The following is a 69,412-nucleotide window of genomic DNA, read 5'->3' on the forward strand; positions in this document are numbered from 1 at the left end:
ACTTTCACTTATAATGATCTTTTTTGAGGAGCTTCCTCTTCATGTTATAACTAGTGAGTAGCGACACATACATGTTCTGCTCGACAGTATAGTGTTACCAGATAATCTATGAGAGGTCAAGAGACAAGAAGGAAGGTGGTATTTTATTGCAAGACCAGCCTTCTCATTAAAGCATGGATGCATGTTATCACATGGAAATGTTCATTTGCAGGAAGGAAAAAACCCTCATGGAGGAGACAGAAGGTGGGTGACAAAAGACGTGTACCTATCACACAACAAGAGAACCACCTTGGCTCTCCACTTGGCAAGTTCTTGTCCAATCAGAATGACGTATCTTGAAAAGCCACCCCCCTGCATACAATTATCATCCAAAGAGCGTGTTTGGTAGTGTGGTAGTGGTTGCTTTTCAAATAGCTTTTCGTGCCGAAATACATGCCAATGATGTTTTTTCATTTTTTAAAAATCATTTTTGACATCAACACATCAAAACGATCCAAAAAATACAAACCGTACTCAATTTTAGCAAAACAAAAAAAAATTTAAAATTTGGTCAAATACAGGTTCAACCGCAGAGCCAAACAGGCTCTTTGGATGTTTATGGCCGACCTTCAGATGATGCAGCCACATGGAACTATATGGGATTTGTAAAGAAACTTTGGATGTGGGTCTACAAGGTCAATATTGTTGTGTACCAGACACCAGCTGCTAATGGCACTGTGTAATAAATCGATTCTTAAATCTTAAGTTCTTAATGCAAGCAGTCACCTCAAGGTAGGTACATGAAGGCAGAAAAAACATGAAAGCACTTGCACATGGTCCCATTTATGGAGACGAACCCGTAAGATGTGAGAAGGAAGTTTGTGGATGTAATTTTGGTTACAACTTCAGGTGATGGGGTCTAAAATAATGGTGTCAAAAATCAACTATTGCAGAATGCAATCGATTTTGGAGGCTTAAACAGGAAGCAAAATGAATTTACTCTTCTGAAATGCGGCAGAGTTTTCTTTCCCCTAGCCGTTGGTGCATGTTTACAGATAAAATAAAAATAGAACGACACTATGAACTATTCAAACGTAAGTTCCACCAGAAGTATTGAACCACTGGTATAAGAAGTATTGAGGTTAGGGAAAGGACTAAAATGGACATGCCTTCGAGAATTGAACCACTCTGTCCTTTAGCTTTCAAATTTCCTACATGTGCCGTGTACAAAGTTGAAACATGAAACCATAATCGTTTTAACTTTAACCCTAGGTACAAACAGTGTTAAGACCTCATCTATCATACTATAGCACCGCTATAGTAGTAAAACAGCGTATTCCAAAAGGCAAAATAAAATAGCTACTTAAATCCATTACTATCTCCCCAACACCCCTTCTGTACGCATATATGGACATAGATTTGTGATATTATTGTACAGGTAAAAGAGAGAAATAAAACGAGCATGTATCTGCTAACCTTTAAGGGGGGGGGGGGGGGGGCGGGTTAGCATGTGACCATCGAGCAACCATGCCAAGACGTTCATACCGGACCTACTCTCTCTTTGCCAGCATCTGCTGCCATAAGGCACAAATGAAATCATGACCTACATAGCCTAGTTCCTGGGTAAAAACCACACATGTTTCAAGAATTATCAACCGAGATCATTAGTCAGCTACAAGTAAAAGTAAAAGACAATCCTTTTTATTGCAGTTGACCATGAAATGAAAGTTAAATAGCAGGGTTCTACATGAATATTGGCAAAGGTGTCGGTAAAGACAACCTAGTGACAACATTTAATCACCACCATCACGAAAAGATTGGGAAAACAACTTATCAAGCAGAGACATAATCCATCTGCCCTTCTGTAAGCGGAACATATAGGAAAAAAATTTCAACAAGATTTACTTCAATATGAAATGGACATGGGTAATGCTAAGAAACTCAAGGAATGGTGCGCTGGTAAAGAGGCAGAGCTCCCAAAGCCTCACGTTCTGCTCTCTCCTTCTTCACCTGCAAAACATGATAAAAAAAACTCATTTTAACACAGCTTGTGAAGCAGGATTCAGTTAATTTAAGTTAGACATTCTTCAATAACGTCTCCAATTCAACAACTGTTTTGTTATTGTTTTTGCAATAACAAAATTTACATCTAATCATATTCCCCAAAATAAAGCAACGAATGGAAGCATTTCTACCCCAAGCTTATTTAATTCCTAAAATTTTTCTATATATTCTTAACAATGTTTCCCATGTACTTGCATGCACCTTATGCTTTCATAAATGAACGAACAAGCCCCCTCACCCCATTTCTCTGAGAAGGGCGAGGTAACTCTAGCAATCTGCCTAGGTGAACAGGACATCAGTAACCAGAAGCTAAATCATCTAGATGATGTACAAAATCCTCATGAAAGAAAGCAGGATAAAAATCCATAGTGCAACAAAATATTGTCAAAATGATTTCAAGCTTATTCGTTTTCATAAATTTGATCTAAAATTGGATGATTGATTTATATTATGATGAAAAATGATGCCAAAATCTGCAAAACTGACACAATCTCTTTGTCATAACCAATCCACATCTTAGCAGATGATGTAACATTAACATCATCCAAGATAATGCATCCAGCATGTATGCAAAATCACATTCCTAAATGAAATGAGTATCATACAGGTCAAAGCAGCAGCTTGGGCACCAAACTGCTTCACAGAACAACTCCCATATCATTCAAAAGTGGTCCAGCAACAAATTGAATGAAGCTATAGATCAATAGGTGAAAGACTAAAAAACTGTAGCTTGCTTCCAAATTTAGGCAAATCCATCTATGAACAAGAAATTCATGCAAGACATGATACAATTTTCTGAATATTCCTAATTTATGCAACTTAAGATAACCTCTATACGAAGCTGATCAAATTTTCTCATTTGCTACCTTCTATATAAAAAATCCATAGCATAGGAGCTGGATTAGATTCAATGCAGTACGAACACAATAGCAATTGATCAATTATAAAATTAAACCATCTAGACAAACAAGAAAAATCTGCTCGAGATGGAATACAGACACAATACCCTGAGCATACTCATAAGAAAGTAAACCAAAGCTGAGCACCTAAAATCAGTACGATACTTCTATGGACTGAAGGACGCAGTCCAAGAGTGAAGTCATGTCCAAAACTAGTATCCAACCCAATAATAATTAGCTTACAGTACACATTCACCACTTCTAAAATTTAACATGCACCACAATGTTCATATAACATAAATTCACATCACAAAGATGCGAGTATCAGAACTTCAATAGGAGAATAAACACAGCTGCATGTCATTTTGGTCCAAATATAGGATAAGCAGGTTAATGCATTAAAGGTAATAGTAAAGAACCTGTAGAGAGAAACCTACTCTCAATCAAAGAACTACCACTACCAGAAGAGTATTTTCTTTCGTTGCAGCAACATGGTCCACACACAAAATACACAGCACCATTCTTTCAAGTAATGAATCATCGAAAATCTTAACAGTTACATCCAATTACAAACTACACGAAAGTTGTCCATTTTTATGGTGATTTACCCGAGATGCACAGAGGAAGAGAACGAACTTCATATATCCCTTTTCTACTCAATCTAGAAAGAAGATTGGATGTTATTCTGGTTCGTCTCCATTTTTGTGAAACTATTCCTCAAGCAAGGCAGCTGATAAGTCATCGAAGGGTTTGTGTGAATAATAGAATGGTAAGCATTACTCATTTGAAAGTGTCCCACGGTGATATAATATCTTTTCAAGAAAATGACGCAAGAATCCGCGGTGAAGAAATAAGGAGATCTTTCTATATCGAAAAATTAGTTGATAAAATCATAGGGAAATTCCTGGATCACCCAGTCAGGAGAAGAACCAAAACAGAGTGGTTCCACCTACTCAAAACTAAGAGGGGATGCCGCCTACTACTAAAATCCCTGTTTTTGCAACGGTTGCGGTCTTGTACTAATTGCCAGTGAAATAGACACAGGAGAGCAACTAGTGCATTATAAATTAAGAGTCACGGGACAAATTTTTATGGAAAAGCAACATGAAAGTGACACAACGCTTTTGTTTTATCTAGCATGTAACAACTCCTGATGCAAAAGTGCTCCACAACAGGAAAGTAAAGTAAATATGAAAACAATCATCTACTCATCTAGCTTACGACTCGATACCCTATTTCAAACAAAGTAAAATTATACACGCAATAGACAAGGATGCTAATTCACTGCAATTTATGGACTGTACGCACAAATAATTCATATCAGGTATATGCATACACCCAAAACCATTTAAAAAAATACAAATACTTTGGGGTTCACCTGCAATCTACAGAGTTAAATTAAAAAGAAAAGAAAAGAAAAAGAAAAAGAAATTTATACAGAATAGATAGAGATATATTTAATTCAAACAACACTTACTAGGGTCAGCATTTCTTGCAGGTAGCTCCTGAATGGTGTTTGCATTGCCTACGAAAGTCCAACGTAAACACGCAAAAACCCATAAGACCTCAAATTACCATCAAATAAAATATAATGCATACCGAATCCAAATAAAAAACAGCAACAACAACATCAGGCATCCTTCGACCAAATACATTTACAATCCAACACATATGCGCACACCACCACACCTCATCATGTAATCACACGTTTGAATTCCACAAGATGCAGAATAAACTAAAATACCTTTCAAATTATTTTTTTTATAAAAAATGCAAAATGATATGAAAAAAATCCAAATATAAATACCATTGATCAAAGTACAATTCTAAGAAAACAAGAAAAGATAAATATCATTTAATAACAAAAATGTAATTGTAATTAGCAGTTAATAAATAAATAAGTAAATAACAAACCTGAAGGTCCTCAGGGAGATACTCGTGCTTCATGGAAAGGTCCATGGCACGCTTAAGTCGCTGATTACGCGCGTCGACGATCTCTCTCGGGAGCCGATTAAGCGCCTCCTTGATATCCAGTTCGTAATAGGGGTCGTACAAATCATCGTATCGGAGCCCTAAATAAATCCAATTAAAAAAATTAAAAAAATATAATAATTCTTTGAATTTGTAACTGACATTGAGTAGGAAAAAAATGATTAGGGTTTTGAATAAAAGCAAAAGGAACTGACCGTATCTGCGAAGGCGAGAGGAGAGAGTTTTCATGTGTTGTTTGGCAAGCCAGTTCTTTCTTGGATCTACGAGCGATTGCAAAAACGACGCCATTTTGGAAGGTTCCTGTATTTTCTCCCTCTCGCTTGCAGCTGCAAGTTTTTCAGAGCCCTTCTCTCTCTCTTTTTTATTTTTAATTATTTTTTTCTCATTTTTCTGGAAGAATCGGGTAGAGGTCGTTGGAGATTTTCTAGGCCCAATTTTTTATTTGTTAAAACGGGCTGAACGAGCCCAATAAAGAAAGGCCCATAGTGTAGACTATAATTCAGTTTATTCTCCATGTGTATTAAGGCCGGGTTTGTCACCAGTTTTTATGATTGTGGTGAAATAAAGGTATTTAGTAATAAATTACATCATGTTTTATATTGTAGGGCTTATTAAAAAATTAGATTTACAATGCAGTTTTTATGAAGTAGTTTTTACATGTTTTTAACTGAATTTCATAAAATCCTGTTTGTTTTTGCGTTTCAAAAGCGCTTTAGAAAAAATTTAAATTTTTTTTATTTTTTTCTTTGCTTCAAATTGATATATTTTTGTGTTTTCAGATCATTTTGATACGCTGATATCAAAAATAATTTTTCTTAAATAAAAAAATATTATTTTAATGCATTTCCAAATAAAAAACACTTTAAAAAGCAATCGCAACCCACTTCCACCAAACATTTTATACATGTTTTTTGCTGCACATAAACTTCAATCATAATTTTTACCGAGCACGTATTTAAATCCAATTAACCACAGCTAACCGTATTTTTTTAAAATTTATTTTTATTAAATCACAACTATAAAAGCTACCTGAAAAACAAACGCAACTAAAAAAACAAACACACTGACGCCTCCTTGCATTATTATTTATATTTGCACTCTCAACTTAACCCATTGGATATCGACTGATTTAAATAAATACAATTTTTTTTTGGATAGATTATAAATATTATTAAATTTCTTCAAATCTAATCTAATATATATATATATATATATATATATATATATATATATATATATATATATATTCTGGTTATAAATAATCTGAAAACTCAGTTGATAATTTTTTATTGCTATTACTATAGATCTATTTATTATATTTTGTTAAAAACTAATAATGAAGAACTAAATATATAGAGGAGCCACTGAAGAAGGTGAGAGCATTATTAACTAAAAGCAAATCATAATGAGAATCTCATGTGGCTGTGAGAGACGACAGCAGCAGAAACTTTTCGTCGGCAATGGCCCTATTTTCACAGTATCGAGGCCAAGATTATGATGGTCAACGACACCGTTTCCTTTCAAGAGAAAACAGAACGAATTGATGCCAGAATCTTTTTGCAGTGAACAGATAGAAAGATTCTTCTGATAAACAGCAGCACATGTGAGGATCCTTGCAACGCACAATCACCACAAAGTTCCAATGCAAAATGACACAAGCGTCGAGCTCCTTCATCCAAAGACAAATTACCACAACTTCATGCTTATATATATGCCTGTCGTCTTTTGATTTTCAGGACCCTTTCTTGAAACCTATATACCAAAACGGAATGTGAGCCCAGGCAGAGAGAAGAAAGGGTAGAATCCGGTTCGGTGGAGCATGTCCTACCCCGTGAACCTTGGTCAAATCCGGCCGGCACCGAGCCCCATTAAGGGCCAGGGTCTCTAATTTACGTGAACGGCATTGCATGTAACTAGGTATTTGGATGCATACTGGACAACGCACCTTGAAAATATTGGGACGGTTAAAATATTCGAAGAAATAATGGAATACCGGTTTGACATCAATAATTTTTTTTCTTTTTTTTTTTATGCCTTGATTCCCAAACCAAACCCTTTAGTTTTTCAAACCAAACTTTCAATTTGATTTTTCTTCGAATTTAGTTTATATTTTTTTATTATAATTTGTTTTATTTAAAATAAGTTATAAAATTATAATTTTTTTCAATTTTTTCATCTATTAAACTTGATTTCTTTTCTATTGTTATTTTTTATTTTTATTATTTTCTTGATTTATTTTATTTTTCAATTTTATCCCTCTCATTCTTTTCAAATAAAATTGTTGATACCCTTTAAAAGTATTTATAGGATTTTTTTTATAATATTGTCAAAATTTTATAAGTCATTAATTGTTGTTATTTTTTTGGGGGTTTTTTTATTTTCATTTTTTTTTATAATTATATTATTAAATTAATCAAACTTATTTAACCTATTCAAATCAATGACTCAGTTTCCAATGTTTTTTTTACTTTTTTTAAGACATTATCATTATCTAATCATCTTTCTTTTTTACTTTAAGAAAAATCCGATCTGACTTGCATGCATCACATGTCACCTATGTAGTCAACCACTGTTCATAGTTATTTTGCCAGTTTGGTATTTAGCTTTAACAGGCACAACTTTATGTTTTGAACATACTGCTGCATGCATGAATAACTTTTGCTTTATAATAACCCATATTCAAAGAAACGTAAGTATCCAATATCAGAGGATTGCGCGCTAGCTAGGGCAATCAGCCAAGCTCTTCTTCTTCTTCCTTCTTCCTCCTCCTCCTCCTCCTCCTCCTCCTCCTCCTCCTTCTTCTTCTCGTGGCTGTTACTGTGAGTCTGTGACTCATATATATATTGAGTTGACAATCCTACGACCAGTATCCACACATTAGTTCAAATTGTAATGTAATTATTACTTTCCCGTGACTGAGAAGAGGCCACTTTCATGTTTGGAGAGGGGAAATCATGTCGACGACATGTTTCTCTTGATTGGAGGCCTTGACAGTGGAAGAACATCACCTTTATCATTGATTTAATCTTGTCTACCAATATCACATTTGACTGAATGCAGACAGCTTTATAAAATCGATGGCCCATGAAAGATTTAAGGATCCGATTTGTTGGTTGCCTTTGAGAAAAGCATTGCTTCAAAGACAAATAATCACAGCAACTATTCGACATGGAAAATGTGGGAAGAGCTAGCTCGTACTTTGTAATAAAAAAGAAAAAACGAATTGAATTTGTCCCACGTTCAGAAGCAAGGTTCTCTCCAATGTGTTAACATAATTATGGGTCGATCTTCTCTTGTAGATTACAATTAATGTGAGATTTTAACTTTTTTTTGCTTTACATGGAATGAAATTGAATTAATGAAGTTATTTTCATATATAATATCGTATGTTTGGTATTGTGGTGTAATATACTTTTTTAAAAAAATTTAATTAAAAATATATTAAAGTTATACGTATTTTTTAATTTTTGACATCAATACATTAAAATCTTTTAAAAACATATGAGAAATATAATAAAAAAATATTTTAATAACCAGATTAATTATATCAAAAAAAAAAACACGCAATTAAAAGAATTTTATGGATTTAAAAGATTTTAAGAGTTAAAAGGGCATCCTTTAGACCAAAGGAAAAAAAACACAACAATATCGGCCAATCAAGTTTGAGCTGCTTTCATATAATTGAACATGCCATGTCATAGTTTGGACCCGCATGATAGATTTCGGATCAACACCTAATTGATCAGTGTTTGGAGAAAATAATAGTACTTCGAAGCTATTATTATTGTAAAGCAAGATAATGATATGAAAAATTATTGCAAAGCTTTCTATTGAGTGCAGTTCTTCAAAGCTTCTTTTGCTTCTTATTGATCCACGAAAAAAATGATTAGATTGGCGAAGCTTTAGTACTAGTTGAGAATTTGGACCGTCATTCCATTTTTCCCATGTTAACTTTAAAGTCCCATGATAATTATAATCTAACACCCTAGCAATTTAATTTAGCATTATATCCGTAGTTATGATATTCGTGATTTCTAAGAGTTTTGACTTGTATCAGACCTTGTTATCCTTCACTTTCATATTTGTCAGTTGATATCAGAGTGCAACGATTCTTGATGATTTTGATTAGAAATCATAGATGATATATATTAGAGCTCAATAATTCCTAGTTAAAAAGAGAAAATACTCGTGTATCTGGATGAGAAAGTTCCTCGTTAGGGAGAAAACATACTAGAATTAGTGTGTTGTTTTTGTTTGTTTTAGTTATTGTTATTGAAAATCCTGATGGTGAGATCCACGATGAGACGGACCACACAAAAATATTGTGTTAAGGATTCACGATAGGATAACTCACATAAATGTGTTGTGTTAGAGATCTATAATGAGATGGACCACACATAAAAAGATGTTTGTGGTGGATAATAGTTGTTGACTAAGGTTAGAACTCGAGGATGAGTTCCTTCCAACCCGAGAAGAGTACTGATGTAATAGCTTGTTTAAAAAAATAAGTATTTTTTAAGTTAATTTTATTTTTTATTTTTCTTTATTTTTTATTATTACGCTATTCTAGTTTTCTTTTTTCATATTTAAAGGAAGTATTTTTCTTATTTTATTTTTAATATTCAACATTATTAGAGTTTTCTAGTTTTTTTCAATATAAAAAATTATTATAGTTTTTTTTGACAAGGTAGACTAAGATGAATAAAAATTATGTATTTTCTCTATACTTATAATATTCTATTTTGATTTTAACTAGTAATAAACCTATTATCATATATTCTTATATATTCTTGTATGCGTCATGCATGAACTTTACTTGTTTAGGATGGTAAAATATAATAGCACATAAAATTTTATTTTTCTAATATAACTTAATTGAACTCTGATAAAAATTCCAAATGAATCCAAATAAAATTAGTAAAATCTTGCAAGCACAATGCAAAATCCCTGTATAATTTTTTTTTTCAATCATAGCTTTGGCATGTGATGAATAACAGAGATCATACTTAAACTTCCATTATTCACTGCCGTCTAAATATATCTATTTCGAGTTCATAAAAAATAACTATATATTCTATGAGTTTCCAGGAGTATCCAAGAAATATACGACCCTAAGTTTAGAATCTGAAAAGGATAAGTATGGAGGGACAAGCGTCATAAGTGCAGGTGAAACAGAAAGATTTCCAGTCACGACGGCCGCTGCCACCAATCCAAAAAACACTGAGAATACAGCACACAGCCACCCAAAGTTAGAAAGAGACCTGTAAACAATAACAACAACAATGGCAGTGTCCTAGCACAAATCCCTGTACCTACTACGTACGTCTTTCCAAGAAAGAAACAAAGAAAAGGGCGTTGTTGGGCTCTTGTTGTTTTCCTTTTCTTTTAAGTTTTCTTGATTCTAACGTTATTTGAATGACGAAGAAGAGGGTGTTGTTCTGTGGACAAGGGGGGCTGGAAAATGGAAGCCTTTACGGAAGTGAACAAGGGAATAATGGAATACGTGACAAAGAACATGATGAATTATCAGGAGACGATGCCAGCCATTTTAGCCTTACCGGTGAGATTCTCCCTTCTCTAGGTGCCACCGCTCGTAGCAACCGCCGTGTCATTCTCCGTCGCTACATTCTCTCTCCCTTCGCCCCTAACTACAGGTTATTGCATTAGTTTTTTTTTTTTGATTTATGATATGATAATGAAAAAGGTATCTGGTTATTTTGAATCAGAAAGAAAGATGCCTTGGAATTTCAAACTCCATAATGATAACAAAAATGAGTGGTTTCGGAATTCCAAGATGTGTTAAACCATGGTTTTGCAAAAACAATCCAAAACCATGATTGTCCTACACTTTTTAAATCTCATGAAAATATGAAGGCACACATCCTCATGCATAGGATATATAATGTGGACTAAAACTGTTGTTGCAATGATTCGAGTAATGTGATGGGTTTGGTCTGCATGAACAAGGTCGGATTATCATTTATCCTATCACTAATTTTGATATTATGTGGTTGGAAATTAGTTGCTCTTAATTGTGATATTTCTCAATGTTCTTTCCTATAGTTGAGCTAATGATCAATGCCTTGGATTTTTTCTTGAATTGCAGGTTTTGTGATACCCTTCTCCATGTTTTGTTATAGCTGAACAATGAATGTTTAATGTTTGATAATGCAGATTATGGGATACTTTCTTGGTGTTTCTAGTTTTCTACACGGCATGGGTGTCTCCGTTTGAGTTTGGTTACCTTAGCAAACCTAGTGGGGGTCTGGCCATAACAGATAATGTTGTCAATGGATTTTTTGCCATTGATATTGTTTTGACCTTCTTTGTTGCATACCTTGACAAAAGTTCATATCTACTAGTTGATAACCGAAAAAAGATTGCTTGGAGGTATACAAAATCGTGGTTGGTCCTTGATGTTATCTCCACAATCCCATCTGAGCTTATCAGGGAAATATTGCCTGATAAACTTCAGTCATACGGGTACTTTAGTATGCTTCGCCTCTGGCGTCTCCGGCGAGTTAGTAAATTCTTTTCAAGGTAATTAAATGCTATCTTCAGCCTTTAGCTTCATTTACAGCTGCAATTGAATATATTAAGCATTGTCCTCACTGTTCTCATTAATTACATCAGATTGGAAAAGGATAGGAACTACAATTACTTTGTGGTTCGATGCGTGAAGCTCATATGTGTGAGTATATACACTCATTAAAAATTCAATTTGGTAATTTTCATAAAATTTTTGACCTTCTTGAAAAAACTATCCATCTTATAGGATCATGATGTAATTGTAGGTTACTCTATTTGTAGTTCACATGGCCGGTTGCTTCTACTATCGCATTGCTGTAAATTACAAGGATCCAAGTAAAACATGGATCGGATCCGTTTGGGAAGATTTTCATGGAGAGAGCCTGTGGATTCGTTATGTCAAATCACTTTACTGGTCTACAACCACGCTCTCTACCACTGGATATGGTGATTTGCATGCTGTCAATCCGCAGGAGATGATATTCGTCATGTTCTACATGATGTTTAATCTTGGACTGACATCGTATTTGATTGGAAACATGACCAATTTGGTTGTCCATGCCACCTTCCGAACAAGGCAATTTGTGAGTAACTTGTCTTACGATCTGTGTTCTGATTGCCTAGCAAGCCTGTGGTAGATTCTGTAACTGATTAAATGAATTATCTCTACCTTAATCATTTGGTTTTCAAGTGTCTTAAAGCTTTTTTAGACTATTGACATTACTTGCATGGAATTTTCAGAGAGATACTATCCAAGCTGTCTCAAGTTTTGCACAAAGGAACCGCCTTCCGATTCGGTTACAAGAACAGATGCTTGCTCATTTGTGTTTGAAGTACAGAACCGACTCGGAGGGATTGCATCAACAAGAGACCATTGGTTCTCTTCCTAAAGCAATTCGATCGAGCATTTCTAACTATCTCTTTTATTCACTTGTGGATAAAGTGTACTTGTTTCGTGGGGTATCAAATGACCTGCTCTTTCAGTTGGTAATTCTTTTACTTCATCTTCTTGATGGATTATGGAAAAATTTTTGAAGCTTTTTCCTGTTTTAGAGGTGGAGGAAGCTGTTAACTGTGTTCATTTGATGCTCATAAAAAAAAAGAGAGAAGATTATGTCCTCTTGCCGGCCACTCATATTTGTATATCTGATTTTTCGTTCCATCTCTGTAACTTGAAATTGTTTAATATTGAAGGTCACAGAGATGAAAGCTGAGTACTTTCCACCCAGAGAAGATGTAATTTTGCAAAATGAAGCACCAACAGATCTGTATATTTTAGTCACTGGCGCGGTGGTAATTAACTAAAACTCCCTTCCCCGCCCTCTTCATGTTCCATGTGGTTTCAATTTATGATAGGTCAAGAACACGACTTCAATATGCCTCCCCGGTGTGAACATATCATGCTCGGAGTCCATTAATTGATTTTGAATGACATAGTCTTTCCCTTTGTGCGACTTTTTTTGGAATTCAGATCTCCATTTTCTAGGGGACATTTTTATGTACTTATTCTTACAATTCTACTTTGCAGGAACTTATCGTGCACAGGAATGGAATAGAGCAGGCAAGTTCAGTGATTTAAACGTTTCCAATTTCTTTCCACCAATTCCATCAGTTGTATTGAGCTAGAAATTAAATTGGAGTATGCTTACCATGATAAATAATTTGCAATTTTTCTAATTGAAGATTGCAGGTTGTTGGTGAGGCTGCAACTGGAGATGTTATTGGTGAGATTGGTCTGCTATGTTACAGACCACAGTTATTCACGGTTCGAACCAAACGGTTGAGTCAGCTCCTACGTTTGAATCGAACTGCGTTCTTAAATAATGTCCAATCAAATGTTGGAGATGGGACAGTAATCATGAACAACCTTCTTCAGGTCAGCAAAAGTTCTTAACAACAACATTTCTCAAATACTGTCACCATACATAAATACTATACTGTCATTTTCTAAAATACTAGCTATCTTTAGTCGTTGGGTATTTTTCTGTAATCAACCACCTGTTGTCATAATTAAGAATAGGAACTTGGTGCTAAGCATGCATTTTCTGTCATAATTATCTTATGTATCGACATCTTTCATTATTTGATAGAATGAATGAGATTTTGGTTTAGGCTTATTTTACAGCATGCTTTATGGTTTGGAACCTTATTTCCTTCAAATATATCAGAAAAATGCATCGAGAAAGCCATTTGGTAATGATTTGCTTCTTGTAAAAAATCTGTCATGTTTTTGTGATGTGTAACGTAATTCAACATGAACATGAGTGCTTCCATTATGTTATTTTGGGTTCTGTACTGAAATAGGCCATGATTACACTCCATTCCAAATGCTTCCAAGATATAACTCAGAAATTTGAAATTCAATACCACTTGTGTTTTTAACAGATGCTAATTACTTGATACTGCCTTTTTTGGTTGATGCAGCATTTGAAAGAGCTGAATGATCCAGAGATGGAAGGAATTTTGCACCACACAGAGCACATGCTGAATCAGGACAGAATGGATTTACCTCTTACTTTGTGCATCGCAGCAATGAGGGGTGATGATCTATTGTTGCATCAGTTGCTGAAGCAGGGTTCAGATCCAAATGAGTCGGACGAAAATGGACGAACTGCGCTGGTGTGGAAATATTCTTTCATACATATTGCATAAATCTTGTACTCATAACTTTATTGTCTTACCCGGATTCCTTTATTGTATGGACTCGGAATGCACAGCATATTGCAGCTTCAAATGGGAATGAGCACTGTGTAGTCCTACTTCTGGAGTATGGAGTGGATCCTAACATCAAAGGTATTCTCTCGGGAATAAGCAAACATAAAGACCCGTAACGATTGTTCCAACTCATCTGGCAAAAGAAATTTAACAATAATTTCATTTTATTCATGCAGATTCAGAGGGCAATGTTCCTCTATGGGAAGCGCTACAGGGGAATCATAAATCTGTATTTAAACTTCTTTCAGACAATGGGGCAACTATAACTTCTGGTGATGTGGGCCAATTTGCATATACAGCTGCTGAGCAAAATAACTTGGATTTGCTCAAGGAAATTGTCAAATATGGTGGAGATGTAACACTGCCTGCAAGGTGTGGAACTACTGCCATTCATACAGCAATCTCTGAAGGAAACACTGAAATGGTCAAGTTCATCTTAGACCAAGGAGCCGATGTTGATAAGCCAGATCTCCATGGATGGACACCAAGGGCCTTGGCTGATCATCAGGGCCAAGAGGAAATTCAAGCTTTGTTCGAAAATAGGATGCAGACGAATAAAAAAACGGTTTCCACAATCCCAAAGCATCCAGGGGTGCCATTTGGTAGGAAGCCCATGGCAAGGTATAATAGTGAACCAACAATACCTCCATTTTCTCCTTCTTTTCGTCATGATGTTATGCCACCAGTCCCTGAAGTCTCATGGCCTGATAGACCTCGAAGGAGAAGGGCAGATAATTTCCACAACTCTCTTGTTGGGATGATGTCAGTTGCTAGTACTGGTAAGAACGCTCCTATTTTTTCAATACCTTGAATTTTTTTTAATACCAAGACATAAGTTTGACTTCTGGATGTAAGAATTATAGTGGTCAATCATGTGTTTCACGTCAGGAAAATCAGGAGGAAAAAGAATGCATGGTTGCGAGGTATTGAATTACACAGGAAAATAGAGACCACCCTATCAATTGGGAAGTTTGTAATTAACTTAGTCCTCGAAAAGATAACTAGAAACCATCCAATTGCTATACACTCTTGAACAAATAAGTCTCTTTCTTTGCCAACTTTTACTCTAAATAAACTCAAATTTTCAAATTTTGCAGGTGAGAATGACATAATTTCATCTCCAGCCCGTTTTACTGGCTTCGCAAGTTTGAACTGTCGTGCTAGAGTGACTCTCAGTTGCCCGGATAAAGGTGAAGTTGCTGGAAAGATTGTTGCTTTACCAAATTCACTCCAAGAACTACTTGATATTGGTTCCAAAAAATTTGGGTGCAATGCCTCCAAGATTCTAACCAAGGAAGGTGCTGAAATTGAAGATATAGAGGTACTTAGAGATGGCGATCATCTTGTTCTTGTTAGTGATGCTGGCACTTAAAGTTAAAATATGTCAGTTGGTTTGAGTTCTGAGGTCAGATTACCTATCCAAGATTCACGGTGGGCCAATCTATTGAGATTGAAACATGGTGGTCCTTCCTGTAGTCTGGCTTTGTCTTTCTATCTTTCAACATTTTCTTCCGGATCATGTTGTATAAATAGAGAAACTGTGATAGCAAATAGGAGATTATGCATTATACAATCTGAAAAGTTAGCATAACATTTGTCACCCACAGTAGTCACAGAAATGAACGTGCTATGCAAATCTGAAGGTCGCAGGGGCCAAAGGAGATAAGAAGTGGAGTGAAAGAGGAGGTTTGGATTATCGCGGTAATGCTGAATGGTGCGAGTCCCAAGATACTATAGTAGTATCAGGGGATGTGAGCTCACCTCTGCTCACTAATCTCTGCCTCTTTCGTTTCTGTCTTCTGCCGATGATGAACTTGTTGTCTTCTTACTCTTAGGGGATCACCTGCAAGAATACCTGGCTGTTTAGATATGGGGTAAACCTGCTGACCCCTCTTTCTTGTTATAACTGAAAATTAAATTGTATAGGGAATACAGTATTTGAGTAAGCCTACCGCTCATGTGTTTGCTGCAATTTTCCTGGAGAAAATAGAATACTGAACCTGCTCAACCTAAAAGTAAAAAAAATTAATATGGAGAAGCAATCTATCCATATCTTGGCATTGTACCAGCTGTATGAGAGGGGTGCTTAAGGGGAGGATATTATTGTTGTATTATCTATTGAATTTTATTTCTTTTCTGATGAATACTTCATTATCAAAGAAACAAAAGGTGAGAGTGCACAAGAGCCTTACAAACATGAATAGTCCTGGAAACAAACAATCAAAAGCAACATGCACTAAAAGTTGCTCCTGCAAATTTCAGCAATATTAGAATTTGCAGTAGCGTTTTTCAGAATTTTCGAACAACATATTATAGAATGATTTTCTTCAAAACTTTAAAAGTACTAGAGCAGTTATTCTCATGTGTTCTTCTACTCTCTCCTGTCATATAAAGTAAATATAGTGCATCAAGCAAGCCTCATCACGGTAGTTTTGAAAAAACTCTTCTGAAAATAAGTCTCTGCAAAATGAAGTTCACATCTCCAATCACCTACTGACCTTTGGATGCTAAAAAATCTGAAAAATGGAATGGCATATGCTCTTCATTTCTGGACAAGAAGTGATCTCTGCCCTCAATTGCTCCTTTGCAGAAAACACATTTAGGGTTAACAAGCCTCCCAGTCTTACTATAGCAGATAGCCTTTTCAAGATGGCTAACCAAGCCTGATCCCTCTTTCACCAATCTGCTCCAGTAAGCTTCTTCAAATGAAAATTCCTTTAGGAGAAGGTTTCCAAAGTACAGAATCATCAATAGAAAATGGGATAAACAACACCACAAGTAGCAGCCTGAACACTTTGTATCAGACCAGGCATTCGGCCAGTTCCAATCACCATTGGAAATAACATCACAAATTTTTGCAGTAGAAGGCAATCTTATTTCCTGATTCATGTATAAGCCTCATCCCAGAAATCTTTATCAGAGGCCCTAAAGGATGCCAATTGTCCCACCACAGAAAGACATTGCTCCCGTTTCCAAATGATCCCACACAATATCTCAATTTCAAAATTTTCCTCCAATTCAAACTACAATCATCTGGGATTCTCACATTCCAAACACTCCTATTCTCAACGGATATTTATGGCACCAGGCAACCCATAAGGAACTTAACTTCAACAACAAACACCAGGTGTTCCAAGCTACACAGCAGAGTTCCACTCTTTTAACTTTTTCAACAAAATTGACTTATTAAAGAAGATGAAATGGCTGTTAGCAATGAAGAATTCTAGCAGTAGTCTTCTCTAGAAGTGGGTTTCAATCAGCATAAGTGAGTCCCATTGATTAAAGGGGCACCAGAACTCTCTTTCACTCTCACAGCTTGATTATCAGAGACACCACCACAATAGGATTTACTCTTCCAGGATAGGTGCAAGACACTCTTAATAATGAGCATAGCTTCAGTGATTGCTTTAGTTTTAACAGTAAAAAAAAAAAAAGTTTCTTCTAATATACTCCTCGTGAGCATTGCACCAGTTAGCATGAGTGGCATGAAGTTGGAAAATGAACAACTTTCCTTAACATGGAGGTTTGGGAAGAAAATTCCACCTGTATGGATTAGGAAAATGAGTATGGGATAGACCGTGACACTTTAGGTACAAAATTATGTCAAAAGGGAGAGAAGCTGGTGAGATAGGGACTCGTTCCAAGGCAGATTCCCACTTTCGAATGAGTTTTTTTTTTCTTAAGCATATCAAAGTCCATGCCAAAACTATATGCTTGCCAGAGATGGCACTCACTGATCTCTCTAGCGGTTTGAAAGCATGGAGCATATCAAAACAGCTTCAAGGCTCCATAGAGGTTTAACTGATGGCAATGAGAATACAAAGCGAGAATCTAGAAAGGGCAGGCCATTGCATATCTATGACAAAATGAATACTGGTTCAGCTTAATGTGATTCTGTAAATTGGGAAAACTAATTATAATGTAAAGTGACCAACAAAAATGTGAAAGATTTCTAAAATTTCTGACTATCAATCTGTTCAAGTAAAAAAAAAACAATACTAATAATAAAAATTTCACTAATTTCGTTAGGGATAATATGAGGGTTTCTGCATTCCTAATAGTATCTCATTTCTCCTTCCCTCTCAAACTTCTTTTTCGCGGTAGATATATGTGAGCAAATAATCACAAGCTATATATAAAGCCTCCTCATTAACACTGTTCTTTCTGGCATTCTTTCTCTTCTGCAACAGATTCCGTCCGTCGACACAAGTGATATTCTTCAACACTCTTGCTCAAAAGGCCCTTTGTTTCATGTTCTTTAGGTCAAACAGAGGATCGTAGTAATTATCTAGTATATCCTAATTGTTGTTGAGGTACTCAATTGTATTCAAAAGTCATCCTTTTTCGTGTGGATAGACCTGCCAAGCATACCATATCATACTCCATCATAAGCATGAATCATTAAGATACTAAGAGAAAGTACACCAAATTATTTAAAGGGGATAAGTATTTCTTGCCTGATGTAATCTATCTTCTTTGAAGCTTAGGGTTCTGAGTTTCAACTCGCCTCTGTTGGTTGTCATCTCATCCAGTATCTCAGCATCATAGAAATCATCTTCACTCTTTTCAGAATCCACATCAGGTGGTTCTCTTTCCTGCACCAAGTTATCATATGCATTAATATGGATAGTAAGCTAAGCTAGAATACGAAGCAAAATTATCATCAGCTGGATTTGAATTATATGCATATAGATTATAATCCGGTCGATGTTTAACCAAATGAAAATTGGGCTACAGGGAAAGAGTCTATTTCTAGAAGCTCATCCAAGTCATTTCTTGGTCAAATAAGCAGAAATTCAACATAACAAGTCCAGTCATTTGCAGCATTCAAGGCTTTGTCATTAACAGAAAACAAATTAACTAAAATAGTATATTCATCATTTTCCTAGACACTAAAGATATAAGCAATATATTGGGCACAAATCTAATGAACCATATATATAAGAAATTAGAAGAATGTACCATGAGGGAAAGGCTTCGGCTTCGTGCTGGAGCACCAGCAATTTCTTCATACTCGTCAGCATCCAGTTCTTGCAGATGGTTAGGTTGAAACAGCTTGGGAAGGATGCGCTGCCTTATGCCAATAAGAAGGAAGAATGGTAGGGGGAACAATATTCCAGCTATGGGTATCCATGTCACTCCAAAACAGATAAAAAAGTAGACAAATTGAAAAATTGTGAAGATAGCAATTTGCTTGAATGGCACCACCTCCACAAATGAAGCATGAACACCTTCCAGGACTCTGCCCAACAGAACGATACCGAAAGCTAAGAAGTTAGGATAATGATGAAAAACTATGATTCATAGATAATGCATTATGATCCTCTAAGTATCTATTGTTTTCAGAAATTTAACATCCTTCCACTTTATACTTCATATAAAATCTTTTAGACAGAACACTTGCTTTATATTGCCAGCTGCGACTGATATGTTGAAAAGTATTCTCAGAACCAAGATGTGTTTGATTGCTATGGATGGAGAAATCAAAACTCATCACTATCATGGAGTTAGATAAGCAATACTTATATTTCAGCACGCTTTATCTTCTAATTTCAAGTTGTATAACTTACTTGTAACGCCGGCTAGGAGTGATGAAGAGCAACAGCATCCTTTCCCAGAACTGATTCCCTGGAAGACTATCAATAGCCATGTAGGCGAAGTATCCCCATAGAACCGACGTGGGTATTCTTTTTATCAGAGGCAAAGCACACATTGATACTCCAACAAGGATTGACTGTATCAGGTTGCTCATTCTCTGTTCATTAACTCTCACAGGCAAATAAGCATCAATGTGTTTCTCAGGATCAAATTTTTTTTTAGCATCCTCTTCATCATCAGATTTCATGACAGCCTGCTTCAAGTTCTCCAACTCCTTATGTACTGAAACATCCTGCAGCATGATTCCTGTTAAGTTCGGAAAGGAACACACTTGCATACAAACAGATTTCAAGACACTGGTAGGTAGCAGGCTGCAAACTAACAAGCCTTGAGCACTTACAGGTGAAGGCGCATCCATTTCTAAAAACACAGCATGCATTCTTCCATAAATTTCCGAGTTGCTTGCTTTTTGGCCTATGCATTCCTTTGCGCTCTTTACCATTTTCTTTCTAATCAACTGCAGATCAAGCTCATAACATCTAAGAATCTAAACAAACTGAACTTTAACTTGAAAATGTCCTCAGAAGGTGCGCCATACCTGCCTCTTGAGAACTGCAAGGCTCTTGGTGTGCATGGGGGATTGGGGGAGGACACCATTTGAAGGAGGGAGTCCAAGTAACCCACAAATCAATGTCTGAAATCGTGAACAACAGGCAGCAAGTAAGCCAAATATATAGATAGGCTACAGAGGCTAAACATTAGAAAGAAGAAACACTCATGAATCAATCACATACCATGAAACCAAGCAACAAGACATCATAATGGTAAGCAGATGGATTTTTGAGATTAAACTCCTTCTGTTGTGCCATCTGTGAAGCTACGCTGTGGTCAAAAAAATACAACCCGGCTATCATAACAGCTGGTATTAAGGCAGCAAAGATGTATGTCAAAGGAACCTTCCCCATGTCCTGCAATTTGAGTGTGTGAAACACATTATTATAGATCACACCGGTAAGTTAAAGCTGGAATGAGGTTTCGCCAAATACTAGGACAAATAATTGTTCTGTCAAGCACTCCACAGACTCACAGCAAGAGAAGCCCCACAGCTGAGGATATGAATCCTGCAGCCTGAAGACTTCGGAACTAAACATTTCCGAATATCCTCGGAAATAAACTACCCAATGGAAACAACATTCGCTTGATTATTACCTTTATTACTGTCCAATGGTGCACTGATTCAGCATCCGAAAGAAGCGGAACATGAACTCTCCTAGGAACCCCAGAAGGAACTTCGCTGGGTCTGACATAAGACAAAGCTGTCCACAACACGACCATTAGGGGAACTCCATAGTCTGCAATAAAACCTCGGATCCACCCTGCAAGAATGGAATAAAAGATTAAGATAAGTAAATTGAATCTTAAACCAAGTTTCTTCTGTTAATCATCCACCCACCAAGCTGCAGCTCATTACCTGTGCCATATCGCCATGATCTTGCCCTACGGCTTTTAAGGGCAGTGAACAATACACCCAATGAGAAAATTACAGAAAGCAATCCATTTGCATACCGCCACTGGAATTGGTACTTCTCCAGTTTTGAACTTTCATCTTTAGGAATATTGAATTCACTAACCACTCCCTGTAGTATAAAAATTAACACGGTCAACCTCATTATACAGCAAATTCTACCATGAAAAGAACAATCACAAACCAGTACCCTGACAGCCTCTTGAATGAAAAGAACTGAAATCAGCATGCCAAAAAGCTCCCCAGCTATCCTTGTAAATTTAAAGATGATGGTAGCTGCATTAAAAATTGCAAGAAGAACAAGCAGGAGTGCTGTCCAGACACAAACCCTGTGGAAACAGTTAGGAAAAGAGAGAATCAATAACAGCACATATGCATATTCAATGACTCTAAAAAAATCCTTAAGTTTTTTTTTTAATTCCTTACCAACCAGCCCAAGCTAGAAACAATTTCTGCCCCAACTCTTCCCTTCCTTTGCTGAAATTGTACAGATAGGTGTACATTATAACAGTAGGTTCTGCAACCCCTAGAATCAGCAATGGCTGTCCACCTAAAATTGAGTGGATTATTCCACAAATAGCAGTAGAAGCTAAGGTTTCCACAGTACTCAAGCTTCCATCTACCATAAAACAAACACAATCTTCATCATCATCACAACACATGATACACCTTAAACTATCCTCAGAACATAAAATACATGCGCGCGCGCGCGCATATGCTACTATGACTAATTGGTTTTGACCCTATTGATTCTATAGCTTTTAAAATTAATCTTCCAATTCGAAAAAAAATATTATTAGAGAATAATTACCTGTGTCTCTACTTAATTGCTCTCCGAAGGCAATCACAGGAAGTGCAGAAGCAAAGAAGATATAGAAAGTTGGAGCCAAAATTCTTAATCCTGAACACAGTCCACTAACCCAATCATCCTTATAACATGCTGTTCTCCCTCTTACATCTTTTATTATTCCCCTGAATGGACTCTTCATGCTCTCCATTTTCTAATGCAAAAAAGCATCAACCAAGGTTACACTCATCAACTTTTTTATATAAAAGAAAGAAAGAAAGAAGATAAAAAAACCAGTTGAGCATACATAATAAATTTGAATGAAATTAACATAATAAATAATATATCTAGAAATAAAAGAAAATTATCAAATCTTAAAATCACTTTTATAACAACGTCCTCATTAATTCTCAAAAATAAATAAAAAGCATCCCTAAATTCACTAGCATTGAATGCATTTATGATGAAATTCTTCAACATGGTCAAGAAAATGTTTATCAAGGGCATGCATGCAAACATGCATATATCGTACTATTCATCACTTTCTTTTATTAAAACCAACCATGCATGAAAAAAATGATATACAGTAAGCCGTTTTTACTTACTGAAGATGCAAAAAAAAATGAAGAAAATGAAGGAAGCTGTCAGTTCCGGAGGAGGAGGAGGAGAGGTGGTGATCGGAATGTTGTCAACTGGGCCTCGTTAAATCTTCTCTCTAAAACTTGATATTTTCCCTCTCTCCGAGAGCGAGGGAGAGAGAGGAATTTGGGGCGAGGTGAGTCGAGTGACAAGAAACGAAGAAAGGAAGGTGTTTTCTAGTTCAAAAAACCCATGAGAGTTTGATGGGGCCCAACCTGATTGTGGGTCCTACATAATCAGGGGAATAGCTTACGTTTTGGGTTGGTCGACCGGAGGAACCGTGTTTTTTAGCTGGTGTCGGTTTGTTTACTGTTCTTTGAAGAAAACAAATTCAACAAGGATTTGATTTGGTAGCTCCGAATTTCTTTTTTTCTTCTTTTTTTTTTCGGGATTACCAGTCATCACGTCAAGTTTTAATGTATATGAAGAATAAATTATTTTTCTTGATCTAATTTTTATATAGTTTAATGAGGATAATAAAAAGTTTTGTGGAAAATATTTTTAGGTTTAATAATCTAGTTATAAACTTAACTCGATAACCTGCTAGCTCATTACCAAAAATACTTATAAAAAAATATCATTTGAACTTAAAAAAAAATAAAAAAACATAAAATAATAGTGATTCATTACTTTAAAAAAAATTCAAGTAAACCTGAGTCAATCATGACTCATTATTCTAATCTTAGACTAGATCACTCACATGTTATAACTATAACTATAACTATGTTAAACATGAAATTATAACTATAACTATGTATAAATTATAATCACCACACATGTCTCGATCGAGTTTTGGACAAGTAACAAGTATAAATATGTTAATCACAAAATTAATTGTTGTCGAGTTAATGTTGAATTAAAATGTTCAAGAAAATAAATTATTCTTACATTGCTTGTATGTTTGTGTTATGAATGTAGTGAGGAGCATAATGGTGCTGCTTAATGATACGGTGCAAGAAGGTTATTTATATGTTTTCTATGGCATCATGGCATGAAGTGAGGAAGAAGGCTCTCATGAAACCGTGTGAAATTGAATCATTGATCAAAACTGTAGAATGTTGAGGTGGGCTTTTGTGAAGAGCTAGCCAACTTTGGTTCTGCAACTTTGCTGGACAAACGAGAGAGATGACAAGGAAATGGAGGGTCCTAGAGGCCATGTACTTAATTTCCATATGATTGCAGAGCACATGCACGTCTCTATAGGCATATTTCATGTGATTAATTAATTTTTTGTTTGTTTTTATTTCCCATGTGCATTGTCCTCCGACAAAAACGAGCTGGGAAATCTGGATTTTCTACCTCGTAGCCATTGTTTTTTCCATTCAAGGTGGATAGAGCCATGTAGACTAGTTATCACAGTAGATCCAGGCTACAGGAATAACAAAATAAGAGGCCATTCATTGCCTGGACTTGCTTTGAACTTGAAATTTTTTTTTTTTTTTGGATTCGAGGAAACCTCACCTTCTAGAAAACGCACTTTGTGGGTCCAGGTGAGCAAGTAAAACTCCGGTTGTCCCAGGCTTTTATAAGAGGTGCACATCCTGACTCGAACTCGAGACCTGCTGTGCAGATCTCAAGCTCTTTATCATTACGCTATATCATTTGGAGACCTTGAAAACGATTATTCTCATTCCATGCAAACTATCGTGCATGAAATGACAAGAGAATACATTAAGATAATACAGAAGAATATTCAGGGAAATTAAGAGAACATTGTACCTGTCAAAACTCTCAGCTGCTAGAATTCCCTGTGTGTTGAAAAGGGAGTAAACAAGACAGTAATCATAGATAGAAAATAAGTGTTCTTCGTGTTTCCTTGTTATGGGGTGTGTGTCGCATGTATAGAAGCATCAAGCATTGTCCCTTTTTTAAATACGAACTTAGTAAACCTAACCCGTCGCCCACCGGCTAGCATTCATTCTTGTCTATAACGTGGGAAATCTTGTAGCTAGCTTGTGAAAAGTATATATATCATGCCAAAATAGATAACGAGTTTACGGATAAAATAAAATAGATGTGTTTTGAGAATGAGAAAATAATTATGATGAATTATAATGGAAATGAGAAATAAAAGTTAAGAAAGAATTGCGTTAAAAAAGTATTGGTGTAAATTAATCCTAGTTAAAAATCGATAATGTTACTGTAAGACTGTAATAGATCTATAAATAAAATAAATAAAAAAAATAAAAAATAAATATATTTTGAAATAAAAAAAATTAATGGTCCCAATGACTAAATAATTTATATGATTCTAGCAATGATTGAATAAGAAGATTCAGATTTTGATGTAAAATCACCTACTGACCAGTTGTATGCTATCGAGCATAATTGTCAATCCAACCGTCAGATTGAGCTGAAATCTTACAATGAGCCTCATGACACATTGCTCTATCGCATGTTAAAATTTTAGGGTAATCGAAGCTTGAAAAAATCATGAGAGAATGTCAATTGTCGGATAAAAAATAAAATGTAGGCTCATTAATGATATTTTTATAAATAAGCTGGAAACACTGAGAATTCAGCTTCTTTTTCCCCTTTAAAATGCTGGTTAGTGCTAAAAAAAATTTAAAAAAAATATGAGAGCTTCCCGTTAAAACTCTAGAGAGAAACCATGATTTAAAGCAAAATAAATGAGAGAATGAGTATTGAACAAATCTAATTCAAGAATTACATGAAAAATCAAGTGAGAAAAAAGGAGTTGAGAGAGAAAACTCATGACATTAAGAGAGAGAAAGAGAAGGAGGAGAAAAATTCAACTGGTTAACATTCGAAGTTCATATCATTATCGAATAAGACATTACAAACTCGATTGTACAAGTTTAAGTAAAGATTAACAAAGTTTAGGGAAAAAAAATAAATTTTGAATTAAGTTTTTAAATGTTAAATAAAAAAAATGAAATTGTGATGTTTTTTTTTTGAATAAAAATAAGATATAAATGACTCTAAATAAAGCATAATTGAAAAAGAAAAATTGGGTGATTATGGTGAAAATAAGGTCGGACATTTAGGGGTTGAGAACTTTTAGAACCAAAATAAATGTTTGTTAGTTAAGAGTATTTAGTATGTGTTGTTATGTTGATGGGATAGAAATAGATTTAATTATGTTGTCTAAGTGTAGTTGAATTTTCAATGTAATTTAAAAAAAAACTATGAGAAGTTGATGAAATAAATAATTTATAGTTATTTGTTGGGTTGTGAAATACAAAATAAATGTTGATGATACTAAGATGGTATGAGAAAGATTTTGAGATGTTTTGATGTAGTTCATTATACGCGTGTATTTAGGATGACTATGATACCGTTTGGGAACGCCCAAAAAATTCAAAAAACTTTTTTTTGCTAAAATTTAATATGTTTTGTATGTTTTGGATCGTTTTGATGTGCTGATGTCAAAAATAATTTTAAAAAAAATGAAAAAACATCATTGGCATGCATTTCGGTACGAAAAGTTATTTAAAAAACAACCATAACCACACTGTCAAACATATTCAATATATATGAATGAAGAAAAGATGGTTGTCAGTCCTGCTATCGAATCAGGGATGATTGATTGAATTATTATTTAATTATTTATATTGAAAAAAAAATATTTAAAGGTGTTGACAACATTTTCAACATCTAAATTCTGGTAGGGATTATAAGAAAAAAAATATTCGTGGAGCATCTTTTTATGATACATGTAAACTTATACTATTTGGACTTTTTGTATCTTAATTAATTTAGTTATATACTTGTATTATCTAGCCTGGAATTGGATCGGTCTCTGGCTATACCTAACCATTGCCACTTCATTTCAGCACTGGCTCGCCTCAAAGTTTATTGTAGTGCGGCACTACTTGTAGCTTTCAAGGATGATATATATATTATTAGCTAGGAAGAACCAATTGCCTCCAAGTTTTATGATTTTTGCTGTGCTTTTTCATGGAACTGTAAAATAGACAGGCTACAATCCATGTGGGTTCCTACGATGTCGATACTTTAGCATCAGCACAAATTCCGATGACCATCACGGCCATTGATTTGCTAGGTCATCAAGAAGAAGAAGAAGAAAACAATGGGGCCTCCTATGGCCTTTGGCATTATAGCAGTGCTCAGAGCCTAGGCATACTAGACTTCGCCCACACCATGACGCCTGTTTGTAGTCCTATCGAGCTTGTAGGGCTCGAGGGATGTAGCCAAAGGAATCCTCCACCAGGCTAGTCTTGGCAATTATGTTGGGTATAATTGAAAATGTTGCTTATTTTAATAAAGATAAAGAAGAAGAAAAGTCACCTATAAACACCACACTAGCTATGTCACATGCGGTTCACCGTTAGGTAGATTTTTTTTCAATAAAAAAATAAATATATAGATTTTTCTAACATGTTTTTAGATATAAAAAATTCTCCATCACTAACCGAAATACTCATACACACATCTAATTAAATAAATTAATATCTAATTAAAAAATAAATAAGATTAAAATATCTGATCTTGCAACACGGGTGATACACTTAATTGTGCTAATTAACTTTGTTTTCTAGAATAATTTTTTTGTTTAACAAAATGATTATTTGTGCCAATAAAACGTAAAAAAAATCATCAACATGAGTAAATTAAATAAAACTATGAAACACAACTACAAACAATCCAATATATATTGGATGATAAAATTTAAAAAATTTAAAAAAAATAATGAAAAAAAGATACGGATCAACCTAGATTAACTCGCTAATCTCACGACCATTAGCGAATAAAATCATTGTAAAAATACAAAAACATCCCTTACCATTAGTGAATAAAATTTAATTTCTAGAAGTAATTTAAACATTTTATTGTGTATATGAAATTGAAAAGAAGAAAACACCCCGGGCACCAGCTTTAAAATTTTTAATTTCAGAGGTAATAACATATGTAAACAAACCAAATTATCCCTGTAAATATGGTAAATGACCGTGTGAAATGATAAAAATACCTCGAAATGATAATAATAATAATAAAAAAAAAATAAAAAAAAAAACAACGAAGACGACAAATGATAATGTTTGGCTCTCTTTAGGGATGAATTCCACAAATCGTAAACATGGTACCGTGCATTGGTGCTAGTGCTTTCATATTTTTGCGACTCTTGATTATTTATGTCACAAATGGGTGATCCTTTTTCTTTGTTTCCGTGAATGGATGTATTTCATGGAAGAAAGAATCATAGCGGAGAAAACAATGAGATCAAGATGAATGTAATTAGAGGCAAGAAAAAAATCTAATAAATCGATTAAATTAAAAAATCTAAAAAAAAATAACTGAAAAAATCAAACCAAAAAAAAAATTTGAATTAACAGATTAAAAAATCACAAAAAAGTTTCAGTTCGGTTTGGTTCGATTTCGGTTTTCAAAGTCTGAAACCAATTTAACCAAACCGAACCAAACCGGTTCAACCATGCCAACACTTAAAAAAACAATTATAAATAGAAAAAACTCTAGATTCGACAGCGGGCCCCCCGCTCTGCCTCTCACCATGTGAGACCCCCCTCTTTTTTCTCTCTGCCTCTCATCTCTCCCCTATAATTTGCTTGTAGTTTGTGGACAGATTTGTTTTCTTGAACAACAAAAATCAAGATTTACTTGTAATTTGTGGGCACTGGACATCGAGATTTGCTTGTAGTTTGTGGGCACTGGGCAAATCTATTTTCCTGAACAACAGAAACTGAGATTTGCTTGTAGTTTATGAGCACTGGGCACGAGATTTGCTTTTCGGTTTTACTGGTTTTTGAACAACAAAAACCGAACTGAACCGAACCGAAACCAGTCGGTTTGAACCGGTTTCAGTTTTAAAATTTTAAAATTAATAATGTCGGTTTGGTTAATTTATTTATGTAAAAACCGAACCGAACCGAAAATAATCACCCCTAAATGCAATGACAGATGCTCTAAATGTTACAAACATGTATTTTCATTTGTCAATTCTATACAATTGAAAATCTAATTTTACGTTAATAATTCATAAACCAACTGCAGGTTACCACAAAAAAAAAATTCAGTAAAATGGCCTGTGTATACTAGCGTCACCTTTCGCTTCTTCCGTTTTCAGCTCTCTTTTCCGAGGCAGATTCGGCAAGGGCATTGCTTCTAATATTGCACGAGAAATTAGAGATTTTTAGCACATCAAAAGGAGAGCTTCACGGGAGCGACCAAGCAGTCTTAGCACTGTTGCAGCAATATGATGTCCAGTCAGCCCGGCAAGAGCAAGCTGTTCATTTGGCAGTGCATGTTCAATGTAATTGTCTGGTAAAACAATTGGCCGCCACTGCAGAAGTCATGGGAAAAAAAAAAAACTGTAATTAGGACAGAGTTTAACAGAACATCCAGTCATATAGGCATCGGTAATGGATTGACATTAATCAACAGTGTCTATGACTCAAAAATTACTCCATTGGCAGTGATTGTGCTTCAGGAAGCATACAATACATTTGTCTCTAGTAAAAACAATCGAATTGATATTATTTGTGTGTGAGATATTACCTTAGTTCTTCCATCAAGCTGCCCATCAAGGGCAATGAACTGTGAAACATGGGACCCAAATCCTCCAATAGAGCCTTCCTCGACTGTGACCAGAAAGGCATGGTTTTCGCATAACTGTCTGAGAAGCTTCATGTCAAGTGGCTTGCAGAATCTTGCATCAGCAACAGTTACCTCAATGCCAAGCTTTGAAAGAAGGGTCTGAGCTCTGAGGCAGTTCTGAACCATTGTACCATACCCAAGCAAAGCAACATCTTTACCCTCTACAAGAGTTAATCCCTTTCCAATCTGCTCCACATAAACAGTAGTCAAGCCGAGGGCACAAGAACCCGCTGACAAACTCAGTAACTAATATCATACCAGAAAGATTAACCGGGAAAAAAAAAACACCTTATGGAAGCAATGGGAATCAGCAGCTACAATGAAATTTTAAAAATTTAATATAGAACTTGACAAAGGCTTAATCAAGAATATCAAAGAAACGCTAAACCATGCCAAGTAAATTAAATGAGAACATTTGGGGGACACATGCGTGCTGTGAATAATGATTCAGTTTTCCAACAATAATGTTTAATATCTTATCAGGGATGATAGCCGGCATGACAAAAATCAGTGTCAGCTTTTCTTCTTTTTTTCAAAAACATGGTCATCAGCAACACCAAATACACTTCTTCTGAGACAAAACTATATAATCATTTTAGGAAAGCTGGTATCAAGGGCAAGAGAAAGTTAACAAGCAAGGCATGTTGAAAGTACCTCAACAGGAATACCACTACGAGTATAATGATCAGTTCCAGCAATGGCACCCCTTGGATACCGAAAGCAAACTGGACGATCATTAATATGGGCTGCAGTCGCCACCATGTCCACAAGCTGATCCTCATCTGATGGTGCCATAACAATCATGTTTGGCAAGCATGACATGAAAGTTATATCAAATGCTCCACACATAGTAGGACCATCAGGTCCTACCAATCCCGCGCTTGTAATGACAAAGCGAACTGGAATTCTCTGCTGATCTACATCATGGACCACCTGGAGAAGCCACAAAGAGCAACATTCTAGAAAAACTAAGATTTTTAATGCAGTCAATGTTACAATTTTGTTCCCAAAACTTGTTGTCATGCTATTCCATTTCTCTTGAAGAATCAAACAATTATAAATCTAGCTAGCTTAAAACGACATCCAGCAAGATCTAATTCAACAATATTCCTGGCATGCACTCATGCGTACACTAACACACACATGCATGCATACATAAATGTGTGTGTGTGTGTGTGTGTAGAGAGAGAGACCTGGTCATATGCTCTCTGCAGAAAAGCTGAAGGAATTATGCAAAATGGCTTTAACCCCCCGCATGACAAGCCAGCTGAAAATGTAACTGCATGTTGCTCAGCCATTCCCACATAAAAAAACCTGTGTGGAAATCTTTCCTGAAATAGTTGAAATGATGGTTCCATTTCCTTTCCTGCATGAACAACCACAATATCTTTGTCTTTCTCTGCTTCCATGATCAGAGCCTCAACAAAGCAATCACTATATGTTTGAGTATGCATATTGGATAGCACTGCATAACCTGCAGAAACAGAAAACCTATTAGAATGGGAAAACAATATGAATTAGAAAAAAAAAAAAAAAAAAAAACAGTGAAGCCAGAAAAGAGTGTGTGTGGTCACTCTGCCATAGCAAGGAGAGATAATTTGGCAACTATGATTAATATACATGAGGGGAATGTCTTCCAAGTAAATCCCTACAAATAAGTTGACTTCTGTTGTGAAAAATTAGAGCCCCAGGGCTCACATTGAAAGTAAATAACCGATTAAAAGATAAGCATTAATACAAAGTCTTGTGCATTTACATCATTCAAATGAAAAAATTAAATAAAAGTTGGAATTTTTGGGTTTGAACAGTCAGCCACAAGATGCACTGCTTGTCAGATATTCAAAGATGTTGACAACCATGGTAGCAGATATAAGTAAACTCAGCACAAACTGAGCCTGAACACAGACAGGTACCCCATAGTCCCAAACTATAAACTAGAGGTAACTGTGGACATATCTCAGATGGATATTCATAATACTTGTGCTGCATTTTAATCATTGATTACTTGGAAGCTATAGCATGAAGAAAATAAAGCTTAGTCACGGCGAGCTTTATTATACATTTTGTTCAAAACAAGTTGTGTAAATCCAGAATTCTGCAAGAGGCAATTGAAAGCTCTAAGCATGCTGATTTATGTCTAGATTGCAGTTCTCTTGTTCCTTTACAACTGATAAGTGATCTTTAAAATACTTTTAGTTCTTGTTATGATAGAATCTGCACATTAGTTGATTTTAAGATTATTTGAGTGTACAACTCGTGTAAGCAGGATAAGCTCCAGCTTTAGTTTCCTATTTATTAATTATATTCTTCATTTAACAGAAAATAAAATAAAGCTTAGCCTAGCCTAGCCTAGACATAAGCATTTGAAGCAATCTGCAAATTAAAGAATATGTATGCATTAATTTTAGAATTAAAATCATCTCCTCTATTTAAAAAGCTGTAGAACTATTAACCAGTCCTGAGTTCTTATACATTAAGTTGTAGCCTAGCCTAGCCTAGCCTAGACATAGGACCAGATCCTGAACAAAGCATATGCCTCAGCATAGATATCTAAAATATAACCAGGATAGCCAGGTTCAGTGTGACTGTGAATTAATGCATAGATTTGATAGTCATCTATGAAAAATCAAAGAAGATTAAAGTATAAGAATTCAACATACCTCCCTGCTGGTTCCCCGTTGCCTCAGTCTGTTGCTTATGTTCTGCACACTGATTTTCTTCAGTTATTACATGTATCAAGACAGGACCCATTGACTCCAGAGTTGACACTTCTTGTAAAACACAAACTAAATCTTCAATATTGTGTCCATCAACAGGGCCTATGTAGTACAACCCAAGTTCTTCGAAGAGAGTTGATCCCAGTGGACCCATCATACCACGTGCATACTCATCAACTTTAGCTGCTAATTCATACATACCTATCCTCTTGGTAACACCCTTGATAAGAAATAAGAAAAGAAAGAGCATTCAATTGAATGAAAACAATAATACATGAAGTTAAAACAAGATATAAAATCTGACTGAATTTTGTTGTGCTACTTATTGCAATAGAGATTTCTAAATTAACTCAAAAAAATGTATCTTCAATTAAAGAAACTTTCCTTTCTCTCTATGCAATTTTATTAGTTAATGATCCTAATACAAGCTTAGTCATGTAAGCAAATGGAAACTACTGAAAGCACCTTAGCAACTTCTCTAAGCCTCCGGAATGATTTGCTTGACTGGAGCTTGCTTAGGGTACTTGATAGAGCATTGATTGAAGTCTTGGAGCCCTCTTCAATCTTGGGGTGTAAAGAGTGTCGGCTGTCATTTAAAATCACTATCATATTTGAGTCTAAATAGCCTGCATTGCCCATTGCTTCATAGACCTGACCAGCCATAGTTGTGCCATTGCCAATGACTGTAACAATACGTTCCCGCTTCCCTTTAATATCACGAGCAACCGCCATGCCTGGTGAGAAACTAATTAAATTTCATGTTCTAAAGTTTATTTCTAATAGTAATACTGGAGCATATAAGCAAGAGTTTTACAACTTGATTCAGAGCTAAGTACAACATAAAAGCTAAAGTTAACAGCCTAAACTTGGACAGCTGATTTCATTTGCTGACAGGACAGCACACTTACTAATAATATTTCCAGGGTAATAAGCATGAGTGAAAGAGATGTACTCGGTGGATCTATGAAATGCAGTGCAAGAACTTCAGGACAGTATGCTCATTCAGACAAGTGAGCCAATAAAAGTTGAGAAAAGTATAAGAAGCCGAGGACATGGCATTTTACCAAGTCCAGCAGAAATACTGTTGCATCCATGTCCTGCTCCAAACGGGTCATATTCACTCTCAGACCGAGATGTAAATCCAGAAAGACCATCCTTTTGTCTTAGTGTACGCATAAGAGATCTCCTTCCAGTGAGAATTTTATGTGCATATGTCTGCCGACAAGAAACAAGGAACTAACTTAAAAATGGACCAGATTGTCTCTCAAAACTAGCCATTTCCATATGCAAAAGGCCACTTTTTTGAATTATTGTTAGGTTCAGACTCTGCCCACCCAGTAACATCAACAAATTCCCAATCCATCCCCATTCTAAAAAATATTTATAAAAGAAATCAATAGTCATGCTAGCAGCCCCTGTATAGGGCTGCACAACACAAACAAACAAATAAACAGACCCCGATAAGCATGCTATTATCTGCTCTTTGATGACTATACAGTCCTCCATAAAGAACAGAATCAGCTGCGAATCTTGCTTGTTCCCCAACATCCCACAGTATCTTGTCCACTGGAGCATGAAAAACATGGTGAATTGCAACTGTCAGTTCAACCGCTGCCAGACTGGCCTTAAAGTCTTTTTGTGCCTTCGACATTATGGAAGACAACTCTGATCGTATTTCACTAGCTAATAGTTTCAGTTCCTGCATAGACCAATCCTTAATAAGTAAAGTAGCTGAAATATTAATAGTATGAAACACGTCTGGAAAATGGAGAAAGTTCAAGAACTAACCTTAATAGTTAAATTCTTCAAGTGGATAGGGTTTTCAACCACATCAAGTAATGGTGTTGCAATAATATCCGAAAATATATCACCAATATCAGGTAGAGCACGTATTCTACCAACACACACCTGTATCAAGAAAAAATCCTCCATAATTCAAAACATTAATTCTTACAAGGTTTCATGCATTACTGCCATGACATTTGCATGTATCATCAAATTCTCTCTATTATCTTTTCTATAAATCACACTCATCTTGTCTGCTTGATCCATGCCATTAGCAATTGAATGTAATCAAAATTGTCAAAACAACACTGCCATATCACAAAATAAACACCCCCAAGTACATAAGTACATTATTTCCTCTATCTCCATTACATTACAGTATATTCAACAGGGTTTTTGTTTCACTTCTTTCCTAAAATAATGGACTAATCAATTGTGAATATAATCTATAAAGACAATCTTTGTCACATACCTTGGAGTCAGTGGTGGAAACAGAACTAGGATACAAGTTAAATCTTGATATATCCACTTTATAATGACAATTAGAGCTTGAAATCTCCAATTTGTGACCGAATTTCACAAAAGAATGTGAAGTAATTCCATATGGGTACTGAGCAATTGCAGTACCCATCAAGAAAAATAACAAAAACCCACCTCTCAAAGTTCAATATGTGTCCCAAAAAGCACAAAAAGATCAATGCTTGATTGCTTAAAAGCTCACCCGACTGAGCAAGATTTAATGACTTAAAATGTGTAAAATGATTCTAGGATTCTGCAGATAAGACACGAGAAAAGTTGACAAGAAGGGTAATGAAAAAAAAAAATGGTTGGAATCCACATGGAATAAGTGAAATAATTAATAAAATTTAGACAAGGAAAGTACAGAGATGACAAAGGGAGCATAATTTGAGGTTGTTATGGTATCAACTGTTAAAGGAAAGCATATTTTGGTGGAAAGTTGAACGTTGATTTTAAGTGTTTTATGGGCTGGTTCTAGGCCTTAATTTAGTAGTTGGGCATTGAATGATAATGGGCTTATCAAGTGGGCCTTGAATCAAGCTCATAAAAGAGATGAAAAACGAGAAATTATTTGTGGAGAATTCTCTACTCTTATATATAAATCTTGAAATAGAAAACTATAGAAAATATATTTACTGATTGAAAATGAAAATTTTCCCTTTTAAAACGTTTTTTTTTTTCATTTTCCTAGAAAATAAAAGAAAATACTTCAAAGTTATAATTAAGTTAAAAGACCAAGTTATATTCCTCAGTTTCCTTTGAATTAATCTTATGTTTATGTGAGTATAAAATGTGGGTAAATTGCTACTTTTTTTATTATTATTATTATTGGAAGGGGCGTTGGACCTTGGGTAAGCTCTACTTCATTACATCAACGAAATAAACTATAATTGCCAGAACTTGAAACTGCTTCACTGAAATAAATAAATTGTGGGATACATTAAAAAAAAAGGAAAAAAAAAGAGAGAATAGGGAATTTCATTACCCCCTGCTTATAAAATGAATCAATGCATTTTTACAATACTTTTCCCATTGATTTTAGAGTATATAGTAGATATGTTGTCAGCGCACTGCCATGAGCAGTCTTACATGTTGTGTACTGTACAGCGACCTGAAAGAATATTTATGGGGATAACATAGCTGAAGAAGACTAAAACCAAGAATTGGAATAAACAACAAGCAAAATTAAAGATGCATTTGAAAGCTTTGTATAAAAGTTCGAAAGATTGATGTGAGAATCAACAGCGACTGCAGTAGTAACACATGTGCCGAGTTTATGGGATGACTTTGCGTACAATAACAGAAGCTGGAATGCCTGTGGAGAAGACAAGCAACCATTTGCAAGTGAAGGCAAAAACCATAGCAAGTTGGACTGAGTCATGCAAAAATCTTCTAACAAAGGCTTCACAGCAAGTCACCCTATATCAAAATAAATCCTAAACCATGCAGACAGAGAGAATGGATGGTAGTTAAATCCTAAAGCATGCAGACAGAGAGAAAGGTGTAGCTAAGTTGTAAATAGAGGTAATTGGCCTAAGATATTCATTCAACACAGAATGAAAATATATATAAAAAAAAAAAAGAGTTACCATATATCTCTTTGGAAGCCATCAAAAGTTTTGTGAGCGATGTAGGGGCGAGTGGGGGAAGAAATGGCAAACAACTATAGCAAAAGGAAAACTAAATACACAGTTTATAGGAAGTGCAAATCAGAAGGCGAAGTAAAGTTAACAAAGAGGGGGGAAACATGGAGAAATACAATAAGACTAATTTCATGTGTAGTAGTGGCAAAATACAGAAGCAAGCAGCTGCTAATAATATTGAAATTGCAAATGCAAAGGATAAAGGGGAGGGGAGAGGTGCGACCCAGAAAACTGGCCAAATTAATCCAAATTAACAATTAAGGGTCCTCTGCTGAGGATGATGCTGATGTCCTTTTTTTTCCTGGCTGGCGGCTCTAATTCATTGGATTAATAAAGGATCAAATTAAGCTTGGATTCTTAGTTTTCAACTCTTGAGTAAATTAGAAGGTTAACGCTAACTAGTCATGGAAAATACCTCAAAGGATTAAGCTTTTTCATGACTGATGATGGATTGGACTACTCTTGATGAGCTGCACAAGCAAAACAAAATCTCTTGTGTAAACCAAGTGTTTGTTTACGTGATGATTTTCACGTTCAGATTAAACCATAATTTTTTGATGCTATAAACTATACTTTTTAATTACTGGGATCCATAATAACAGTGCACGTTAAACAAAAACAACTCAATCTTGCTTTTAGTTTAAAAAATGAGTTTAAGATTCATAAACTAGAAAGGTAGGTGTTTGTGTATGGTAGAAGAGCCCATCTCATGACTTAAAATGAGAATATTTATCTTGGGAAGATGAAGATGAAGATGAAGATGAAGCGTGGCCTCGCTATCATTATAGCTCGTCTGCAAGAGTGGTCAGTCCATGTTTGCGTAAAGCTAAGATGCTTAATTGTGAAGCAAGTAGTTGAATTTTGTAAGGAAATAATAATCATGATTGGTATGGTTGGCTCCAATAAAAAAGGATAGTGTGAGAATAATATTTGTATGCCAACTTTATGTGTTATGTACAAATTAACTTTTACGTGTATTCTTTTTTTTATTATATATTAATTTTTTATTCGATGGATGCATGGTGAAATCCAGGTAAACTAATTCTAGTGAGAATATATATTTATGTTAATGTGGATAAAAATATCTATCAGGAGAATATAATGAAGAATAATCTAATAAAATACAATAATAGCTTAATGCAATTAATTAGAATATTTACATGGATAAATAAGAGACTGAATTTAAAAGATAAAAATAGATTAAGCTAATTCCTTTAGTTTTTTTTTTTTTAGAGACTGTTTGGAAATGCGGTGCAAATCATGTTCTTAATAAATTTATTTTTTTGCTAAATTTTAATTTTTTTGTATGTTTTGGATCGTTTTGATACGTTGATTTTAAATATAAAAAAATTATTTTAATACATTTCAGCACAAAAATCATTTTAAAAAATAATCATAACTATATTTCCAAATAAATCACTATCTCGAAGAAAAATATCTGACCTTCTAAGCCAAAAAACACGAGTTAAGTAATTAAAGTATGAAGAGAAATCTTGTCGGAATTGTTTTTGTGCGTATACACGAACATCTTCCTTGTAAGAAACTACAAATAATGACTTTTAAGTCATCCTTGCCTTGTAGACAACGCGGTTGCTCAAGTTTTTAATCATTTCAAATATTTTATCACATAAAAAAAAACACATATTTATACAATAACTGGCAAAAGCAAGCGTGTAACGCTAATTTCAATTTATATATCAACAAATATATATATATATATATATATATATATATATATATATAGAAGAATTGTTTTTTAATTAGGAAAACAATATACGAAGTTACATAAAAAATCATACACAACAATCTTATTAAAATTATGATGTAGAAATAATTAGTGAATACATGCTATTAATTTGGGATAGTTGATGTGGCAAGGATTGAGTGGTGCTGTTGCATACGTACGTGATTTATTATGTGACAAGGAAAGGTTTCTTAAACTCCTGGAGGAGGAGCTAGAGATCTTGAACACAAGTAGTAATTCATAAATATAAAATCATGGGAGAATCTCAAATATACCCCTTATTTATTGGATTAGTATCAATTTCATCTCCAAATAATTTTTATATCAATTTTGTTCTTAAGTAATTTGAATTTATCAATTAAGTCCTTCAATTATAATTCTTTGAGAATATTAAGTTTTCTATTTGTACATATACTCTTTTTATAACTAATTAAAAATAAAAGAAAAGAAAAAATAGAAGTAGCTAATTCAATCAAATAATATATATTGTGTGCTCAAATTATGAAGATATTAGGTGTTCAAACACTAACAATTTTTTTTCTTTTGATTCTTCTGTGTAGTTTAAATTGTTCCTTCTACGGAAGATTTGATTTTTCTATAAAAGGCATCTTGATTAAACCAGTAAATTTGCCAGATAACTTCCTATATTTAGCTTCCTCCCTCCTTGACCTTAGCCTCCAAGCTTTTAATTTTAGATTTACTCTCCTTAATTTCTAGATATATAAAAACCCAGTTAAAAATCCAGAAACCTTCAATATTTTTCTCGCAGAGCCCATCCCTTCAGTTTCAGAACACGTTATTTCAGGTATTCTTCCCCTCTCTCTTGATGTATCTGCTGATCATATCAATTCTTTGGAACGCTGGTTGATGTTGATATTGTTCTATAAATTGCTAGCATATATACTTGATGGATATCCTTGCAAATTACCCAAGACATGGATACCAAGATTCATCCATATATCTGCTAAGATCATTGGGGACAAACCATTTAGCAGGTTGTCAAGACATCCACAAAATATTATTCAGCACTCTCAGATCCATCGCTTCTATTGTTTTTTCTTAATTATGCGAAGAAATGGCCCAAAGACATTGAAAACTTCCTCCCGAGGACGGCAAATATTGCTTGGTCTCGGGCACCGAAACCTGCATTTAGCAAAGATCCGGCTGCTGAGATTTTATTACTTTGTTCCCTTTAATTACCTGAATGTTTACAGAATTTATCTTTACCTGGACGGCAAATAATATGCCCTCGCGAAGACGGCACCCTGATTTGGCTAGCCTTGCATGTTAAGAGATCGTTTGATTACTTCTGTATATTACCGCCAAATTGGAATTGCATTTTCTGTGAGATATTTGCTTGTTTTACCTTCGTGGCCTCACCGTTGTTTTACAAAAATATTTATGTGTTTTTAGGTATTAGGAAGCTATAAAATCAAAAATCACTATTTGTTGACCTGCACTAAGGGGCAGTTTGAAATTGTGTTTTTAAATAATTTTTTAAAAAATTTGACTTAAAATTAATTTTTTTAATGTTTTTAAATAGGTTTGATGTGCTGATGTCAAAAATAATTTTTTAAAAATAAAAAATATATTATTTTAATGTATTTCCGAGTAAAAAACACTTTGAAAACACAACAGTTACAACACTCTCAAACACCCCCTAATAGTCAAGAAAAAAAATAAAATAAGATTTGTTACAAATTAAAATATTCAAAGAACAAATAAGAAGATATAAAAAAATATTTAGTTTTTATTTATATATATCAAAAAGTTTTTACAACTCTTTATAATTTTATATATAAAAAACTAAAAAAACAATATTACTACTAAATAGAAAAATAAAAACAAGAAAACTATTTTCTTTAAATAGAAAAATTAGAAAAGTCTAATAATACTGAATAAAAAACTATAAACAAATTCTAAATTAGAGAAGAAGAAATAATAAAAAAAAAAGGTTATTTGATATCAACTAGTGCATTCATGTTTGATTTAGAAGTTTTGAGTTTTGAATAGGCTATATATATGTGCAGAACTCTCACCACAGAGTGCAGTGGTTTTTCTTAACATTGTCAGCTTGCAACATGCCAACACTCGGGAAGACCTCTCCATTTCTACTCTTATTGCTCCTAGCAACACTCTTCCATCTCTCACATGGCGATGTGGGCACCTGTTCCCACTACAGACCCCCATATTTACGTAAGTGCCCAGTACTGCTACATGTACAAACATATGACTTCCATAACTGAAATTCGAAAGCTTCTCCCTCCTAATCCCTAACATGTTTTTTATGGGGGGTGATTGTGATGCAGCCACTGCCTGTTATGGGAATTCATCATCACATTTCCCATCAAGCAATCTGTTTGCCGCGGCCGGCGAGGGAATATGGGACAATGGCGCCGCCTGTGGAAGACAGTACCTGGTGAGATGCATCAGTGCAGCTGTCCCGAGAACTTGTCTTCCAGACCAAATCATCCAGGTTAGGATTGTTGATCGAGCACAAACATCAAGGTCAAGGCCTTCATCGAATGGGGCTACGATAGTCCTCTCTTCTACCGCTTTTGGCAGCATCGCAGATCCTTCGGCAAGATTGGTTAACGTAGAATTCCAACAGTAAGTCATGCTTGTCTTGTCTTTCTCTCAATCTTAGATTTTTCCATTTCGAAAGGAACATAACTAAACGTACGTGGCATGTTTTGGTGTGCAGGGTTTGAAGAAGAAGAAGAAGAACAGTTGTTTCTAGATAACGCGCAAGGGGTTGAGATTAAGTCAATGTGATGAGTTACGTGGGTTAGCAAGCTAGCTAGCTATTCGTATTAAGAGCGTGTTTGGTATTGTGGTTGCTGTTGTGGTTGTGGTTTTAAAAAAGTTGTTTTATAAAAAGTACTTTTAGTTGAGGTTGGGTTGGAAAAATATATGTTTGGTTAAAACTGTGGTTGAAATTGAGGTTGAACAAAAAGTAGTTTAATGTGTTTGGTTAAAAAAATGCTTTTCAAATTGAGGTTATAAAATAATTAAAAAATATTTTTAATTTAAATATTGTAGATTTAACTACTATTATTACATCATGAAATAAATAATATTGATATCATTTTTTTATTATTATTCCATTAAACTATATGCAATGTCATCACATACGAAATTTATCCAACAATGACTATATTTTTCATGGTTTCTTAAGCACGCAACAACAAAAACTGAATTTTTTGTTACGTCATCAAGCGATATCTTTCTAATTTTTTGAATAAAACACAATTAAAATAAAAATAAAAACTGAATTTTTTTTAACTGGGTCGAACCCGGCAATAACATAATTGGAATTGCGATCAAATTTCACAAATGCTACGTCATCATGTGATATCCTTCTAATTTATGTAGTGTTATTAAATAATATTAAATACTAGTTTTTCGAGTAAAACTCAATTGTTTTAAAAAAAATTTACAATTTCATTACGTACAAAATTCATTCGACAAGAACTACAGTTTTTATGAATTTTTGAGCGTGTAATAAAATTAGGTAAAATATTATCAGGAATAAAATTGAGATTACAATACGAGTAAATTTAATTCACCTTAAACTAATTTTTTAAAAAAACAATATTGTTCATGTTCACATGAACAATACGAGTGAAATCAATTAACTATACTGGTTTTTCGAGGAAAAAAAAACTAAACTTTCTGCCATGTTTTTCAAAAAAAAAAAAAAAAAAAAAAACAACACTGTTCACTAAAGTGAACAGTGCAACAGTGGAGCATGGCTCCACTGTGGAGCCATGCTCCACTATTCTGCTTTTTTCCCTACGAGAAGCAGTAAAATGCTGCTTCTCATGAAACTCCGGTTTCATGTGGGTCCTACCCACCAAAAGCAACTTTTTTTGGGTTACCAAACGTTAATTAACGTGGCTGCGGGTGAACCTCGCCCGCAGCCACGTTCCCAAACAGCCACTAATTGTGGAATATTTGTGCTTTTCAACTTGTTCATTGAATTGAACATTAAGCATATTATTAGTAAATTACTTTTCTTTTTCTTGAGGACACTTCTTCGTTTCCAGAATTGAAGAGTATGGAGGAAACCTTTTAATTGACAAATTCTAGTGTAAAGAATGTAATAACCCATTTTCTTACTCCATTTCTAATATATTTTCAGAAAAATAAATAGAGAAAGATTAGGCAGTGAAGTAACAAGTGATGGAGGAAAGAGGGACCAAGATAAAGCTTGGATCCATTATTAACATAATTAGGAAAGATTTGAAATTAAAAGGAAAGTATTATAAAATAAAAATATTTGAAATTGAAATTAAAAATAAAAATAAAAATAAATGAATTTAAGACTTAAATCTAATTTAACAATAAAAATACGAGCATGCAAAATGCAGAGAGGAAGGAGCAAAAAGGAAGAAAAAAAAATCTAAGAGAAAAGAGAGAGAGAGAGAGAGAGAGAGCACAGGGCCTGACTTGAGAGAATAGATCTAAAAAAAGAGTCCAGCTGACTCGAAAGAAAAAAAGAAGAGAAAATAAAATCCTAGCCGTCGTTTTTATTTTTTTATCTTATTCCTCTTTCAATTCACAGCCAACCTTCACCAATAAGCGCCACCACTCACTCTCCGCCAGCCACCAGCTCCTACTGTCCACGTCTCTTCTCCATGCTGTTCTCCTTTATCCTCCTTTTTGACGAACAACAGCCTTCATACGCGTCAACAAAGTTGTTAAAAATATTTTTTTAATATGATATAAAAAATATAATATATATTCAGATTATAAATTTAAATAGTAAAATTATAAAATTATAAATAATTTTTTTAATTGATTATATATTAATAATTTCAGTCAAGAAATTAAATTATATTAAAATCAGATAAAGTGAATCAATAATATTATAATCAATAAGTGATCTAAATAAAATGAGAGATATAAATAGTATTAATCAATAAATTAATAAGATAAAGAAATAATTATTATTCAAAATAATTATTCAATTAAATAAATAAATAAAAAATAAAAGTATTCATGTTAAAATTCCTCCATGTAGCCCGAATCTTCAATTTTCACATATTATTAGTAGATTTGAGTCTTGATTTCAAACATGTCGTTCTCTCTTGTCTGGATGAATTATTGAGCATATGATATATGGTTAAAGAGCTTTAGATATCTAGTTTCCAGATCAACTTTAATTGCAGCAAAACTCCACCGATAGCTCCAGATATGTCTCAAATAATACACGAAGGTCTACTTTGACATATTTGACAAGATTCGTCTACTAACTTTGACCCGCTGAAATATTATGTCCTCGAACTTCATTAACTTGACCAGAAAATTTACCACTATATATATATATATATATATATATATATATTTATATTTATATTTATATATTCATGTGTCTAATGTTTCCCTGTAAAATTTCAGCTCTATTCAATGTACGGTTTGGAAGATATGTCCAATCTCACAAAACTGATTAACAGACATTTTAAAGCCAAATTTGGACATGACTTGGTTCATATCACAAGTTTAGTAAACTCGTAAAATCAAATCGAGTTTATTAAGTTTACTGATTTTGCACGAGTTAAGTTCAATTTTACTGGTTTTTGAGTTTTTAGTCTGATTTTGCATGTTAGATACATATTGACTCGTAAAATCATACATGTTAACTCGTAAAATTATACGATTTTACAAGTTAACAACAATACACGTGACCACCATCATTTGAAATCAAAGCCAATACATCCTCCACCAAATTTTTCCAGCCCCAATCGCAGCCTTTTTGCCTTACCAACACTACCAAAATCTTCAGCCAACATCACACCTAAAACTTGAATTCAACACAAAAACCCTGCCAACTCCCATCCTTGTTGCAGTCCATTTCCTCTCCAAACCCATAAAAAATAGCATCCATCACTATAGCCCATGAACTTCCTTTTTTGTATTTTTTTTTTTTTTTTTGCAGGTTTAGTGGAGGCGTGTGAAGAACACATGTTGTATGGAAACATGTGATTTTCATATGCCACCATTGCCCCAGTTTGTACCAACATTTTCTAGTCAATTCTGGTCGCTTCCAAAGTCATTTTCGTTTCCCAGAGCACTAATTTGACCGTTTATTATTTTTTCTATATAGAATTTCTTATGTTCAAATGTTAATAGACATTTTAAAATTTATGTGTACTTAAGTTTGTGTTTGAATTTGAGCATGGATGTAACTGAAATTGTGTGTGGATGCGTCGGGTTTATACGTGGATGTGTTAATTTATGTGTTTAAATATGAGTTTCAAATATTTTTAATGAAATTATTTAAAAATTAATACAGTAGGGATATTTTCATCGATAAAGTAAAGAATTTTTTTTTAAGTATTTTGATTTTTATCAAAGAATAGACTCATTTATAGTCATTCAGATGTTGATACTTTATTAAAAATAAATAAATAAAATATTTTTTATTATTATAAATATATTGTTTTTTTAAATTTGAATATAAATATGTGAGTTAAGGGTGCTTTTATATCCTTTTAATTCATTTTTTTCTTATACAACAAACTGTAATCCTGCCTGCGAAGTTACTTTCAAGGTGACTATATTTTTTAAAATATATATATCTATACATACTTTATGTAAATTTTGTTGACCTTTTTTTCTGTAAATATATTCTTATGATAACGATTATTTAGTAAAATTTGAGATTTATGTACATATTAAGTTTTCATTATTGCATCACTATGAGTTGATTTTGGCTGAGTCAATGTAATCCCAACAAAACCCACTAAGCATAAGTGTAAGCATTTGTGTCTATTTTGGACATAATCAAGGAAAACAGACTTGAAATCTAATTTACTATTTATCATCATTTTAGGTCTAATACCCATGTTCTAAGATAAAGATTGAGTCTTATAATAAGGCTCATATCCCAAATCACTATCGTAGGTTCTAATAGTCATTTACCATTCTCATGCATATACACTAGTTTAGGCAAGTTTTTTTGGTTGAAAATAATTTATTTGTTTTACCTTTTATGATTGCCTATACTGTGTGATTTTTTATATTAGTATTTGTACTCTTGTTTATTTATTTTTTATTTTTTTAGTTTCATATCTTTTGTTATTATGCATATTGAATTGGATATGGACTTATGCTCATGCACCCATTACACAATACTTATTCGGCACACGCATTGCCTTAAGTTAACATGAGAAATTAGTAGTGTTTCGATGTGACTTTGTCTTGGGCTAGCATGAACAAAACCTTAAATTCTCATTGAAAGTATACCTTGTGAGGCACCATTTCCTTTTATAAAAGAGTCTTTTCAAGACAATTTATTGCAATATTGTGAGCCAAATAACAAGTCAACACATTTTGACATTTTGAGAGACCAAGACTAATATCATTAATTATACTGTATGTGAAAACATGAGCTGCGTGCTCTAGATTCTCCGGCCATTTGAAAGGCTATCCAGGTAACCAAATTGGATCAGCATAATGAGTTTTGTTTTTAATCTAGGAATAGTTCTATTTGTGTAAATTTTCGGTCCAAAGTAATGGGAACGGTGCCAAGAAATTATCATGTTTCCGAGAAGCCCGGATCAGGATTGCTTCGTGGGTTCCATACCTCGATAGATTTTGAGCGGCCGAGCAACAAAAAGACAGCACAAATGGACTAATTTGCGTGACATATGATCATCAATAATTGAATAACGGCGCTGATATGATATCTAATTACCTAATCGGTGCTCTGAAGAATTTGAAGACATTCAACATCATGAACGAGAAGGCATGGCAATGGCATGTGCTTGATGCCACTTGACTTTCTACTTCTCTTGACTTCACAATCAGCGCGGTTGAGGGGGTCTTTAAGAACGTGTAGTAATTCTTTTAAACCATTTTTATTTTAAATGAAATACCAAACGGGGCAAAATTAGCTCCATTGTGAACGTGAACTAAAAGTCTAACCCATAAATCACTTGGGCCTCGCAGCTAATTATGGTATCAATTAATAGACCACGCACCTGGGCTAAGTAGCGGAGTGGTCCGTTCAGGTCTCCATGACCTCCTTCCTCCTTTTTGTAGCGAGTCGTGGGTTCCATCCATGCTTCTAGCAAAGGGACCTCGTCGTTTAATTCCATGGACCCGTGAGGTGGCATCATAGTGTCTGAACTGAACTCTTCTTGTGGTGGCAACTGGATCCTTGTTTGTGTCGTGGCGTTAGAGAAGCCTAATCGTCTCCTCGCCTCCTAGCTTGCAACCACTACCCTCTTATTAACATTAACAATCTATCACCATCAGGGGGAAAAAATGTCGATGGCGGAAATCACGCATATACATTGTCTATATATACCAAAACAATTCACAGCTTGCTGCAACAAATCTTACAATATGATTGATCTTTGTTGGATATTTGTTTAAAAAATATGGTTAATGGGCATGGTTGAGGTGAAATTAAAAATAACATTCACTCACTTTTAAATTTAAATTTTTTTTGAAATTTTATCTTCATCGTATCCTCTTTAACATAGAACATTAAAATATTTTAAACAAATTACAGATAAGTGAGAAATTGATCTTAAAGAATTATTGATTGTCATATTTTGATGAAACTCAAAACTCTCGAAATTTTTTTATAGAAAAATTTCTTGGTGTTTATAAAGTGAAAAGTTGGAAAGTTAATATTAAGCCTAAATCACACTTAAACTTCTAGAAGAGAGATATCCTAAGCAAAATGGGCTTTGAGCTTAAACTAACACAGTGTACCGGCCTGACTCGAGCTCGGGCTTCAGGTCTGGTTTGAACTTGAGTTTGGATTTATTGTAAAATAATATTTTGGATGATAAAAGATTATTTTTTACCAATTAAAATTTGGACTTAAGCCTGGTCCATAAAGAATTATTTCTTCCAGCTTATTGTTTTGTCAAGTCCAGCCCATGAATGTTAATAGTCTATTTTATAAGCATTTTATACAAATTTGAATAGTTTTTTCAGCTCAAGAAATTTATATTTGTGGCGACTATATTTAGATTTAATTATTGATTTATGATGACTAATCAAATGTTGATAATGGTGGGAATTAATTCTAAGTTAATTATTTAACCTTTTAACTTTTAAAATTCACTATAAAAATAAAATGGGGTGAAAAAGAGTTTGAAAAAATATTTTTAAAATATTTTTACACTCTTTCTCATCTCATTTTTGCTATTTTTTTATTTTTTTATACTTTGATTTTTCTTTTAAATCTAGAGCTTGCTTGTTGAGATATATTTGAGAACTTCATTTTTTTTAACAATAATATATATATATATCCTGATGGTAATTTAAATTAAATTAATAATGTAAATTATTTATATGTTTCTTTGATTTTTTTTCATAATTAATACATTTAGATATGATTATTGCTCGTAATAATAATTCCATAAACTAACAATATAATTGAATAAATCTAAGATATCAATAGGTTAAAGCTCAAAGCAGACATAACCACAAGCATATAAACAGGTTTGAATCAAGCAGAAACATCCAAACACTTTAGATTTCAATCAATTTCACAAGAACACAAATTAAATTCACAATAAAATCACCTCGATAATAAACACATCTTGTCCTCCTAGTCTCATCATGAGGCATTGATCATCCCTTTATTTCTCTGTCAAGATGCTTTCATGAAATAAATCACTTCAACATTATTTATGCATGGAAATAATAAAATAACCTAAAACAATAGCATAAAAATAATGAAGAGTATAGAAATACCCTTGAAAATACATTGGGGCATCATCTAGTAGTGGTCGGCATTTGGGGTCTTAAGAAAAAATAGCATGATTATATATATATATATAATCATGTTATATGCTTTGGGCCAGTTGGGCATTACCGGGCTCAGTATTTGTTTTCATGTGATGCCTGGAACTTTGGATATCACTCGGCACGCTAACTTGATTTTCCTTGACACGTCATTAGTTCCGACAAACTTCAATAACTTTTAAATGATATTATTATAATAATAGTTGTTTTTTAAAATATTTTTTATTTAAAAATATATTTTTTATTTTTTAAAATATATTTTTGATATCAATACGTCAAATGATCTGAAAACACCCCAAAAAAATTAATTTAAAATAAAAAAATAAAACATTTCAATTTTTTAAAAATTATTTTTAAAATGTAAAAATAAACTGATTCTTTATTCAACACTTTCAACTATCTAGCATAATAGGCTATTGAGTTGATTTTTTACATTATTTTATTAAAGTTAAAGTAGTTTTATTTATTAATTATTAATATTATTATTATTAAAAAGAACTAAAACTCCTTGAAAAATAATTGTAGCTTCATACTAAAAAAAATTATTCACTAAAATAGTGTAGCATCAAATGATATTTTTATATTTTCATAATGATTTTTTCATCATTATAATTTAAGTTAAGAGGTAATTTGATATTTAACCAAATATAAAAAATAATAAACAGTTAAAATGCATAGCAAAACAACAAAAACACTCTTAAAATCAGAAAATTTAAGCTTGAGGCGTATGAGAGGTGCCCGTACACTTTAAGTAATGCATGTGGCGCCTTCCGGTGTCCAGAAATGTCCTCCCACAGTGTTGCTGGTAGCACCGCATGTTTTTTTCTTGTTGATGTAGCACGTGTTAGCATTAGTGTTTCAGTTTGTTGCTGGTAGATATATTTTTTTCCTTTTCTTTTCTCTCACCTACCTTGAAAAATACAGCTTGGTTCTTTTTGTTGTTGGTATTTCAACTTCAATACTTATTCTTTTGATTTTTGATTTTTTATCTTAGCTTTTTTGTAGAAGTATTATTTGTTTCCAATTTCATCCTTTAATCTCAATTTATCAAATATTACATTCTCCAACTTGGTCCTTATTTTTTGGATTTCTAATTTTTTTCCTTGACCATTTTGTAAAAGTTTTAGTGGTTTTCAATTTCATTCTTCAATTTAATTTGATAGTATTATAATTTTCAATTTGATTCTTATTGTTTTGATTTTCTTGACCCTTTTGTAAAAGTTATTTTTCGTTTCAAATTCATCTTTTAATTACAAACATTGTTTTTATTTTTATATCAATTTTGATTCTCATTCTTTTGATTTATTTGTGTTCTTTTACTAAATTGATTTTTAAAAAAATATTTTGTTTTTCAATTTTGATTCTTATTATTTTAATTGCTATTTTTTAAATCTTTTTGTATAATTAAATGTTTCTTTTTCAATTTTATCTTTCAATATTTGATTGATTGGGAATTGGACTTCATGGTTTTTCTAGATTATATGCTTCGGGTCTATGACCCGGTCACAGATTTGAAAAGTTAATGTGGGTTTGGCAGAATATTTCGGTTGACTTAGCCTTAATTACCAGGGTTATAGGTTTGTTATGCTAACTTGAATTGATTAAGACCGATTTTTTTACCTCGTTTGGTACTTCTGTATTTCATGGATTGTGGATCCATCTACTATCATTTCTTTTTTTCTTGTCTAATTGAATCAAAGCTAGCTTATTCATACCAGTTGAGACTATGACCTGAATCATGTATTTTTCTTTTTTAGAAAAACACATTTGTAGTAACCAAACATCATTTTTTATGCAAAAAAATAGTGTGGCCCTGCGATGAAATGTTGTTACCAAGGCTAGTACAAAACTCGAAACATTGTGTATATATATATATAACCAAAATTTTGGCAGAGCCTCCCTTGTATTTTTAATACTAAGTTATCGGCCCAAAAAATTCTCAACCTGCAAACAACAATCGCAATACTCGTCTCGTCATATTGGACTTTCATAACTCAACCATAATATCAACTTCTTTTTTTATAGTGTTAGCATTATAATATTTCTATAGAACAAATATTTAAAACTAATCAGTTCACGGCATACATCATTTTCTTTTAACAATAAATATGTTTATATAAGTATACAACTAAACTATAAACTAACTTAATAACAGAGACTTTCTTAAATTACATCATTCATAATAGATAATTTAAACATTTCAATTCTTAAGTATATAACAATAAAATATTGATTTTTTCAAATACATCATTTACTTAATGAAAACGACATTTATCCATGTAACTACTTCCCGACTCTAGGGTGCAAGGTACCTAGAAACACACACACACACACACACACACATATATTAGGTATGGTTAAAATTTACACATTACGATAAACAAACAAATTAAAAATTATTTATTCATGCACATAAACATATTCACCACATCATTTAATGGAGTAGCTTATCTCTAATATATTAATGTCTTCGCTAATCATTTACTAGGGTTTTATTTTTATTAATCAAGAAATAATCTTCTCAACTCATTCATTAACCAGGACCTTATTTCTATAGACTAGGAAATAATCTTTCAACTCACCCCTTCGACATGAAATTATTTTCATTAACAAGAAAATAATCTTTCGACTCCCCCATTCAACATGACACTATTTTCATTAATCAGGGAACAATCTTTTGACTCGCCAATTTGACTGGGTATTATTTTCATTAACCAGGAAATAATCTTTCAACTCATCCATTCAACAAAACATTATTCTACCTTTTCATCACATAATTTTACACTGAAAATACAATCAAAGAAAAATCATTCTAAGAATTATTTTAAATAAACTATTAGGTTACTTCAAGGTGTTGAATACCTACATAATATCTATGTGCGCAAAGAGGTCATCGATTGTTGATTAGGTCTTGCAGCCTCCTTTATACCAACACAAACAACATGTCATTTATCATTCATAACCAAATGATAAAAATCTTATTTTTTTAATCGGTATGACTTAAAGCTAATTAAACATTTCTTGATTTAATTAAGTCCAATACCCTTTTAATAAGCTTGATCGAATTCCTAAGTCAAGGAGAATGAAATTCTCCTTTTTGATTCTTCATCGACATTAACTCTCTAATTTTCCAACAATCCACTTGTTTCGTTTAAAACTACCCTCTAATACTAACAAAGTCCAAGTCAAAACCCTTTCCTTTTTTTTTTCTTTTATCATGGCCTAAAACTCTACAAGAAAAGAAGGTGAGAATTTTTCTCCCTTCTTGCAAAAATTATTATCCATATAATTTATCAACATCAATTATCTATAATTTCATATAGTTTCTAAATGATTTTTATCAAAACTCTATTGCCCCAATTTTTCCTCTTATTTAGCCGAAATCTATATTAGAACAAAAATTAAGAATTCTTCTTTTTTTCTTGTAAATTCCTTATCCATTTCATCTATTAACATTTATAAGCCTACAATTCCACAAAATGGTTAGAATATAGGGAATATTAGACAACACGTCATATAAAATTTTTTCTTTTCAAAAAATATTGGGCTCTTCCTAAATGGGTTAAGCTTTGGCCTGGCTTGCCAAGCCTAATGATGCCTAGCCCCTTTATTCTTTTCTTTTTTGGTAATTTTGCATTTCTTTAAACAAAATCATGTTTTTATGTGTTTTTTTAATTATATTTCAATCAATACCTCTTCTCTTGATTTCTCTATTTTTTTTGTATTTATCATTTTGTAAATAATGGTTTTTTTTTTTAATTATTTTGTATGTATTTAGTTTTTAAGAGATTATTATAAGTTATCTATAAAATTTTTATGCTCTATATAATTGAACTTTATTTTAAAAAATAAAAATTATTTATTTTTGGATATTATTTCTAATAAATGCAACCTTGCAAGATATTTTTTCCCTTTTATTTTATACAATCAATTTTATGTGCGTGTTTATTTCTACTATCATTTGATTAAATAAAAAATTATTTTAATAAACATAGTCAGTGAACACAATTGGGTGAATAACCCATGTTGAGATCAAATATATTGATCTACATATATTTCTTGATTTTTTCGGATACATATTTAATTATCGTTAATGACTTTTTTTCTGTTCATTCATCGACAAAGATAGTTCTCGATTTATTTAATTAGATGTGTGCATAAACCTTTTGATTTATACTTAATATTTTTTATGTAAAAAAATGTGTTGAAAAAACCATTGATTTTTTTGTTGAAAAACAAATACCCGACCCGTAGTGGAGCGTTAGTCAAATAGCTAATAAGAAAAACTAAATGGTGTAAGGGATTTACTATGCAAAATCATTTTGAATCTCCTCACAAATTATTGTGGACTTGCTATTCATGATTTTTCTCCATCCCTTTCTTTTTTATCCCTTATAGGACCAAATTGTAAATCAATTTAGGCTAATTTATCAAGGGATGAAGGGATTGAAAGACAAGGTATCAAAATGAAAAATCCATAGGAAATGGGTGGCTTTTTCGAGTTATTAGGTGACATACCCATTTTTCCATTAAAAAAACAAAAGACATGTTATTGGGGGCAATTAAGTAATTTCATAGTGGTTTATTTGTCATTGCCAAATTTAAAGAAGAAAATAACATCTTTTTTTATTTTATTATGCTTGGTGAAAGTACCATTAAACCTTTAGATTCAAAAATCTTAAAAGCATAGTTTAGGGGTGTTTTCATCTTTTATATTTCGAAATAACAGTAAAATGACTTACATGCCCTTAAAAGTGAATTTTTTTATAGTTTACATTCAAGGGCATCTTTTTATTTGCACTTTTTTTTTTTTGTTAATATCAGGTTGGTTTAAGGGTGATTTTGTAATTTAATATATATATTTTGAAAAAATTATTTATGCTCGTGTTGCACGCGTCAGTGCATGGGTGACACAAGCACGACCCTTTGGTGAACAAAATATGCCTTCCATAACGGCATTTGAATCATCTTGGCATCCTCTTCGTGTTGAGGTGACACATGTAACCAAAGGCCATCCAATTTGGCATCATTGTCTTTTTTCTCTCTTTTCCTCTTCTTTTCTCTCTACTACTCTACTTTCACGTATGCCTCTTTCAAATTTCAAATAAACCCTTAAATTTGTTATTTTTTTGGATTTGGTCCTTGTTATTTTGATTACAATTTATTTTATTTTGGATAATTTATAAGATTGGATTATTTTTAATTTCATCCCCTTTTAATTTTTTCATCTTTCAAATATGGCCCCCATTCTTTTTATTGATATTTGTTTTGTTTTGAGATAATTTTTAATTTTAATTTTTTTTTCAATTTCATCCTCCTTATGTTTTTTTTTCCTATCAAATCTGATCCATATTTTTTTATTGCTATTGTTTGTTTTCACCTTGGTAGTTCTTTTTAATTGATTTTTTTTTCCAACTTCATCTTTCAACATTAAATTGGTTTAAAATTGATCTTCATGAATGAATCCGAGTCTAGAATTTCATGATTTTGCGAGTCTTAGTGATTAACCTAGATGAGAAGAGAAAAAAATATCGGTTGTCATGATTCTAGCAACCAAAATGATCAAGGTTGGTGTTAAAAGACTATTCAATAAGAGGAGTTTAATTGTAGTGATTTTGTTATTTTTATTGTCTGAAAAAGTAGATCAAGCTTGAGAGAGATTTTTTAGTTTGATTTTGTATTTTTTTTAACCGATTTATGGATTTTTTGAGTTGAGAGATTTGTTTTTTTTTTTTTGAGTTTTTAAGGGTGTTTTGGTGTGTGTTTTGGGTAAAAATAGTTTGAAAAATGAATTTTAGGGCAAAAAAAAACCCTCCCCCTCCGATCTTGCCGCCCACCACAATAATGGTCAAAATTTGGGCAGTTGCCCAACAGGTGACATGTCGCCCGCTTAATTAATAAAATAGAAAAATATGTCGTACGCTCCTAAGTTTTAAAAAAATGCATGGGCCTGGGCTTTTTAATTTAGATTATAAGGATGGCCTCATCTGATTTGTTTTTCTTTTAATTTCATTTTAATTTTCAAGATATTTTAGTTATATTAATTTATTGAATTCTTAAATTATTAAGATTTTATTTTGGTTATTATTTAAAATTTGGTTTGGAATTTAGAAATTGAAATCAAAATGTCTTCATTTCCAAATCTATTGGATTGGATTTGAATGGAGTAATTTATTCTATGAATAATATAGTTTAATCATGATCAAATAAATATGTTAATGATTTTTTTGTTTTTATTTCTATTCTATTTAAGTCATGGGTTTGATAAAATAGCTTGAATTGATACAAGTAGAAAATACATGTTTTGCTTTTTTTCTTTACATTTAAAAACAAAAATTGACCTCCAACAGAGCATAGACCAATCAGCTAATATTTTCACTATTTTTTATTATATTAATAATCTTAATCACTCAATCTTAACTTGCAACTAATTTTTTCTTAAAGAACTATAAAATTCTCGTTGATTTAATAACACATATAATTATTATTTTAATATCATATTACGAATCTTATAAAAATTAATCTTAATTTCTAACTATAATTGAACTTAAATTTAAAATATGAATACCATAAAAACAATATGGATGATGAATGTATATAATCATATTAATCACGAGAATTTGCTAAATAGAGCATGCTATCTATACATAATAAAATAATTTTATATTATTAAATCATTTATAATATTAATATTTTATATTTAAGTTTTAAAAATAAAATAATTGAGTTTGTGTGATTTTAAGCATTAACTAAATTATTAGTATGCATTACGTTGCGAGTCGGATCAATTTTATCTAACATAAAAAATTTCTGGGCATTGCTAATATTTTTCTAGTAGAAAAAAATTTAAATTGTATGGGGATTGACTCGATTTGACTCAGTCACCTTAGCGGTTCAAAGGCAATCTGGAAGACCGATATAAATGTAGTTTAACTTAAAATAAAAATTCAAGATGATATCTTTTATATATATAAATATTGAGAGAATAATATATTGGATCAATTCGGATCAACTAGGGTTGACTTGCCAATTCGCATGCGGGGTCATAAGACCATGATAACCCCTTAGAAAATAAATCAAAATAAATTATTAAGCCTAATTTTTTATAAACTCAATGTTGAATGATGAAATTGAAGAAAAAAAAACTCAATTAAAAAATGACCCAGGTCAACCCAAGTTAACATGCCAAACTCGCAATTCGAGTCATGAGTTCATAATAACCTAACAGAAAGCAAATTTAAACAAATTATGAAACTCTATTCCCAATCAACCCAATGTTAGAAGATGAAATTGAAAAAAATCATTAAAAAAAGAACATAAAAAACAACATGGATTAACCTGTCAAACCCATGATCCGAGTTATGAGACAGAAACAACCTTATAGAAAGTAAATTAAAACAAATTATAAAGTTTAATTTCTAGTTGATCCAATGTTAAAGAATGAAATTGAGATAAAAAGTCAACAGAAAATTAAAAAAAAAAAACAAGTTAACACATTTTCAAGTTATAAGACGAATATAATCTTATAAACAAAAAAAATTGAAAAAGATTATGAAATCCAATCTCTAATAATTTTAATGTTAAAAGATAAAAAAACAAAAAAAAATAGATTAAATTTTTTTAAAAAAATTAAAAGATATATAAAGTTCAATTTAATAAATCTAACGTTAACGGATAAAAAGCCTGTTTGGCTCTGCGGTTCAACTTGCTTTTCACCAAATTTAAAATTTTTTTTTTGCTAAAATTGAGTGCGGTTTGTACTTTTTGGATCGTTTTGATGTGCTGAAGTCAAAAATAATTTTTAAAAAATAAAAAAACATCATTGGCATGTATTTCGGCACGAAAAACTATTTGAAAAGCAACCACTACCACACTGCCAAACACCCTCGAAATTGAAATTAAAAAATAGATTAAAAAAATAACATTATTTGAATAAATAATATATTTTTTAAAATTTTTTTATGATTTTCAAGCTTATAATTAATGATATTTTGTAAGTTATTCAAAAATAAAATAAAATTAATGAACCATGAAAAATAAACGTGAGTCTCATGGAGTAACCAGCTATATCTTTCTCACTCACCTTCTGTTTTAGTTTTTTTTTAATCGTTGATGTTAGTATATTAATATTTTTTTGTTAATAAATATAAATCTGTAATTTTTTTCTTATTATGTTGGGACTCCCACGGAGATAAGATTATGTTTCCATTCCTACCCTCAAAAGAATCTCAATATAACTCCCACAAAGCCATAGGCATTTCAGTAATTTACAAAAATTTCAGGGGCATTTAACTTCGGATCCTACAATATACAAGTCGTCCTTTTAGTTTTCCTCGCTCTGTTCCAAAAAAAAAAATATTCTAAGAAAATCTAACAAAAGAAGAGCAAAGTCTGTGCGTGTTTGGTTTTTGGAAGAGAAGATGTCAGGGAAAGGAGCGAAGGGATTGTTAACAAGCAAAACTCCAGCTCAATCTAAAGAGAAAGACAAGAAGAAACCAACCTCTCGCTCTTCTCGTGCTGGTCTTCAGGTTTTTTTTCTTCTTCTTTTTATTTTTTTGGTTCTTTTGATGGGGTTTTTGAGTTCTTGATTTTGTTTTAATCTTAATTGCGTACGTGCTTGAAGGGTTATGATTATTTAGTGATTTTTAGTTATTTTCTTAATTTTTTTTATTATAGTTCTTGTTCTGGCTTCTTGCATGGGTTTATTAAATATATAGAGTGCAAGTTTTTTTTTTTGGGAATTATTTGAGCCACGAGGAACTACGGTGATTTTTTTCATTCAATTATTTTGAGATTTTGTGTTGATATGTTTATTTTTAGGCTTTATAATTGAGTAATCAGTTTGTGAAAAGGGAAGATAAATTGAGATTTGTGTGAAAGTTGAGGGATAACTATTGTGCTTAGTTGAGCTTGGATTTTACAGTTTGGAAATCGAAACATTCTGAAATTTGAGAGTAAATGCTGGGTTTTCTTTATTTTCCTTAAATTATAACGCTAGCTGAATTGATAACTCCGAGGATTTGGTATGAAAGTGAGACCTAGAATAATAGGCAAATATGGTGTAAATAGGCTCAAAGGAGAACGCAGTTGCAAGTGCAGAGAAACTGAAAAAGGAAAAGGGATATAGTTTCTTGAGAGAAAACCAACCCTTGGTTTCTTAAGAATTTAGTTTCTCGAATAACCCACATTTTCCATAAATTTCTTTTATGTGAATGCAATCAGAGGCTGATTGAAGAATGTACCATAAAAAGTCGCAACCACATGTTATAGCGTGGGATGTTGTTACGAACAAAGATTGTAATGCTGTCCTTTGCAATCTTTTGATGTGTTGTGAAGAGTGTTGATTTGTTAGGGCATTTGGTTGGTTCCTTGAGGTGCTCAACAAGGAATTTCATGAGCTTGGGTAGATATTTCTAATAGAGGAACTGGATTTTGTATTGAATTGAATATAGATTTGGGGGGTAACCTGATTTAGTAATATAGTTTTTCACTTTTTCTTTTTTTAATTGATATTTTTTATTTATCAGATTTGGTTTTTTTTATTGTTATTTATTTTATTTCAAATAATTTATGAAATTGATTTTTTTTTAATTTCATCATCTTTTGATATTTCTTTTGTTAGATTTGGTCTTTATTTTTTTTATTGTTATTTGTTTTATTTGAAATATTTTATAAAATTGATTTTTTTTTTCAATTTCATCCTCCTCCAACTTTTTTATCTGTCAAATTTCATCTATATTTTTTTAATAAACTTTTTTTTAAAATAAAACATTAATCAGTTATTTTTCAGAGTATTTTTTATGACATAAGCAAATACTCTGATGAATAATTATGTTTTTCATAGGGCATGCAGTTGAGGACTTTGAGGTGTTTATTTAGGTTTTACAAATTGACAGTTAGAGTTAAGCGTCACAGATGGCTTATTTGGTTTTGGTCCTGAAATTTTCATGATATTTTAGAAATGTGAATAAGTATGAAGTAGTAGAACTTATCAATTCCAGGCAGGAGTAACTTAGTTAACACATAATTAGGAGAGATTCCTTTTGAGTTAATCAAAGATTAAATAAAGACATGTCAAGCTGCCAGTCAGATATATGGAGCCAAAAGCTCTTCTGGATATCAGTTGTTTGTTAACCTTTGGATCGATGATGTTATTTGAAGCAGTGTGGATATAATTTCCTCATCTTGTGCACTGCCTATATTGCTTACCTCTTTGACCATCAGAACTTTGGATTTTTATGCTTATGGCCGTTTATTTTCAATTTCTTGGGCTACTTATTGTACTTGCATCTCATTGTGCTCTTTCTTTGAACTTTGTTTTAGATCACACAGCTAGAATACAGTTGCTTCTTAGTTGTTCGGTTATAGGTTCTAGTTTTGTTCTTGGCTACAACTGTGGAGTGGCATTTTGCATTACTACTGATTGTACTATTTATGGCACTGAGGATTGGTTACTGTTGCTCTTTACTTGTACAAGTAGGGTGCACGTTCTAGGAATATGCAGAATTCCTGAATAATGGATCAATGACTTGCAAGCTTATCACTATTTTTCAGTCTTTCTTTTTTGTCCCTTCATACCTGTCTTGAAGCATAAAATATTTGACCATCTATTTCATTCTATATCATCCATGCAGTTTCCTGTCGGGCGTATCCACCGCCTTCTGAAGTCAAGAGCAACAGCCCATGGAAGAGTGGGAGCAACAGCAGCCGTTTACTCTGCTGCTATCTTGGAGTACCTGACTGCAGAAGTGTTAGAGCTGGCAGGAAATGCAAGCAAGGATCTGAAGGTAAAACGGATTACACCGAGGCATTTACAGTTAGCAATCCGTGGTGATGAAGAGCTAGACACCCTTATAAAAGGAACCATAGCTGGTGGTGGTGTGATCCCTCACATCCACAAGTCGCTAATCAACAAATCCTCCAAGGAATAAAGCTATTTCGGTCCTTTGCATTATTAAGAATACATAGGATGGATTGCTGTGTAATTGAACAATGCATTGTTTCGTTTGTGACAGCTTGCAAATTGTGATTTTTAGGTTGAAAAGGAAGGTTCTAGCATGTATTTTCAATTACTTTTCTTTCATTTTTACTCTCTATAATTTGTTTTCACGTTTTATAAGAGGTTTTACAATAGGTTAAACAAAAGAATGTCTTGGAATAAGCTAGTTTCTTCTTCTTCTTCTTCTTCTTTTTTGAAGTTTAGTTTCTTAAAAATTAAATATTTTAATATATATATATATATATATTTTAGATTAAGTAAGAATGTTTTGTAGATATTATTTTATTAAAAATTCCAAACAAACAAAAAGCACATTGATTAGACAAAGGAATCTTAGTTAGGGAGGAGTTTTTTTATCCTTATTTTAAATTGTCCTGACCTTTTGTTTTGGTATGTCTTCGTTTGGTTTTCATTAGAAAAAATTGTTAATAAAAAAAAAGATTTTTGCTATCAAATTATTTTGTTTGAATTGAATTTCAAAAATTTAAATTATGTCATCTGGACCATTTTTATTTATTGTTTTTTACCCTTTATTTACACTACTTTCTTGGAATTCAAGTCACACGGGACAACACCACCACCACCACCATTAGTCAAGACAGATATCTACTCTCTTTGTTGCATAAGTTTAGCCTGGATGGTGCCAAATCATTTCCACACCTGCTTCTGGTGTGAAACTCTCTGTAATGGCTGGCTCTCTCCAATATCTCACGCTCATTGCTTCTGTTGTCTATTATGTGTCTCAGTTTATGCAAGCTCAAGCTCTCTCAATATTGGTTTGCACCATGTTCTATGTCCTCTTACAACTATTACAAGTTATTACGATGCAGATTTGATCGGTTCTGTAACTGATCGTCAATCAACCACCAGATAATTTTGCAGTTTTTATAGGTCATAATCTCATCTCTTGGGGGGTTAAGAAAGAAGCTACCATCTCTAGGTCAACTGCGGAAGCTAAAAACAGATCCCTTGCTTCCACCATAGCTAAACTCATGTAGTATGTCAATTTATTCAAGAGCCTTGGCCTCTCTGTTCTTATCCCTACGCAAAGAATCTTGTATTTCACCATCGAACCAAGCACATCGAGATTGACGCTCACTTTATTCGTGAACAAGTAGCTCGTGGTGTCATCAAACTTGCACATGTCTTGGGTGATGAACTGATTGCTGACATTTTTACGAAATCCTTGAGCAATCTCAAGTTCCTGCCAAATCGTGGCAAGCTCTGCATCGAGCCTTTCCCTCCTCGAGCTTGAGGGGGAATGAGAAGACATATCAGCTGCATGATTCTCTCCATATTAGTTACATGATTCTCTCCCAAAATATCTCCTGAAGAGATTATGATCCTCTTCTCATATTTGAGTCTCTAAAAAAGAGATATTTCGAATAGTATCTCCTATATATTGGGCACTAACCATAAAATAAAAATTTAATTGGAGGATTGATTAGGTAATGTTTGATAGATGGGGCATCCAATTGAAAATTAATTTTGTTTGGGGACTGAGCTGAGAATTAATTAGGAGAGGGAATCTCTGGCCAAATTAAGCTTTTATTTTTCCAGTAACGCTTCGGGCCTTGTGGGCATTGGAAGCCAGCTAAATTATGAATATAATAGAAACTTGTATTTTTATTAAATTAAGATGAAAAATAAAATAGAAAAACAAATAAAAAATTTAATAACTTGGTGACGGTGAAGGTGGCGATGTGACGGTGAAGGTGGCGTGTGATGGTGGTGAAGCTGCAGTATAAATCTTGCTTTGTTTTAGTGCAAGGTCTTTACCTTGTGTGTGACTATTCTCTAAACTCTTGAATTTTATTTTTTTATTTTTTAATTTAAAAATATAGTGTCTAGGAGACATTGTTCATTGTGATGTGATAGAGAGGAGGTCTCGAAATGCAATACAAAAATTATGGCTTGATTAGAGTGTTTTAAGTGTGTCAACAATCATTTTTTTATACATATATTAAAATAATATCAACACATTAAAAATTTTAAAAATATAAAAAAATTAATTTAAAATAATAAATAAATAAAATTTAATTTTAATTTTTTATAAAAAAATACTTTTAAAATACAAAATAAAAAATACTCTTGAAATTTTTAATGAGATGTTGTAAAGGGATTTTGTTGGACATCAAGATTTCTACCCATGTTTTTAAATAAAACCTTGCTATAGCTTTTGATTTGCTCGAGAATTCGAGGCTATAGATAGGATCTTTATGTTATAGGGGTATTCCTCACATGGGGTTTTGATAATAAAAAAAAGACGCAATATTCTTAGTTATATCATCGTTAATGAATTATTTATTACAAAATCTAATCTTAATAAAATAATTATTAAAAAATTAGTTATTATTCATCGATGTGAACTTGGGTTATTAATAAAGTGTTGATATAGCGGTTAAAACATTGCTATATTCTTATAAAGGTGATAACACAAATTCAATTTTCAGAAAATACACTTATTAGAAGGGATAACTATAAATCCCGAACATGATTAGTTTTATTTTTTAAAAAGATATGAGAATACCCAAATAAAAAAATAAAATAAACATCGGTTTTGGAAAGAAACATCAAAGTATTACAGGAATATTTAAGTTATTGGAAGGTATTGATGGATAATAAAGTATTAAAGGAACTTTTTTCTACTTTTAAGTTATTGAGAGGAAATTTATTGAAAGATGTTGATGAATTATGAAAAAAAAATAGTTATGATAACTTATAAATTATACTTGAAAAAAATTGTATTTGACTAGTGTTTCAAAATAAAATAGACAAATTTAGAAGAGATAAAAATATATATTTTTAAAAAATAAAATAAATATTTATTTGAATATTTTTAAAATAAAAAAATATATGAAGATATATTTCTCAAATCCTTTTATTTTAGTTTTTTTCAGACAGCAATCACTGTACGTTCATAGTGGGTCCCACTGCACCAACTCAAACCCAATCAAGTCAAAAAAAGTCATCATTTCAATTTTTTTTAACACGTTTGAGGGATCTGAAGTGATAAAATATCTAAAAGTCAAGGACTAAATTGCCTTCTTTAAGACCATAGGGTTAAATGTGAAAGAAGCATAATAGTTGAGGGACGTATACTGCCATTAAACCGATATAATATCCACCTGCTGACTGGGTTTTTCTTGCCACATCATTGGTCCCAGGAATAAAAGATAGATGTTTCCATTCCTACCCTTTAAGAAATCCATATATAACTCCACAAACCAATGGCGGTTCCGTAATTGTACAATTCACTCAGGGTATTTACCTTAACATCCTACTTTATATGAACTTCCTGTTTGGGTCATCTCGCGTTGTCTCAAAAAGAACAAATCTAACAAAATCTAACAAAACAAGAGCATAGTCTGTGTGTGTGTTTGGTTTTGGGAAGAAAAGATGTCGGGGAAAGGAGCAAAGGGGTTGTTAACAAGCAAAACTCCAGCCCAGTCTAAAGATAAAGACAAGAAGAAACCCACCTCTCGCTCTTCGCGTGCTGGTCTTCAGGTTTTTTTTCTTGTTTTTGTTTCCTTTGATGGGTTTTTTGAGTTTTTGCTTTTGTTTTAATCTTAATTGCGTATGTGCTCGAAGGGTTATGATTATTTAGTGTTTTTTTAGTTATTTTCGTAATGGGTTTTTATTTTGGTTCTTGTTTCTGGGTCTTTGCTGGGGCTTATTGAAGATTTTGAGTGCAAGCCTTTTTTTAAAATACTTGGGACATGAGAAACTACGATGATTTTGTTAATCTATTATATTGAAGTTTTGTGGTAATGTTTTTTTTTATTAAGAATACTGTTAGGTTTTGCAACTGAGTGATCGATTTGTGAAGAGAAAATAAACAGAGATTTATGTGAAATTGAGGGGAACTTGTGCTTAAGGTGACCAAGATAAATATTGTGCCTAGTGGAGCTGGGATTTTGAAGTTTGGAAATCTAAACTATATGAAATTGAGATTAAATATTGGGTTTTCTTTATTTTTCTCAAATTATCATGCCAGCCGCATTGATGACTCCGAGGATTTGGTAGAAAAAAGTGAGAACTAGAATTTTAAGCAAATGTAATGTAAATAGGCTCAAAGGAGAATGTAGTAGCCATTGGAGAGAAGGTGAACAAAGGAAGAATTTAGATTCTTGAAAGAAAACTAGCCCTTGGCTTCCTAAGAATTTACTTTCTTCATTAATTCACATTTTCCAGAAATCTCTTTAATGCGAATACAATCAGAGGCTGGTAGAAGCACTTTCCATTAAAATGTCACAACTAGATGTTATAGCTTGGGATGTTGCTGTATAAACAAAGTTTGTATCCTTGTCCTTGGCAATCATTTGATGTTTTCTGAGTGTTTACCATGACTAAGTTTCTATTGGTGTTGATTTGTTAGGGATTTTGAGCGGTCCTTTGAGATACTCAGATATAGACTTTTTTGAGCTTGGGTGGCTTGAGGTTAGAGGGGAAATGAAATTTGTTAAATTGAATACAAGTCAGGTGGAGTAAGTGTGATTTAGGAATATAGTTTGGTGTTATATATTTTAAAATGGATGATGAGAATGGTGAACAATTATGCTTTTTCATGGGGCATAAATTTGAGGACTTTAAGGTATCTATTTTCTCCATAGTAACTGGGTGGTTCATGAGTTACCGAAGAGCATCATTGAGTTGTTTAGTTTTTTTTACCAAATGACTGTCAAAGTTTAGCATTACAGATGGCTCTTTTGGTCCTGTAACATGCATGATATTTCAGAAATGTGATTAGTTTGGAGTAGCTTAGGCATTATCACATACCCATGAAAGATTCTTTGAGTTAGTCAAGGATTAAACAATGACATGTCAAGCATTTCGATACATGGAGCCAAAAGTTCTTCAGGTCATCAGTTATTTTTGGATCTTAGATCAATCAATCTAAATTCGTGCAGATATATTTGCATTTCTTTTGCATTGCCTATGTTGCTTACCTCTTCACAAATTCACAAGAAGTTTTTGGTTCTATATGCTTCTCAAGAGCATTGTCTTTTTAGATGTCTTATGCTACTTGCTGTACTTGTGTCTCATTAACATTTCAAGCATTTAGATACATGGAGCTAAGAGTTATTCAGGTCATCAGTTATTTGTTGATCTTAGATCAATGATGTTATCTAAAGTTCTGCGGATATATTTGCACTTCTTTTGTGTTGCCTATGTTGCTGACCTCATCATAAATTTGCAAAAAAAAAAAAAAAAAGGTTCTGTATGCTTCTCATGAGTCTTGTCTTTTAGATGTCCTAGGCTACTTGTTGTACATGCATCTCATTTCGTACTAACTTTAAACTTTGTTTTAGATCGCATGTTTAGAGAGATACACACAGCTATAACACAGTTGAGAAATTTTAACTAGTGGCATCCTATAAGTTACAGCTTGGTCCCATTTATTAGTATATGTCATGTCACTAAAAAACCCATGTCAGCAACATAAAAAAATAAATTCTGAGAAATTGCACTTGCCAGAACAAACATAAATACAGATTGCAACTGCAAACCACTACGTTTCTGTCTGACTGTTGTGTTAGATTTGCCTACTATATCTAGGAAACAGGAATGCTTACAAGGAATTTCATGATTCCTATTCTAGGCCTAGAGAAAAGTAAGGCTTAATTCATGAGCCTTGGAGCCTTGAGAAAATGTACACTTTTTACTAACCCTTTCCCAACTTCACCTACAGCCTTTAAGACATCAATTGGGTCTTCTTCCTCACCTGCTTTCTCTCGATCCCGCTTCTGGGAGAAGTAAACAAAGGGATCAGGTGAATGTTTTTAATAAGATTTATAAGTTGCTCTATAACAGATTATATCATGAGAGGACACTAATGACATTCCATTATACCTTTGAACAAATCTCTCCCGTGTTAGTACAATAAAATATTACTATTTAATCAATTCAAGTCCCAATTTTTCCAATCAAATTAGATTCTCTTGATATTTCAAATTTCAACAGCATTTGTTTTGGGATTGACCTAAATGAGAGTGGCGGCTGTTGGCTGTGCCATGCAAGAGAGAGGAAGGGCTGCTAGCTATGCCGCGTGAGAGAGAGGAAGGAGGATGGGCTGTGATTTTTTAGGGACTTCTCATTACATGGATGAAAAGAAGAGGGAAGATTTTTTTTTTTTTTTGTTGACATGGATTTTTTAATGACATGGTATACAAATAAATGGGACCAAGCTGTAACTAATAGGATGTCACTAGTTACAGCTTGAGCACCATAAAATTTCTCTAATAGTTGCTTCTTGGTTGTGGGTTCTAGTCTTGACCTTGGTTACAACTATGGTGTATCATTGTGCATGACTACTGATTGTAGTATTTTTGCTATTTGGCCATCATGGCGTTGAGGATTTGATTATTGTTACCTTTTGCGTGTACTAGTAGGGGAGGAGTGTGTTCTAGGAATTTGTGACTTTGACCCATGACTTGTAAGCGTATGACCCGTTTTCAGCAAAAGTGTTTCCTTTTTAGAGCTAGCCATTTGTAGTTGTCCATAAACATAAAAGATTTGACCATCTATTTCCTTCTGTATCATCCTTGCAGTTTCCTGTTGGGCGTATCCACCGCCTTCTGAAGTCAAGAGCAACAGCCCATGGAAGAGTGGGTGCAACGGCAGCTGTTTACTCTGCTGCTATCTTGGAGTACCTGACAGCAGAAGTGTTAGAGCTGGCAGGAAATGCAAGCAAGGATCTAAAGGTGAAACGTATAACACCTAGGCATTTGCAGTTAGCAATCCGTGGTGATGAAGAGCTAGACACCCTTATAAAAGGAACCATAGCTGGTGGTGGTGTGATCCCTCATATCCACAAGTCGCTAATCAACAAATCCTCCAAGGAATGATACTATTTCGTTCCATTGTGTTATTAAAACTGCATCCGCATGATGGATTGCTGTGTTGTGTACATTGCGTGATAATTCTTAGTCCATTTTCATTTGGACGATAGCTGGTTTCCTTTTCGTCCTGGTGGTAACTGAACAATGTATGGTTTCGTTTGTGACAGTTTGCAAGTTGCGAGACAATCCTCTAGGTTAAACATAAAGTTCCTTGAATTTATTTTCAATTACTGTTGTGCTCATTTATACTCAAATCATGGTTTAAAAAAAATGTTTTAGAAGATGCCAGTTTAATTTCCCAGCTAGTAAAGCTATGATTGCCACGAACGGAGGGAGCTCTGCATGTTTAAAATCTTACAGCCATGTTTCAGTCAGTCCTGGGTATTCCGATGCGTACTTGGGATTTGGGGTATAAGATGCTAGTTCTCTGATATCTTCTAATTCGAGCATGATGAAACTCGGTTTCTGCCCTGCTTGAGATAGGTGACTTTCAGGTTCCTGGTTAGGGGCAACCCATAATTTAAAAAATCCACATTTCAAGCCATCATCAGTGCGCAATCATTCTTATCTAGCGTTGGATGATATGCTTTCAATTTCTATTACAATTGGCAACCATAGTCGAATGTTGTGATAAAAATCCATGTCTGTAACGAGAATGCAAATCTATAGTAATGACAGAGTAGATTTCTCATTTCTCACAAAGAGAGCTAGAACAAAACGGGCAATGCCAGAAACGAAAAACACTAACTGCTACAAAGAGGATAAATGAATTGTATAGAAGTTACATTCTGCTCAATGGAGGATAACCTAGTTTCAAGTCATGAGCAAAGAACTTCATACTGGTCAATCAGAGTTCAAAACAAAAACCATAAATCAGTCATAGTTCTCTAATAAATCTGCAGCAAAAGCAAAGACAAGGTAAAGGCTTCATAACTCAAAGACTGTTGCTACCACCACCGGAAACACATCCCTGCGAACCAATGAAACTATTGTACTTACTGTATGACTGAAAAATTTGGAACATCCACCGGGAACTGGTCAATCTCATCCATCCATGGATTCTTCTCCTTGGCTGGATTTATGGTCCGCAGAGCCTTCCAGACAGCACTGTTACACTTGAACCCAGACCCAAAAGCAATCTGCCATGTTCTGTCTCCCCTCTTTATCCTCCCTTTGGCTTCTGAATAAGCCAATTCATACCAAAGTGAGCTACTTGAAGTGTTGCCAAATCGATAGAGTGTCATCCTGGAAGGTTCCATATGCCAATCTGAAAGGTGTAGGTTATTTTCCAATTCATCCAGCACAGCTCTCCCCCCAGCATGAATACAGAAATGCTCAAAAGCCAATTTAAAATCCGGGATGTATGGCTTTAACTTCATCTTAAAGAATTTCTTCCCCACCAATGTGGCAAAGAAGAGCAGCTGTTCAGACATTGGCAAAACAAGAGGGCCAAGGGTAGTGATATTAGTCTTTAAAGCATCCCCTGCAACTGCCATCAAGTCCTTCGACAAAGAAACTCCAACCTTCCCAGTAGAATCCTCTTGTTGAGTAACACAGGAGAAGCACTTATCATCAGCACCCTTATTTGTCCTAACAGTATGAACCAATTGATACTTAGAACGCCACCAGTCAGATCTTTTATTTGAAAGCAAAACAGCAGCTCCTCCCATTCTAAACAAGCAATTTGAGAGAAGCATCGACTTATCATTCCCAAAATACCAATTCAAGGTGATGTTTTCCGTGCTAACAACTAAAGCGTAAGAATTAGGATGCACTTGAAGAAGATGTTTGGCAAGATCAATTGATATCAACCCAGCACTACAACCCATACCACCAAGATTATAACTAAGAATGTTCCCCCTTAGCTTATAATGGTTGATCACCATGGCAGATAAGGATGGTGTTGGGTTAAACAAGCTGCAATTCACAATCAGAATCCCAATATCTTTCGGTTTCACGGATGTCTTCTCAAGCAGCTGGTCGATTGCACCAAACATTACAGCCTCAGCTTCCTTCCTTGCTTCAGCCATGCACGGATTTGGAGGAACTCTCAAAACAGATTCGGGAAGATAAGTTGACTCCCCAAGCCCGGACCTCTCAAGAATTTTCCTTTGAAACTCCATGCTCGTCTCAGCGAAAGCACCTGTCAACTGCGACCTTTCCATAAAAATCTTCCTAGTACATTTCCTAGAATCCTCAGGCTTATAGCATGCAAAATCCACTAGGTAAACAGGGCGGGGCCGAGTAAGGAAATAAAGGGTCAATAAAAACACGAGGAGGGTCGAACACAGGATCACAGATATGAGATTGAATTTAAGATGGTCCCAAAGGTCATGTAGATCTTGGATGGAGAATGTGGATAGTTGTGCGGCGATAACGACAACAATAGGTGATAGAAACAGGAACATCCCATGAGTAATTAGGTAATGATAACCAAGTTTCACATATTTCAGCTTCACTGACTGCTTGAAGTCAGGGAGTTTTCTCGAAGATGATGGCTGGATCAAGGGTGTGGTTTGATTCGACTCAGACATTGTTGTAAGATTTGTTCAACAAAGGTGGTCAAAATCAAAATTTTCCTAACAAAAGTAGTTGAAATCCAATCGGAATTGGATTCTTTGAGGATTTTCAAAAGTAAACAGGAAAAGGATTTAAACTCTAAAAAAGCTTTAAAGACCAGTACAAAAGATCAAAACACAAACTTTTGCATCACAGAAACCGGCAATGCAATAGAAAGAAGTCAAAGATCCTCAACAACCCTGCAAAATAAGAGAAAACCCATCACCAAACTACATCAACACATCATTTACATTCTCAAAAGTACAAAAATGTTCAACCTTGTTAGCATGAAAGAGATGTACAAGAAGTATTTCTTTATCACAGAAAGAAATGACAGATAAATGGGCGAAAAACAAGCAAATATTCAGTCATTTCAAGCAGCTCAAAAAGACCCAGTATAGAAATTCCAACTATGAAGTAAGATGAAGGAAAAAAAGACTGACCTTGAATGAGAAATCTGAGAAATGGACGCCCTATCTCATGTCTGAGAAACCAATGGACATGAGAAAAGGAAATCCGAAAACACTGTGTGTTTTTTTTTTAATAGTTTTATGTGCTTTGTTTTCGTGTTGTGTTCGAGCTTTTAAGGTGTCGTGTGGCAAAACATTGTTGTTTGTGGTGGGCCCCGTCTTCCCCTTCGAAGAAACTCCACCTGTCTTAATTGACTAATGGGATACCGACACGTTGTGAACCCCCACTATTTAACGGTCAAGAAGAGCAACTATTTTTGAACGTCTGGTCTAAGATGGTGTTCTAGATGAATAATATTTAATTATAGCTTAATATTTATTATTGATTACTAAAGCGAGATTATTTAACTAATTTAAAAATAAATAATCATTTAATCGATGTTGATTATGCTTCATTTATCAGCGTTTAATCCCAAAAAAAAATGATTAAAATATAATTAAATTGAGTGGATTTAAAAATAAGAAATCAAATATATAATATTTGAAACTAAAATATTATATTTAAATCATTTTAGGAATGAGGAGGAGAGAAGAGGGAGAGATAAATTAAGATTTGAATGCTCTTGATAGTGATAATGATGGGATAGTTTGGATTTTTTTAGAAAAGTAGTTTGAAAAGGTCATTTTTAACAAAGGAATTCTATCCGATAGTGATTTGAGTTTTTATTTCTTCTTTTATATATATATATATATATTATCATCGTCATGTATTTTTTGCCTCCCGGTATAGTGGGTCTTTGTTGTACACGATGAACATAGTTTTTTTTTTTAATGGTAGAAATTCTTTATGGAAAACCAAAATCTTAAACGCACATCCATGGATAGATTGCCATTTTTCAACAAGTTCTTATTTGATTTTGTAATTAATTTTTCAATAAGTCCGAATAATTATTAATTTTTTATTGAAATTAATTTATAAAACATTTATAAGATGTTTTCAAGGTTTATTTATATTTATAGTTAAAACCATGTATGATTTTGTAATCTAATATGAGTACTCTAACAACAAATATTATCGTGATTTAAAGACTAATTAA

At 33.3% G+C, this 69,412-nt stretch overlaps 8 protein-coding genes and 1 long non-coding RNA gene across 14 annotated transcripts; 4 read left to right on the forward strand and 5 right to left on the reverse strand.

Moving 5' to 3' along the window:
* Positions 1-1,658: 1,658 nt before the first annotated feature.
* Positions 1,659-5,323, reverse strand: LOC7462974 (cytochrome b-c1 complex subunit 7-2, mitochondrial). The gene is made up of 4 exons (XM_006371669.2): positions 5,129-5,323; positions 4,857-5,014; positions 4,420-4,467; positions 1,659-1,989 (listed from the first exon to the last, which is right to left on the reverse strand). The coding sequence occupies exons 1-4, from the start codon at positions 5,220-5,222 to the stop codon at positions 1,921-1,923; spliced, it is 369 nt and encodes a 122-aa protein (XP_006371731.1). The 5' UTR covers positions 5,223-5,323; the 3' UTR covers positions 1,659-1,920.
* Positions 5,324-9,973: 4,650 nt separating this feature from the next.
* LOC7459010 (potassium channel AKT1) lies at positions 9,974-16,321 on the forward strand. Of its 2 annotated transcripts, XM_024589673.2 has the most exons (12): positions 9,974-10,588; positions 11,109-11,474; positions 11,568-11,625; positions 11,729-12,046; positions 12,204-12,449; positions 12,657-12,755; positions 12,991-13,023; positions 13,153-13,338; positions 13,887-14,081; positions 14,180-14,255; positions 14,354-14,956; positions 15,275-16,321. In XM_024589673.2, the coding sequence occupies exons 1-12, from the start codon at positions 10,350-10,352 to the stop codon at positions 15,547-15,549; spliced, it is 2,694 nt and encodes an 897-aa protein (XP_024445441.1). In that variant the 5' UTR covers positions 9,974-10,349; the 3' UTR covers positions 15,550-16,321. The 2 variants fall into 2 exon arrangements, with proteins under 2 accessions (XP_024445441.1, XP_024445442.1); XM_024589674.2 differs by lacking the exon at positions 9,974-10,588 and having other exon boundaries at positions 11,327-11,474; positions 11,745-12,046.
* A 1,735-nt stretch (positions 16,322-18,056) lies between these two features.
* Positions 18,057-22,893, reverse strand: LOC7459009 (boron transporter 4). The gene is made up of 13 exons (XM_002324242.3): positions 22,693-22,893; positions 22,112-22,301; positions 21,727-21,919; positions 21,491-21,629; positions 21,247-21,412; positions 20,985-21,151; positions 20,570-20,743; positions 20,374-20,469; positions 20,176-20,292; positions 19,748-20,067; positions 19,140-19,419; positions 18,635-18,772; positions 18,057-18,535 (listed from the first exon to the last, which is right to left on the reverse strand). Exons 2-13 carry the CDS (start codon positions 22,296-22,298, stop codon positions 18,512-18,514), a joined length of 2,001 nt encoding a protein of 666 aa, XP_002324278.3. The 5' UTR covers positions 22,299-22,301; positions 22,693-22,893; the 3' UTR covers positions 18,057-18,511.
* A 5,735-nt stretch (positions 22,894-28,628) lies between these two features.
* LOC7462973 (probable 1-deoxy-D-xylulose-5-phosphate synthase, chloroplastic) lies at positions 28,629-34,762 on the reverse strand. 3 transcript variants are annotated; one of them, XM_024589697.2, is made up of 10 exons: positions 34,298-34,762; positions 33,829-33,948; positions 33,575-33,739; positions 33,105-33,255; positions 32,506-32,774; positions 31,984-32,260; positions 30,517-30,797; positions 29,978-30,256; positions 29,225-29,509; positions 28,629-29,009 (listed from the first exon to the last, which is right to left on the reverse strand). In XM_024589697.2, the coding sequence occupies exons 1-10, from the start codon at positions 34,454-34,456 to the stop codon at positions 28,860-28,862; spliced, it is 2,136 nt and encodes a 711-aa protein (XP_024445465.1). In that variant the 5' UTR covers positions 34,457-34,762; the 3' UTR covers positions 28,629-28,859. The 3 variants fall into 3 exon arrangements, with proteins under 3 accessions (XP_024445465.1, XP_024445464.1, XP_024445466.1); XM_024589696.2 differs by having other exon boundaries at positions 33,497-33,739; XM_024589698.2 differs by lacking the exon at positions 28,629-29,009 and adding an exon at positions 29,612-29,637 and having other exon boundaries at positions 29,344-29,509; positions 33,497-33,739.
* Positions 34,763-38,350: 3,588 nt separating this feature from the next.
* On the forward strand, positions 38,351-40,641 carry LOC7462972 (EG45-like domain containing protein). 3 transcript variants are annotated; one of them, XM_024590075.2, is made up of 4 exons: positions 38,351-38,536; positions 39,783-39,927; positions 40,041-40,341; positions 40,436-40,641. In XM_024590075.2, exons 2-4 carry the CDS (start codon positions 39,813-39,815, stop codon positions 40,440-40,442), a joined length of 423 nt encoding a protein of 140 aa, XP_024445843.1. In that variant the 5' UTR covers positions 38,351-38,536; positions 39,783-39,812; the 3' UTR covers positions 40,443-40,641. The 3 variants fall into 3 exon arrangements, with proteins under 3 accessions (XP_024445843.1, XP_024445844.1, XP_024445842.1); XM_024590076.2 differs by having other exon boundaries at positions 39,805-39,927; XM_024590074.2 differs by having other exon boundaries at positions 38,352-38,536; positions 39,762-39,927.
* A 15,284-nt stretch (positions 40,642-55,925) lies between these two features.
* LOC18107499 (probable histone H2A variant 3) lies at positions 55,926-58,436 on the forward strand. Its single transcript, XM_006371668.3, has 2 exons — positions 55,926-56,033; positions 58,140-58,436. The coding sequence occupies exons 1-2, from the start codon at positions 55,926-55,928 to the stop codon at positions 58,434-58,436; spliced, it is 405 nt and encodes a 134-aa protein (XP_006371730.1).
* Positions 58,437-61,797: 3,361 nt separating this feature from the next.
* On the forward strand, positions 61,798-65,573 carry LOC7459008 (probable histone H2A variant 3). Its single transcript, XM_002324807.4, has 2 exons — positions 61,798-62,011; positions 65,056-65,573. Exons 1-2 carry the CDS (start codon positions 61,904-61,906, stop codon positions 65,350-65,352), a joined length of 405 nt encoding a protein of 134 aa, XP_002324843.1. The 5' UTR covers positions 61,798-61,903; the 3' UTR covers positions 65,353-65,573.
* Positions 63,901-65,056, reverse strand: LOC112325068 (uncharacterized). Its single transcript, XR_002979089.2, has 2 exons — positions 64,878-65,056; positions 63,901-64,251 (listed from the first exon to the last, which is right to left on the reverse strand). It is a non-coding gene; the product is annotated as an uncharacterized LOC112325068 (long non-coding RNA).
* Positions 65,574-66,010: 437 nt separating the features above from the next.
* On the reverse strand, positions 66,011-68,491 carry LOC7459007 (3-ketoacyl-CoA synthase 11). Its single transcript, XM_002324240.4, has 2 exons — positions 68,349-68,491; positions 66,011-68,105 (listed from the first exon to the last, which is right to left on the reverse strand). The coding sequence occupies exon 2, from the start codon at positions 67,878-67,880 to the stop codon at positions 66,342-66,344; it is 1,539 nt and encodes a 512-aa protein (XP_002324276.1). The 5' UTR covers positions 67,881-68,105; positions 68,349-68,491; the 3' UTR covers positions 66,011-66,341.
* Between the last annotated feature and the right edge of the window lie 921 nt (positions 68,492-69,412).

The sequence above is a fragment of the Populus trichocarpa genome, chromosome 18, assembly GCF_000002775.5.
Source record: "Populus trichocarpa isolate Nisqually-1 chromosome 18, P.trichocarpa_v4.1, whole genome shotgun sequence".
Taxonomy (NCBI): domain Eukaryota; kingdom Viridiplantae; phylum Streptophyta; class Magnoliopsida; order Malpighiales; family Salicaceae; genus Populus; species Populus trichocarpa.

Bases quoted from the DNA above. Each gene is read 5' to 3' on its own strand.
- LOC7462974 (XM_006371669.2), bottom strand. From the start codon at position 5,222: ATGGCGTCGTTTTTGCAATCGCTCGTAGATCCAAGAAAGAACTGGCTT. The intron at 5,015-5,128 runs GTCAGTTCCTTT...GGATTTATTTAG, and splicing joins CTCTCGCCTTCGCAGATACG to GGCTCCGATACGATGATTTG. The intron at 4,468-4,856 runs GTTTGTTATTTA...GGACTTTCGTAG, and splicing joins ATCTCCCTGAGGACCTTCAG to GCAATGCAAACACCATTCAG.
- LOC7459010 (XM_024589673.2), top strand. From the start codon at position 10,350: ATGACGAAGAAGAGGGTGTTGTTCTGTGGACAAGGGGGGCTGGAAAAT. The intron at 12,756-12,990 runs GTAATTAACTAA...TCTACTTTGCAG, and splicing joins TTTTAGTCACTGGCGCGGTG to GAACTTATCGTGCACAGGAA. The intron at 13,339-13,886 runs GTCAGCAAAAGT...TGGTTGATGCAG, and splicing joins TCATGAACAACCTTCTTCAG to CATTTGAAAGAGCTGAATGA.
- LOC7459009 (XM_002324242.3), bottom strand. From the start codon at position 22,298: ATGGAGAGCATGAAGAGTCCATTCAGGGGAATAATAAAAGATGTAAGA. The intron at 20,744-20,984 runs GTAATAATCAAG...CTCAAATTGCAG, and splicing joins ACCATTGGACAGTAATAAAG to GACATGGGGAAGGTTCCTTT. The intron at 19,420-19,747 runs GTAAGTTATACA...TCTGTTGGGCAG, and splicing joins ACTCCTAGCCGGCGTTACAA to AGTCCTGGAAGGTGTTCATG.
- LOC7462973 (XM_024589696.2), bottom strand. From the start codon at position 34,456: ATGGGTACTGCAATTGCTCAGTACCCATATGGAATTACTTCACATTCT. The intron at 33,949-34,297 runs GTATGTGACAAA...TTCTTGATACAG, and splicing joins TTTCCACCACTGACTCCAAG to GTGTGTGTTGGTAGAATACG. The intron at 29,010-29,224 runs GTAATATCTCAC...TGACTTCTGCAG, and splicing joins AGCTTGATGGAAGAACTAAG to TGGCGGCCAATTGTTTTACC.
- LOC7462972 (XM_024590075.2), top strand. From the start codon at position 39,813: ATGCCAACACTCGGGAAGACCTCTCCATTTCTACTCTTATTGCTCCTA. The intron at 39,928-40,040 runs GTAAGTGCCCAG...ATTGTGATGCAG, and splicing joins CTACAGACCCCCATATTTAC to CCACTGCCTGTTATGGGAAT.
- LOC18107499 (XM_006371668.3), top strand. From the start codon at position 55,926: ATGTCAGGGAAAGGAGCGAAGGGATTGTTAACAAGCAAAACTCCAGCT. The intron at 56,034-58,139 runs GTTTTTTTTCTT...TCATCCATGCAG, and splicing joins CTTCTCGTGCTGGTCTTCAG to TTTCCTGTCGGGCGTATCCA.
- LOC7459008 (XM_002324807.4), top strand. From the start codon at position 61,904: ATGTCGGGGAAAGGAGCAAAGGGGTTGTTAACAAGCAAAACTCCAGCC. The intron at 62,012-65,055 runs GTTTTTTTTCTT...TCATCCTTGCAG, and splicing joins CTTCGCGTGCTGGTCTTCAG to TTTCCTGTTGGGCGTATCCA.
- LOC7459007 (XM_002324240.4), bottom strand. From the start codon at position 67,880: ATGTCTGAGTCGAATCAAACCACACCCTTGATCCAGCCATCATCTTCG.